General features: G+C 40.0%; 3 protein-coding genes across 7 annotated transcripts in view; all 3 read right to left on the bottom strand.

Annotated features, from left to right (window-relative positions):
• LOC143887403 (AP2-like ethylene-responsive transcription factor At1g16060) overlaps positions 1-1,059 on the bottom strand; it is a 3,147-nt gene extending 2,088 nt beyond the window's left edge. The window contains exons 1-5 of one of the 2 annotated variants that reach the window (XM_077391492.1): positions 813-1,059; positions 640-722; positions 530-538; positions 328-416; positions 98-222 (exon numbers count right to left, since the gene is read on the bottom strand). In XM_077391492.1, the coding sequence (XP_077247607.1) occupies positions 98-222; positions 328-416; positions 530-538; positions 640-722; positions 813-982 (476 nt within the window). In that variant the 5' untranslated portion in view covers positions 983-1,059. The remainder of the gene's footprint in view (positions 1-97; positions 223-327; positions 417-529; positions 539-639; positions 723-812) is intronic. The other variant, XM_077391493.1, reaches the window with a different exon arrangement.
• Positions 1,060-13,004: 11,945 nt separating this feature from the next.
• On the bottom strand, positions 13,005-35,489 carry LOC143888352 (uncharacterized). The gene is made up of 8 exons (XM_077392743.1): positions 34,698-35,489; positions 34,135-34,317; positions 33,940-34,038; positions 33,678-33,773; positions 15,222-15,353; positions 14,972-15,109; positions 14,303-14,536; positions 13,005-13,567 (listed from the first exon to the last, which is right to left on the bottom strand). Exons 1-8 carry the CDS (start codon positions 35,193-35,195, stop codon positions 13,175-13,177), a joined length of 1,773 nt encoding a protein of 590 aa, XP_077248858.1. The 5' UTR covers positions 35,196-35,489; the 3' UTR covers positions 13,005-13,174.
• A 3,865-nt stretch (positions 35,490-39,354) lies between these two features.
• On the bottom strand, positions 39,355-60,502 carry LOC143888353 (uncharacterized). 4 transcript variants are annotated; one of them, XM_077392746.1, is made up of 6 exons: positions 60,348-60,481; positions 58,966-59,049; positions 49,713-50,423; positions 42,553-42,606; positions 41,334-41,515; positions 39,355-40,115 (listed from the first exon to the last, which is right to left on the bottom strand). In XM_077392746.1, coding segments are annotated over exons 2-6 (1,524 nt in total). In that variant the 5' UTR covers positions 58,968-59,049; positions 60,348-60,481; the 3' UTR covers positions 39,355-39,540. The 4 variants fall into 4 exon arrangements, with proteins under 4 accessions (XP_077248861.1, XP_077248860.1, XP_077248859.1 ...); XM_077392745.1 differs by lacking the exon at positions 58,966-59,049 and adding an exon at positions 58,864-58,904 and having other exon boundaries at positions 60,348-60,466; XM_077392744.1 differs by lacking the exon at positions 58,966-59,049 and having other exon boundaries at positions 60,348-60,502.
• Positions 60,503-72,089: the final 11,587 nt, after the last annotated feature.

The raw sequence follows: 72,089 nt of genomic DNA, 5'->3' as shown, positions 1-72,089 counted from the left end.
AAGAAAGGGGAGGATGAAAATGCCGACATGTGCATTAAGAGACCAAGAAAAGGAGGGTGGAAATATCATTCCTCCATTGAAAGATATATTTGTTTACCTAGCCACCCCTCTGTATTTTGAAACTCCTCTAGAAAACCCACTACTCCTTCTCCTAAGAGAAGCCAAGTACTCTTCTCTAGACACATTTTGCATTTCCTCAAACTCCTTTGCATATGTATTCAGCTGCATCAATCAAAAAATTTAAAAAAATCAAAAATAAAAAATAAAAAAAAATCTAAAAAGATCAATCCATGAGATTTTTTTTTTCTGTTTGGGGGAAAAACTTACTGGAAAATTCAAGATAGTGTCAGATCCCCAGTACTTGAGAGCAGCTAAATCATACGTATGAGCAGCAGCCTCTTCCTCATCATATGCTCCTACATTTTCATCATCATGCAAAGAAAAACAATCAAACAATTAAGAAGATTATCATATTAGAAAAAGCCAAAAAGGCATATTTTCTGAAACAAAAAGGACCCATGGAACTTACCCAAATAGACTAACCAGCAAAGGGGTGTTACATAAGCAGATCACCAAGAAAAAGAAGATCATCAGCCAAAGAAAATAAAAAAAAAACACACATTCAAAAAATAAAAATACCTTGTCTGCCTTTTTTGTTCTGACCAGGATGAAAATGGTTCTTATCCCAGAGATGAGCTTCATACCTCCCAGTCCATCTATGCCTGGAACATAACATGCAACTCAAATGAACAAAAACCCAAAAGAACCCATATGGGAAAACCCAATAAAAACCACCTCTAAAACATATTTACCTTGTAACTCCTCTATACACAGAGCTTCTCCTTCCTGGGCTGTTTTGGCGATTCATCTCAGGGTTGAGGATTCTTTTAGTACGTTTCATCGTAGGTTTGGATGCTTGAGAAACAGATGAAGATGCAGAAGAACATGTAGAAGTACAAGAAGCTGAAGGTCTCTTCGTCATTTGGGGAAGAAGAAATGGTGAATCTTTCTCTAGAAATATCTGTATTATATCATGGAAAAGAGGGTACTCTTTTTTGTTTTTTGGGTTACCCTAGTTGTTTACCAAAGTTGGAGTTTTATATATGGATTTTTCACATGAGAGGTAGGTTGGGCTAATCAAACTAGGGTTAGGGTTTAGACCCATGTATTTAACCTTAGGTACATTTAGGACCCAACATTTGGCTAAAAGAGAAGCCATGCAACCAATGGGATTCAAGCTAGCCAGCAATAGCATGCAGTGCTGCTGCTATTCAGCAATGGGCATGAGAAGAAACACGTTTCTTTACTGAGAATGATTTTTTATTTTTATTTTTTTTTGGCTTAATCTTTGAAAATGAATATGATGCGACTTTGATCTTAATGTACACACGCATGCATCATAAGATGATGCGACTTTGATCTTATTGTACACATGTGGATGGTCCAAAGACCAATCTAGACCATCCTCCTTATGACTTATGAAACATACCTTTTTTTTTTACAAAAATTATTATCCTAGTGTTATATGAGGGAAAAAAAAATTTAATGCTAAATTAAAACCTATATTAGAATAAATTTTAGCATTTTCTTTTTCTTTTTCTTACCTCATTTGTTCCTTCTAGTGTTTTGGAAAAGCTGGTTAGAGGCTCTTCAGACACTGAGATGCCCCTAAGATTGTCCATGACAGTTAAATTTCACAAAAGAATCCCTTTTTCTTTAAAAATACTATTTTAATATTTCTAATATTAAAATAGAAAAAAAGAAACATTTTAATATTTCTAATATTAAAAATCCCTTTTTCTTTAAAAAGAAAAAAAATACTATTTTAATATTTCTTACATGGATTCCAACCACAATTTTTCAAAAAAAAATGAGAACAGCTGAAACTATAGGTGGGAACCAACATTTTAATTTCTTTAAAAAAATAGTTGATTACATGAATAGTTTGGATCACCAAACTGCTTGACCCAATTACTAACTTTGGGAGCAACATTTTAATTTCTTTGAAAAAATATGCACTGGCACCGTAAAAAAATTTATTTTAAAAAAAAAATTTTGAGGTAAAATTACAAAAATAAATAAAGAGAGGTGGGGGTGTTTTAGTCTTTTTTAAGAGAAATAGTTACCAAATTTGCCAAAAAATCCTAATTTATCCACAAATTTTGATAAGAAGTTAATTCCCACGATAGGTACACGAATAATTGAAAATTGTGCGTGTATTTCAAAATATCGCAAATAGTCCCTATTAATCACAAATTATAAAAGGAAATCTCATTGGATTCGACTATATCTCGATGATTTCAAAAACGCTTAAAAAGGAAAATGGGAGTTAAATTGGTGACCTATCAGCGATAAATAAATCATGTAAATATCATATTGAGTTGTCGCCACTCATATCTAGATGTTCGCCACGAGGATAGAAATCCTTAGAGAAGATTTTTTTTTTTTTTGGTGTAAAATCTGCAGTTTGGCGGACCCCTGCAGCTTATGGGGCCAGTCCTCCTGTATGGGGCTAGCTTATGGGGGCCAAAACCTCCCGCAGGCTCAAGGGGCTTGACAGCCAAACGTCGGGCGCACCGATGAGGTGTGCAGTACCTTATGCCCATCCCTCACTTAGAGAGGGCTCTGCACTGCCGTTGATAGCAGTACGGGGTGATGTGATGTGGTCAACCTAGACTTTAAGAGAATTAGTTGTGCATCTTTTATTACCAATTGGTTTTGGGAAAGTTGGTTACACTAATAATCCTACAAGTGGTATCAGAGCGAGGTCCCATGTTCGAGGCTCCTCGGGGTGGTTTTTGCTGGGGGGGATTGTTGGCTTATGGGGGCCGTCTGTCCTCCTTGGGCAAGGGGGAGGGGGTGGGCAGGCTTATGAGGGCCTGAACCTCTAGCGGACTCAAGGGGCTTGACAACCCAACCTGGGGCATACTCATGAGGTGTGCATCATCTTATGCTCATCCCTCGCCCAGTAGGGGGCTCTACACTTTCATTGATAACATTACATGGTGATGTGTTGTGGTCAACCTAGACTTTAAGAGAATTAGTTACGCCTCTCACATCACCAATTGGTTCTGGGAAAGTTGCTTGCGCTAACGATCCTCAGCCTAAACTTTCAGAGAATTAGTTGTGCCTCTCCCATCACCAATTGGTTTTGGGAAAGTTGGTTGCGCCAACGATCCTACAATAGACATTGTTTAAGAAGAGTAGGAGGTAAGAGAAAGACAGGGATATTTAATCCATTACATGGGCAGCCCGATTTTGAAAGGAAGTCTGCTACTACATTAGCTTCCCTCCTCATGTGAGATAATTCCCAGCTTTGGAAGTATAGCAAAGAATCTTCAATGTATGCAAATGTTTCCTTCTTGCGCATTGAGTGTCCTTTAGGATCATTACAACCACTTCTTAATCAGATTTTATTCATATGTTCTCGAACTGCATATTTACGTTGCAAGAAGGATGCCTTGATAAATTTCATTAAGTTCCAATGCATAGATGTCTTCTTTCCCAATGTTGATAGAGAAAAGAGCTATAATAATCCTCAATAAGTTGTGAATGATGTTAGGATAATCTATAACATGGATGTGCCATGCAAGATTAATGGCCCAAATGACATGGTGGAGAGATAAGATAGTTGACAGTTGGCATAATGAGGAATTTACTACCAGCAGTGTTTTTGGGAATAGGTTGGGCTACGGATAGGTGTGATGAGGAGCCTCATCCTCACACCCATTCCCTTTATAAATAGAGCCCATTCGTCTCTTACTCATGCACACTCCTTGAGTTAAGTTTTGGTTTGGTTGTGCAATCCACGGCGAAATACCGGCGAAACTCTATGATCCCCATCACTGGTGAGTGTTAAGTGAGGAGAGAAGGCCGAAGGGCAGTCCCCTAACTCATGTCCCCGTGACACATACTCGCTGCAAGCCCTAGTCTTTCCGTAATGGCCTCCAGTATGTGTTTTAACTCGTTATGTTTCAAAGTCAATGAAACTAAGGAATTCATTCGATTTTCTTCGAGTCTGAACCCCAAAGGTCTTATGGAGATGTCCATAAGGATCATGGACATCTCACATGTGGTATCATAACCAAGTTGCTACCATTCGAGGATAACCGTGCTATTGATTGAACACCGGTAATCCAAGAAGCAACATTAACGATGATATCAATTGATCCTCTTGAGGACATTGGTACATCCGATAGCATGCTGGAAAGTCCACCCCACATTCCTGATGCTCCGGTCGTAATTACCACAAAGCAGCCAGTGCATAGATCACAGAGAGTGGGGAGGTCAGCTATTTCTAATGACTACTTGGTCTACCTGAACGAGTATGACTACGATGGTGAAATGGATGATGATCCGGTTTCATTTAGTCATGCTATGGATAGTAATCGATCAACCCAATGGCTTGAAGCTATGAAAGATGAGTTAATTTCAATGGAAGAAAGCCATGTTTGGGAATTTTGTGAGTTACCAAAGGAAGTCAAGCCCGTAGGCTGTAAGTGGGTCTTCAAGACCAAACGAGACTCTAAAGGCAATATATATATAACGCCAGACTAGTCGCTAAGGAATTCACTCAGAAGAGATAGACTACAAAGAGACTTTCACTCCTGTTTCAAAGAAAGACTCTCTAAGAATAGTTATGGCTCTAGTGGCTCATTATGATTTGGAGCTACACCAGATGGATGTGAAGACTTCCTTTCTGAACAGTGACTTGCATGAGGCTGTCTATATGACACAGGCTGATGGTTTTGAGGTTGAAGGCAAGGAACACCTAGTTTGTGGACTTGAGAAATCCATCTACGGACTAAAGCAGGCTTCTAGACATTGGTATCTCAAATTTCATCAGGTAGTATCAAGTTTTAGGTTCAAGGAGAACATTGTAGACTAGTGCATATACCTTAAGGTCTGTGGTAGCAGGTTCATCATCCATTGTGTTGTATGTTGATGATATACTACTTGACAGTAGTAATCTGGGCGTGCTGAACGAAACCAAACAATTCCTCTCAAGGAATTTTGACATTAAAGACCTTGGTGAAGCATCCTATGTGATAGGAATTGAGATTCACCGTGATAGGACTCAAGGATTACTAGGTTTATCTCAGAAGGCCTATATAGAGAAAGTCATTAAGAGGTTATGCATGGATAGATGCCCCCTAGTCCTGCCCCTTTGAATAAGTTGTTGTGTCTGAAGAACACACTACAACAGGATGAGAAGAAAAGAATTCCATATGCCTCGGCAGTTGGAAGTCTTATTTATGCTTTAGTTTGTACCTGTTCAGATATTGAATTTGTAGTCGGCATGCTTGGGAGATACCAAAGTGATCCTGGCCCGGATTATGGGAAAACAAGCAAGAAGGTTATATGTCACCTGTATGGGACTTCAGATTTGGTGCTCACTTCTAGGAGATCGGATAGCCTTGAGGTGATCTGCTACTATGACTCTAATTTTGCCGGCTGCGGGACACCAATAGGTCTGCTTCTGGGTACATTTTCATGCTTGCAGGAGAGCCAATCTCGTGGAGAATTATCAAGCAGCAAATGACAGCTTCATCCACTATGGAGGCGGAGTTTATTTCCTGTTATTAGGGTTCGGCTCATGCCTTATTGCTACATAATTTTATTTCGGGGCTTCATGTGATTGATTCCATTTGGAAGCCATTGAGACTCTTTTGTGACAATTCCGCTACGGTATTCTTTTCCAAGAACAAATATTCTGAAGACGGGCCGAAGCATATAGATCTGAAGTATCTTGTTCTGAGGGAAAGGGTTCAGAATCAGTGTGTGTCTATAGAATACATAAGCACCGCACTTATGCTGGCAAGATCCCTTGACTAAAGACTTGTCACTAAAGCCCTTCAGAGAGCATGTAACGCGCATGGGGTTGGTTGACAGTTTTAATAGACTGCGATAGTGGGAGTCTGTATGATGTATTCTGATACACTTATGTGATCACACATGGGTTTTCTATTTCTAATGATATTTTTCTGCCTCTCCAATTGTTTTGTGCACATTATATGGATTATAATAAGAGGTAGAATGTCTAATTGACTGTTATGGACCATGTTTGCATTTGTATTCATGTTGGTAAGAATTACTAATGATATAACCATGAGGTAGGTTATTGGGCAGAGTTTGTGACCCAATGGTTAAATGATTTGGTATTTGTAATTATGATTTGGTATTTGTAATTTTTACGGAACGGAATATTGTGATTTATGCCTAACCACCTAAGGTAGTGATCCTTATGATTGACACAAAGATTCTTGCCGTCCAAGTGGGAGAATGTTAGGATAATCCCTAACTATGGATGTGGCCATGCATGCAAGATCAATGGGTCAGATCACATGGTGGAGAGCTAAGGTGGCTGGCAGTTGGCATAGTAAGGCATTTACTACCAACAGTGTTTTTGGGAATGGGTTGGGCAGTGGATAGGTGCGATGAGGAGCCTCATCCTCACCTCCATTCTCTCTATAAATAGAGCCCATTGGCCCCTGGCTCATGAACACTCCTTGAGTTAAGTTTTGGTTCGGTTGTGCAATCCACGGCGAAATACTGGCAAAACTCTCAGACCCCCCCATCACCGGTGAGTGTGAAATGAGAAGAGAAGGCCGAAGGGCAGTCCTCTAGCCCGTGTCCCCCGGAATACATACTCAGCTCATTGCAAGCCCAAGTCTTTCCGCAATGGCGTCCGATATGTGTTTTAACCTGTTATGTTTAAAAGTCAAAGAAACTAAGGAATTCATTCGATTTTCTCCGAGTTTGATATCCAAAGATCTAATGGAGATGTCCCTAAGGGTCATGAACATTTCACAAATGATACCTGCTATGGCTACAGTATTATTTGTCAAGGATGCGACCGTGTTTAGCGTATAGATCCCATGCTTTGTTTACATCCTTAGAGAAGTTGTTCCTGCCTTCCTGGGATTGTATATCCTGGTTGGATAAGTTTGCCTTGAATTTATCTTCTTTGGTGTGTTCACTAATTTGTTCTACTAATATATTTTCCAAGAACCGAATTCAAGAATAGAAGACAACAAGTGTATCAAAGGGTGAGGTTTCCTATCCCCGTGGTGAGCAACCCTATTATAAACTTGACTTTTGTTATGGGAAGTGATATTTCCAAGTTTTTTCCCGACATTTCCGAACCAACTTGTCTAGTTTTCCCTAAAAAAATAATTGCAGAAAAGACAAACAAAAGTGGTGCAAAAACCAGCCATTTTTGGGAAAAAAAGAAAAAGATGGGAAAATGTTGGAAAATAGGGGTGGAAGTATCATTTACCTAACTAGAACATACATGTTTTAATTTGAGAAACACATGAATATTTCTGAATATTTTTCACATCTTTTCCCGAATTTTCCAAAATTTGCTTCACTGAATTATTATTGAATCCGAACTAGGTAATTATGACCCCAATTCCACTGACTTTTTCCGTTGTGCAATGCTGTGTTATAAACCTCCATGCACAAGTTAGACTATATATGTTTATTGAAAGGACGGAAGAGAGATGGTTGTTAGTCTCTTCCTATCTAACCATATGTTTATACTCTTTTTTTCTAGTAACATGAGTTAGGTTGCCAAATTAGAAAAGTGGTTTAGGTTCTCAAAATTCAAATTTGATGGTTTCTTGCAAGCTATTCATGGGAATGGTTACACCTTTGTCAACATTCTTGACTCTTGCCCCACATTTGTCAACATTCTTGACTCCTGTCCTGTGATTGGGCCCACTCCACATGTCATCAAAGAGGAAATCTTGGGTCCCACCTTTGACTGATCTGAACTGTTCATCTGATAGGCATCGCTTTCAATGTCCTATGGGATAGGAATAAGAGGAATGATGCAATCTTAACATCCAATAATGTTTATTTTTAGCTGTTGAATGTTAACTGCTGGCTATGTATAGTTTTTAACCATCCTCCAAATAGAAAAAATACATATTATTTTATGCTACAATCGTATGACATGGCGTATCAAATATAGGGCTCCCATCAACCAGAGATGGGCCCCACTGCATCATATTGGGCCTCGGCCTACTGAATCATCCCTCGTCATTAATATGATCTGTGGGGTCCATTATGGAGATGTCACAGCTCATATATCAAACACATCAAATTATCCTAAACCATGTAATTGACAGACTCAATTATGGATCGATGATCAAGTTTTTACAGATCATTTGTATCTAGGCCGATATTTCAAAAGATCCCAAAATTCACACCTGGCTATTCTAACTACCAGGAATGGTTAGGTCCCGTCGGATCCAAAAATATCTATTGATTTAGATCTGGATCAAAGATTTCAAATGATCATATCTGATGAGCATGGATCGATAGTGTATTAGTGGGGTCTCAGAATATCATTAGATCCAATCATGATGAATGATCGTGCGTTTAATCCAATCACTACAAGAAAAATTACTTTCACCGACGGTCGTTACCGTCAGTGTATATACCAAAAAATGTCGGTGTATGATACACCGACGGTTTCATGGACTGTTGGCAATTCAACTGTGAGAGTTGGAAAAAATTGCAGAGATGAGAAATCACCCCAAACCTCCAAAAATTGCAGAGATGAGGAAGAAAATGGAGATTCCAGGGCTCGTTTCTGTTTTTAGGGAAGCAAAAAACAAAGTTTTAGGGGTATAAACTAAGCAAAACACAAATTTATATGGAAGAAATAGAGCTTTTAGGGCTTGTTTCTGTTTTTAGGGCACGAACTCTCTATGTCTTTTTCTACGCGAGGGTAGTTCGTCGACTATAACAAGTGAACTCCGCGCGAGAGTATAGTTGCTCGACTGTCGGTGCATATAGGCTTGTAGTGACGTTTTAAAAAAACACCGGAACAAGAACGTCGTTAATAGTTCTTTTTCTTGTAGTGAATCATGATCCAAACCATTTATTTTTAGGCCTTCGTTAAGAGTTGTTATATGCATGGATCATATGTTGAGATCATAAGCATGGATCATATAACAACCCTTAAAATTGATGGTTAGTAAATAAAAACACAACATTATTGTTTCATAGGAGTGATAACTGAAAGGGCGCTCCTGCAAAAACTCAGCAGCAAAGGCGCCCCATTATGTTGAGAAAATCTTCCAGTCAAATCCGATTCAATCGTGCACTAATAAACAGTAAAGAAGAAAATAAAAGCAGGACATAAGATGAACATCAAGATTTGCCAAGATTTACGCGGTTCGGCCAAGATGCCTACATCAACGAGCGGGAACACAATCTTCCACTACAAGAAAAAACAATATACAAAGATTACAATGGATTAAACAAAACACCCACAAACCCAAAACCCTTTCCCTACCCTCTCAACCAAGACTGTAGACAAGAGTGTAACCCAAGAGAAACCCTGATGAACCTGAGAAAAACCTTATCTCTCCTTCCCTCTTTCACCTCCCATGTCCTTCTCTTGCCGCCAAACAACACTTGTTTGTGTAATAGAGATTTTATATCTTTAGGTTTTCCCAAAGCCTAAGCACACCAACTTCTAATTTTAGTTTCCCACCATAACAAAACTATGTGGGAAACAAGGAAACTTCACCTTGAATTGTTACCTAGTCTCCTGAAGATTTTCCATTGATGTCGCCACCGGTCGTTGTCGCTGCAAACCACCGTTGGCCTTCCGAAGGACCATCAAATCACCCTAGTTCTGACTCCCCTTGACTCGATCAGCACGGCCAATGCACATGTGCAGATGCCAACCCATTGACTCACATAGTCAACCCTGGAGAAGGATCTTGATCTGCAACCTAGAAACTTGTCTCTACACCAACTGCAAAAGAGACCCTATGTGTGCACGCGCTACCACTCTGTTTCCAACTAGCCTTTGAGATCTTAGGAACACTAGTCATCGTGTCCTCGACCAGACAATATAATTCGTCACATATCTCTCCTTTCATTAGAAGTTCAAAACCATATAATCACGTGTGATTTTTATGGCCCCACCTACAGCTGAATACCTGCAACCCCTGGAGTCCAACCAACCAAGCGACACTAGATTCTTCCGTATCTTTGGGAGATACACCACACCACCCAAAGTACGAACCACTCCATAGGGCATCTTGATTTTCTTCGTCCCAATTCCCTAATGTTACAAGAAGACCCATCACAAAAGGACACTATACCTGCCCTTATCTCCTAGAACATGTCAAAATACTCTCCTAGAGCATACATAAACAGAGCATCCTGAACCTAGAATCCACTCATCATGAGAAGTGTAATTGCCTATGAAGACTGAGAAAGTCTCCAACCGTCTCGCTCTGCTCATCCGTTTCCACCACCACTGTATTTGTAGCACCATTGTGCGACGTGTCAGCTTACTTCGGACAGTCCCATTTGAAGTGACCATATTCCTTGCAACGGTAACATTGCATGCCCTGCTGACCTTGGATCTTGATCTGTCTTTTCCTGATCCCCTGTCAGAAGACCTTCATCTTTGATTCCCACCATGAACAACCAGCCCGGGCTCTTGACTCCTATCAAGAATATGTTTCTTTCCTATCTCATTTGATAAGAGCAACGCCTTGACTTCCTCGAGCTCTGTATCCTTGTCATGCAATAAAGCCATTACTAAGTTGTCATATGAATCCAGAAGCGAAGTAAGAACCAAAAGAGCTTTGTCTTCTTCCTTCAACTTTTCATCAACCTTGTGGAGCTAATCCATAAGCCTGTTGAACACAGTAATGTGTCACAGAAGATTCCCGCCTTACTGAATCTTCAGCCCGTACAACTATCGCTTCATATACAATCGATTGGCTAAGATTTTTGACATGTAAAGCTTTTCTAACTTATCGCATAATTTAGACGCTTCTTCTATAACGTTAAACATAACATAATTTGCCAGACATAGTCAAATTGTGCTAACCGACTTCGACTCAATTTCTCACTCGACGTCTTCATCTACTCTAGTTTCCCATCCTTTCCTTTCAACACCTTAGCCAGCCCTTATTAAACAAGGATGTCCTTCACCCTCATCTGCCATAGGGTGAAACAGTCTTTTCCGTCAAACTTGTCGATGTTGAATTGGGTAGGACTATATTTTGCCGTCATTTCATACCTTCCGCACTTCTCGTTGTAGGGCTCTACCTCAAACAAGAATCTCTTGGACAATCTTTCTCCCTTCGACGGTCATTGTAATTGTGACCTACTCACGACACCCACTATCACTCCACCAGGCCTCAACAATCGCACCAACTTGAGCTCTGATGCCACTTGTTGAGAAAATTTGCCGAGCAAATCCGATTCGCCTACGCACAAATAGATGAAAAGGAAGAAAATAAAAGCAAGCTGCAAGATGAACAGCACGTGGTTCGGCCAAGATGCCTACGTCACTGGCGAGAACACAATCTTCCACTGTGAGAAAAAACAATATACAAGGATTACAATGGAATAAACACAAAACCCATAAACCCTCAACTCTTTCCTTGCCAACCAAGACCGTACACAAGAGAGTAACTCGAGACAAATACAAGAGAAAACCCAAGAAACCTGAGAGAAACCATTTCTCCTTATCCCTCCTCTTTCCTTCTCTCTTTCTCTCTTTAACCTCCCACGCCCTTCTCTTGCCGCCACAGAACACTTGGTTGTGCAAAAGAGAGTTCTTTTTTCTTTTTTTTGAAAAGTGGCAGAATATATTAAATAAGGTAACCAACCAAGATGGTCAAGTACAAGGACAGCCAAAAGGCTAGATACACCGGTAAAAAGAGAGAAAGGAAAGAAATATTCAAATCAAGGGGAAGGTCATCGAAAAGGGCAAGAGCATCCTTAGAGACCCCCACCCGTGCTAGCCTATCCACGATATCATTCGCCGATCTCTAGACATGCCTAAAGACAAGTAAAGAAGATCCAATGTGGTCTGATATCTCATCAAAGAATCTATCAAATCTCCAAGGATGTGATAATGTTCCCTTCAACCAACGGATGACGTTAAGGGAATCCCCCTCGATCACTAAGTTCTCAAACATCTCCTGCGTTAAAAACATTATGCCTTGATGAATAGTTCGAACTTCCACCTTTGAAGCATCCGCAACTCCAATTGGCCCAACAAAGTCCCAAACAATTGCACCCATCTCATCATGCAGCACACCCGCAATCCCGGATGGACCGGGGTTTCCAAGACTAGAACCCCAAAGTTTAACTTGAGGAAACCCGCAGGTGGGGGATTTCCATCTCGGCAAAGCTTTATGTTTCCTCTCTTCGCCATTACAAATCTCCTCCCATCCATATCAAAATTTGATTGATCCAATTGCAGACAATTTTTGTCAACCGTTAAATTGATAGAACATAGTTTTTTTTATATCTATATATATATAGGCACATGTCTGAAACAAATAATATAACAATTCTTTCTCATTCAAATTATGAATCGTAATACCGCAATAGCAATTGACTGATATACATAGAATATCGATTGGAGAGGTATGACGTAAATGGACCAAACGGGAATCTTAGGGAAAAAAATCTTTTCGATCTCTTTCCTTCTTCTTTTTTTACAATTCCTTAATATCGTACATCTTTATTGCCTCTACTCTAAATCGTTTCTACCATATTTGTAGATATCCATCATATTCCCCAAGTATATTATCTTGAGCCAACCATGAGTTGGGATAGTCTCTTTTTTTTTTTTCTTTTTTTGAAAAAAAAAAAAAACAAGACTATTTTGGAAGCTAATCAATGATGACCCTCCATGGATTCACCTATATAAGCCGCGGCTAAAGTCACAAAAATAAGAGCTTGAATCCCAAAACCTAAAGATGCCAATTCCTAATTTTAGTTTCCAACCGCAACAAAACCGTGTGGGAGACTAAGGCAACTTTCCCGAACACATTAGACCCATGCCGCCAGCTTTCTCGGATTTGGCATCACCTATTTTCCAGGCCACTGATAAAAAATAGAGCTGAAAAATGAGGGATATCATGGCATCCACTATTTCAACACTGTCAATAACAAGATTTAGAACAGGAGGGAGAAACAAAGGCCACAAGTTCAATTATATACTATGAGACCCAAAAGAAAATAATTACTAGAATTTATACTTTGTGAAATATCTGACAAATTCAATCACCTCACAAACTTTCATTTTAAATGGAACCGATTACAGTTGCATATCATATAACAACACAGTATTTCCAGCAACAATCATGTCATTTACATAAAAAACGTGGGAGTGTCAAGAAATTCTAACACTACAGAGAAGTAGACCCCCATACTCTATTCGGTTCCTGAGGATTACCTTCTCAGATAGCAAGCTATCAGCAGACAAACTCAAATCATAGTCATCCGCATTGTAACTTGATCTTACTTTCCAGCTTTCCACGCCGCCTTTTCGAAGTTCTTTTTTGAAATTATTTATGTAATTTCTTATGTTATGAATCCCATCCATTTCTGCTAATTCGAGTGCAAATGAGAATGGGACATTCCCATTCTGTCCTGCACTGGGACTTGCTAGATTAACTTGATTATCATTTGCTTGCATCTGGTCGGTGTCCTTGCTGGTGCTGTCGCTGGCTGTGAAATCTGAAAACTCATAGCTAAGGGAGCTTTGAGCTTGATTATGTGATTCCTGCAAGCACAACAATTGATTGAGCGGTAATCGAAATCTTCAATAAAAAATTCCTTGTTTTAAACTTGTCCAGAATGGATCAGAAGTGAAAGAAAATACTGCCAAGAAACCAGATAAAACAAGACCCTTTAAATACTAACAAATATCCAAAGAGTTATCATTCAGTTCTAAGTTCTGGTCCTATGTTTAACTCGAATGCTTAAGAGACTAAACATGTGGCAGGATAGACTCATGGCAGGTCCACAAGACCGCTCTGAGAAACCATATCGAGCGGTCATCAAACTAAATTACATCATTGCGCATGAGAGAATAACAGATCAATGATGGTTTGGTGGTAAGGATAAAAACACAAAAATGGTACTAGAATGCCAAATAACTAAGCAAAGACTAACTGGGTTTCTAGTGTTAATAACTCTACAGTTTCTAGTTTTTTCCATTTTACTCATTAAATTGTACATACAGAGAATTCACGGGACTGAATGATATTTCAGAGAGTGGGAGGATATAGCTTCCATAAGTAATTTTTTTTTTTGGACTTCTATCTTTTCCTGTAAATCTTTTACCATCCTATGATAGCCAGCATAAGGTACAGTTTCAAATTTCAAAATGAATTCTATAAGATAGAGCATGAAACTTCAGAGTATGACAATCACCTTAAAGAACATAGCTCAGCTATCTCAGATTGGTTTCAGAATTCGTGAAAAAAAAAAAAACCATTTTATGCAAGAAATAGACCTTGTTATGAATTAGATGGCCATCAGAGGAATAGGCAGTTGAGGCACTTGAACCTCCACTTGGGTAAAACCTACTGCCACCAACTGGAGGGGCAGCAGCACCTGAGCTGAGTGGTGGATCCTCTGGTGATGAGAAATCAGAGCTATCGAAAGTTGATATAGAAACACATTCATCAAAATAATTCATAGCTTCCTCTGTCAAACGCTTGGACATCTTCCGCCGTTCTATGCTAGTCTGCCATCATAGTTCCAACCCAAGAGTTATTTCAAATCAAAGAAAAATATTTAACATCAACCTATGTCACAAATATCACTCTCAGGAATTTCTCGAAAAGGAAAAATCTCGGGATATATTATTTTATTTTTTTTATTTGGTTTATATCTGTAAAAATGATAAAAATAAAATTATTGAAAATTTTATAAAATATAAAATTTAAGAAAAAATATTAAATAAAAATATCAGGATAACATCATGATATTATCGCGATATTTTATGATAAAAATGAAAATATCGCTAGATTTTTAAAATCTCGGGATTATTTCGGGAATTTTTCGTTTTATCCAAATGTTGTGATAAAAAACGCGATATTTTGAAAATATCGGAGATATTTGTGATATAGACATCAACCTCCCTACGCAAGGGAAGTCGAGCGGAGCCTATCTGGCTTACCTTTCTCCTTGGACGAGATTTCTGTGTTTCAGAGGTCATTGGATCCGGAAGTATCTCCTTCACAATTCTACTGAGTTCTTGCCCGCGCTGCTCTTCAACAGCTAAGTCTGCCCGGAGTTTCCTAGCACGCTCCTGGGACTGCAAGTTGAATACCCAAAAAGTTCCAATTCATTACAATCCTTTAAAAGAAGAATATAACAAAATGAAAATAGTTACATAGAAGCAAATAACAAACCAGCAAATAACAAACCTGCTCGAGCTTTGTGGCATATTCTCTTCTAATATCAGAAACTAACTCGATAGCATCTGGGTTTACTAACTCAGGAGGGATATCTGCAACACTAGGCGTTGTAATGATACTGGCATTCTTTCTTCGGATGACCTGATTTCAAGTAAATGATGAAAAGGACAATTAAAAACACAGGAGAAATAGAGCAAACTTGTAATCAGATGAATATATGGAAGGCTTATGATTAACCGTGATCTGAAGGGCAGTGGAGAGACAAACTTGTAATCATATGAATAAACCATATGTTTGTATTGATTAATTGAAAAGCCCTTGTAGCATCTCTTATTCTGGGATCTGCCCATATGAACCTGCATACTTAGTAACCACATTCTATTGCAACAGATGGAAAAATAACCAGAAAATCAGACAAAAAAACAAAGAATTACAGAAACTTGGAGCTTCAATGAGAACTAGTTTTTGCTGTCCGTAGCTAAGGACAAATCATATCCCCCTACATTTGGGGGAACACCGGCACCAACATGGTGCATAGATAACATTTATCCAACGATTTCCCCAGCTTATTTTACCTTTTTTTTTCTTGTAAAAGAGTTGGAAACACCCCATCCCACTTAGTGGTAGGGAGCCTGCTCTTCTATATACCTGAACCTGATCTTGTGGGTTACACAAATCAAAATTGGAAAGATGCAGGTCCTCATCGACTCCTTGGGCTCTAGATCATGGAGCACCCCAGGCTGTGTACGTACTCCTGATTGTTCTATTAAGATTCTCATTTTCTTAGGACTTGTGCCTGATGCTTTCACACAGACGTCTAATCACCTCGCCAAATTCTACCATATGCAATGTTAAGGCCTACACAAACTACCTAGAGTTTAGCTATATCAGATTTATAATATTGAATTTCTCTATTATTAGTGTACTTGATAATGCTTTATCGATGACCATTCAAAAAAAAAAGATAATGCTTCATTGATACCAATTATATATGTCAAAAGCTGGCAGACTGAACAATGTAATATGTCAGAGAAATTGCTATGTTCCAAGAGTATTTTGATTGTTTTGTTTTTGGCAAGTTGCAAATCCAAGTTTTCATGAAGTTTTTCACATGCAATCAACAATTCTTCATTAGAAAATTCATGAGAAATATCATCAAGATCATTTACCTCGGAAATGGAGATGTCATTTGTCACCTCGGCAAGTCCCATGAAGCAAAGGTCATCTTCATCTTTTCCATTTAATTCATTTCCGGATAAAGCACTCCCTTCATCCCAAGCCGCCACACACAAAGCCTTCTTGCCATTTCTTCTATTCTTCTTGTTTTTGTCATTGTTGTTGTTGAGTGGGCAATTTGGCCTTATGTGACCAACCTTCTTGCAATTGTAGCATCTCATCTCCTCTTTGCTTGAAGGTTTATTTCTTCCTTGGTTAAAGTTGCCTCATTTCTTGTTCTTGAAAAATTTCTTGAATCTCTTAGTGAAGAGAGCAAGATCATCATCTTGTATGTCTTCTTCATTCTCAACTCTTGCTTTGAAAGCTATCCCTTTCTTTTTTGTATCTTCTTTTTGTTTGTTAAAGTCTCTCTTCATTTTAAAACCATTTCAAAAGTTATCAAAGAACCTATTAAGTCCTCTAAGCCCATTTTTTATACATCTTTTGCCTCTTCAATGGTGGTAACCTTAGGATCCCAATCTTTAGGTAGTGACCTAAGTATTTTAGTAACTAGTTCCTTGTTGGACATTTGTTTACCTAAAGATTTCAAACCATAGGATCATCCTAACCCAATCAAAGGTGGAGGGGAAAATGGGCAGACACTGTGCGTCCATGTTTCTGCCAATTTTTCCCCTCCACAAATGGCAGGGTTAGGATGATCCTATAGGGCTAATTTTTGGTACACACCCCATCCATGGAAGGGCCTTCCAAATGAATGCTTTGGATCCCTCCAAAAATGTGGCCCCCCCATGGTTTGTGAGCTCTGCTCAGATAAGCTTATCTGAGCACCTGCTCACAGACCATTTCCTCATATATATATATAGAAAACGGTTCCTACACATATGTGTAGATAACTTATCTACACACTAGCTTAAAATACAGTGGGGGCCACATTATTTGGGTGATCCAAACCATTCATTTTTAAGGCCCTCACATAGATAGGGTGTCCACAAAAAATCAGATCCATAGGATCATCCTAAGCATTCGAACTGTGGAGGCAAAAAATGGACTAATTTGTGAAGGTTTAAAGACATCCATTTTACCTCCACAAATCGTAGGGTTGGGATGATCTTATGGATCTGATTTTTTGTAGACACCCTATCTATGTGAGGGCCTTTAAAATGGATGGCTTGGATCACCCAAACAATGTGGGCCCCCACTGTATTTTAAGCTAGTGTGTAGAGAACTCTCTACACATATGTGTAGGAACCGTTTTCTCATATATATATATATATATATATATATAGAGAGAGAGAGAGAGAGAGAGAGAGAAAAGGGTTTCTGAGGTGGCGCTAGCGCTACCTTATATGAGGTGGCGCTCACAAAACATAGGGGGGTCACTTTGTTTGGATGATCCAAAGCATTCATTTGATAGGCCCTCACACAGATAGGGTGCCCACAAAAAATCAACTTCATAGGATCATCCTAACCCTTCAATTTATGGAGGTTAAAATGGATGGGTATAAACCTCCATAAATCTAAACCTCCACAAATGGAAGGGTTCGGATGATCCTATGGACCTGATTTTTTGTGGGCACCCTATCTATGTGAGGGCCTATCAAATGAATGCTTTGCATCATCCAAACAAAGTGGGCCCCCTATGTTTTGTGAGCGCCACCTCATATAAGGTAGCGCTAGCGCCACCTCAGAAACTATTTACTCATATATATATGTGTGTGTGTGTGTGAGGAAAGTGTCTCTAGTCGGCTGACTAGAGATCATTCTCTAGTCCGCCGACCAAAAACACATGGGTCCTACCTTATTTCGGTGACGCAAAGCATTCATTTGATGGGCCATGACATAGAGAGGGTGTCAACAAAAAATTAGCTCCATAGGATCATCCCAACCCTACGATTTGTGGAGCTTAAAATGGACAGCTATAAACCGCCACAAATCTGTCCATTTTTTAGCTCCACAAATTGACGGGTTAAGATGATCCTATGGAGCTGATTTTTTGTGGACACCCTATCTATGATGGGGCCCATCAAATGAATGCTTTAGATCACCACAAAAAAATGTGGGACCCATGCTTTTTTGGTCGGCGGACTAGAGACACTTTCCTCATATATATATATATATATATAGGAAGACATGTTCATAGGGTAATTATGGTCATTGTCTGTCTTCTCTTATTATATAATACTTAAGTGAGGGGGAGTCGTGCCATAACTTACTTTTCTCCGCTTCATCTTCTCTACAACATGGTATCAGAGCCCTAGGGTTTTGATCACCTAGAGACCACCATCGTCACCCCCTCACCAACCTCCATCCCTCGTCTCCATCTCTCAAATCCCTCTCCCAGCCCCCACGCCTCTCCTTCTCTCTTTCCCGTACGTAATCAACCCCTCCGGTACGTACTCACCCCAGTACGTAAACCCTCCCCCCTTCTCACCCCTTGTAAACCCTCCCCGTACGTAATCACCCCCTCCGGTACGTACTCACCCCCGTACATAAACCCTCCCCCCTTCTCACCCCTCGTAAACCCTCCCCGTACGTAACTCCCCCTTCTCACCCCCCGTAAACCCTCCCCAACCCGTACGTGGCCCCACCCTCCCGTAAACCCTCCCCAATCCCCGTACTTGGCCCCACCCTCTCGTAAACACTTCTCCCTCCCCCGTAACCCCGTACGATATCCCCCTCCTATACTCTGAATCCCCCACCCTCCTCCTATAAATCCCTTCCCACCCCCCGTACGTCAGCCCTCCCTCCCGTAAACCCTTCCCCACCCCCATAAGCATCGTAAATCCCTTCTCCCTATCACCGTCAGCCATCCCCCTCCTCCTTCTCTACCACCGTTCCCCCCCCCCCCCCTCGCCCTCTTCTGTTCCAAAAATCTTTTATTTTCTGCAACCTTAACCTATTGTCCACACATCGCTTTCACAGCCATCATGTGCTATTTTTCGAATTTATTGATTTCTTCTTCGCAGCTTTGCCTTGCTCTCTTGATGGCCACATCTTTCTGCTCGTCCCTGGCTCGCGGAGCCGCGTTATGAGCCACTCTTTTGCCTAGTTGGTCTCTCCCTATCTCTTTCTTGTTTCTTCCCTTTAGTGTGGTCGATTGTTGTGGGGGTTTCTCTCTCTTAGTCGTTTGTTGTCACTATAGAGCCACTTGTCATTGTGGATCCCTCCCTGGGCATGACCACCGAGGTTCGTGCCCAACCCCCACCCTCGATTACCTCATCCTCTACTACCTTAGCACCTATGGAGGGATCTTACCCACAACTGACTACTACCAAGCATGATGGGACCAACTATTTATCATGAAAAGTTACCGTTGAGTAGGGGTGGCCAACCGGTTCGGTTCTCGGTTCTCGGTTCATTTTTTTTCGGTTCTCGGTTCTCGGTTCCATGAACCGTAAGAACCGAACCGAACCGTACTACACAGTAGGACCGAACGGAACCGGACCGAACATAATCGGTTCGGTCCGGTTCGGTTCTTCGGTTCTAATGGGTAATTATTAATTATTAATTATAATTTATAAAAACTTTTAATTAAAGTTATAATATAAGTTACTTTCTTATTATAAGAATAGTATTAACTATTACTTATTAATATTATAAGTAATTTATATTATTAAGTATATGTATAATAGAAATATAAAAATATTATATATATATATATATATATATTCAAAGTTCGGTTCTTCGGTTCCGGAACCGAACCGAGAACATTAGACCCGGAACCGAACCGAAATTTTTCGGTTCTTCATCAGTGGAACCGAACCGGACCAAAATTATTTTTTTACAGTTCGGTTCCGGTTCGGTTCTTCGGTTCCGGTTCGGTTCTTCGGTTCTGGTTCGGTTCTGGACACCCCTACCGTTGAGACATATCTTCTTGGGAAAGGCAAGGTCAGTTTCCTTCGTCAGGAGCCTCCCTCACCTAAAGACCGCTCGTTGGGAATGGGAGGACGCCCTGATTCGCACTCTCCTCTAGCAAAGCATGACACCATCTATCTCATCTACCATGATTCTCCTACCGACCGCGAAGGAGATATGGGATCACACTGCCTTGACGTTTTCTGGGGTTGAGAACCTCACCCGTATTTGTAACACGTACTCTGAGTGGATCGACTGCGTCGTGATGATATGTCATTTGAGGCTCACTATGGCTAGTTTGTCTCTTTGTGTCAGCAGCTTGACATTTTCTTGCCCCTTACCTCTGATGTTAACGTTCTTCGCCGACAGCTGGAACAGATTCATGTGGTCCTCTATCTTGAGAGTCTGGACCCTGAGTTCACTCATCTGTGCCATCAGATCCTTGGTTCAGGCAACATTTTGTCACTAACAGAGGCCTATTCACGTGCTTAGCAGTGTCTTGGCGAGTCTCCATCGCGGCTCCCTGCTGATAGCTCTGCCCTCGCAACGTATGATAGTGGTAGTCGGTCTATTCGGGGCGGTGGTTCCTTCCATGAGGCCGTGGCCATGGCAAGGTTTTAAATCTCGGTTTCGGTTTCGGTACGAAATTTCGGACGAAATTTTATAAAAATTTCACCGAAATTTCCGAAATTTGGGGTGAAATTTTGTACTTCACCGAAACGTTTCACTGAAATTTCCAAAACGTTTCACCAAAATTTCCGAAACGTTTCGGCGAAGTTTGGTACTTTTCCGACTCACTGTGAATTTCGTTTCGTTTTCCCCCGAAACCGAAATATTTCGGCCAAAACGAAACGTTTCGGCCGAAATTTAAAACCATGGGCCATGGTCGTCCTTACTGTACCCAATGTCAACATGATGGCCACCAGATTGAGACTTGCTACATTCTTCACCCTAAGCTTCGTCTATCTCGCTCGACTCATCTCTCAATAGCCAGTTCCTCTGAGGCGCCTCTCCCACCCTCTACTGTCGTGCCTGCCCCTGTTGATGATTCATTTACCTTCACTAGGGCGGATTATGAGGAGTTACAATGCCTTCGTTTGAGTACTCGCGCTCCCACTGGAGGCTTTGCTTAGCCAAGTAGCTCACCCACAACCTTACTCTCTAGCTCCGGGTCCTGGATTATTGACTCAGGAGGGTCCAATAACATGACTGGTAACTCATCTCAGCTCTCATCTTTTCGCTTTTTTTCATTTGACCATTACTCTAGCTGATGGGTCCACTACTCCCATCACTGGTATTGGTACCGTGTGTTCATCTCCTAATATTTCATTGTCTTCTTTACTATGTGTTCCTAAATCTCCTTTCAGTTTACTTTCTATTAGTCACCTAACGAAAAATCTTCAGTGCTCCATCTCATTTTATCCTTCTTATTATTTGTTTCAAAATCTTTCGACTGGGAAGATGATTTGATCGACCCGTGAGGTGGATCTCTTTTATCGCCTTGATTGCATACCTTCTACTACTATGTTGCATAGCTCTGTGGACGCCTTTCAGTGGCACTGTCGCCTTGGTCACTATCACCCATCACTTCAGCGGCTCCATCAGACGATCTTAGTTCCTTCTTCTGTTTCATCATTCCAGTGCGAGTCTTGTGAACTCGGGAAGCACCACCGGGTGTCCTTTCCTTCTCAAGTCATTAGTCGAGTTGATAGTCATTTTCATTTAGTTCATTCAGATGTATGGGGACCTTATAGGGTCACGTCAAATAATGGATTTAAGTATTTCATAGTATTTATCAATGATTATTCTCAAATGACATGGGTGTATTTGCTAAAGGACCGTTCTCAGGTCTTTTCTGCTTTTCAATCTTTTCATGCTGAAATAAAGAATCATTTTAATTACAGTATTAAATATCATCGTACTGATAATGCTCGGGATTTTTTCTTAGGTACTCATGGCTTTCAGGAGTACCTCTCCTCTCATGGGATCCTTCACCAATCCTCTTGTGCCTACACTTCCCAGCATAATGGTGTGGCAGAGAGGAAATTGCGATATTTACTCGAGGTGACCTGCACCATAATGTTTCAAATGTGCGTCCCTAAGTCCTTTTGGGGTGAGGCAATTTTGACTTCATGCTTCCTTGTGAATCGCCTTGCATCGTCTGTTCTACGTGGTGCTTCTCCATTTCAGGTCTTATATCCTCAGCAGGACCATTTTCCCGTAACACCTCGTATCTTTGGGTGTGTATGCTTCGTTCATCATTTAGGTCCTGGTACGGACAAACTCGATCCTAGGTTGAAACGGTGTGTCTTTCTAGGCTACTCTCGAACTCAGAAAGGCTATCGTTGTTATAGTCCCCGTCTTCATCTGTAGTTTGTGTCGGTCGATGTTACATTTTTCGAGTCTGAGCCCTTCTTTATTCCTCCATCTGCGCCTAATTCCACTCTTCTATAACCCAAGGTTTCAGTCTCTCTTCTTGTGCTTCCTGAGTCGGTTCGGGTACCAGTTCCTCCAACATCAAAACCACCGTCTCAGTCTCTTGCTGTTCAAGGTAACTCTTCTGTCGCACCATCGGCTCCGCCACCTACTACAAACCACTATTAGAGGCGTCAGCAAAAAGATGAGCCTCCACCGACTCAACTCGAGCCATCGTCTTCGCAGACCGAGATCCCATTACCTTCTACCCAAGTATCTTCTCTACCATCATCCATAGTTGCTTCTGACTCACCTATTGCGTCTCGTACTCATTCCCACTCTACTGCACATCCTATTTCTAACTTTTTCTCCTATGATCATCTGACTCCTACTTTCAAAAGTTTTGTTTCCTCCTTGTCTTTTGTTGTGTTACCACGGTATTTACAGGAGGCTCTCGCTCATCCAGGCTGTCGTGCTGCCATGGATCTTGAAATGGGTGCACTACATTCGAACTAGACTTGGGATCTGGTTCCTCTTCCATCCGGTGCTTGACCGGTTGGTTGTCAGTGGGTATTCTCTATCAAGTATTTACTGTTGAAAGATTGAAAGCACGACTAGTTGCTAAATGATATACTCAGACTTTTGGGGTCGATTACAATGAAACCTTCTCTCCGGTTGCCAAAATCCCATCAGTGCGTGTTCTCCTCTCCCTTGAAGTTAATAAAAGTTGAGATCTTCACCAGTTAGATGTCAAGTGCTTTTTTACATGGCGACCTCTATGAGGAAGTTTATATGGAACAACCTCCAAGGTATGCTGCTTAGGCTGCTTAGGGGGAATTGTCCTCCTCTGTCTGTCTCCTGAGAAAATCTCTATATGGCTTGAAACAATCTCCACGAGCATGGTTTGAGAGATTCAGTGAAGCCATTATGCGTTTTGGCCTAAGACAGTGTGCGGTAGATCACTCGGTATTTAGTCATCAGTCCTCAGCTGCATTCTATTGATTGTGTATGTTGACGACATCATCATTACAGGTAGTAATTCAGAGGGAATACTCAATACAGTAGCTGAAGACCTTCTTACAAAAAGAGTATGCTACGACGGACTTGGGACGCCTCAGATATTTTCTTGGGATAGAGGTGGCATATTCCTCTCGTGGCTTGTCTCTATCACGGAGGATGTATGTTTTGGACTTGTTAGAAGAGACAGAGAATAATGGAGTAAAACCTATATTTGTGCCTATGGATCCCAATGTAAAACTAGTCGCAAAAGAAGGGGGTCTGTTGGAAGACCCTGGCAGGTATAAAAGACTGGTTGGTAAGCTCATATACCTTACAGTCACTCGCCCTGATATATCTTATGTTGTAGTGGTAGTCAGCCAGTACAGGAGCTCCCCACGTACCTCACACTGGAGCGCAGTGGTCCAGATCCTTCAATACCTGAAGCATGCACCTGGAAAGGGCCTATTATTCAAGAGACATGATCATATGCGTATTGAGGGGTTCTCTGATGCTAATTGGGCTGGGTCTCCTGCAGGCAGGAGATTAACTACCGGGTATTGTACCTTTGTAGGTGCTAACATGGTATCATGGAAAAGCAAAAAGCAGGATGTCATTGCAAAGTCAAGTGCCGAGGCAGAATACAGAGCAATGGTACACACAAGTACAGAGATTATTGCCTTTACAGTTGTATTGTGACAACAGAGTTGCCATCTACATTGCAACAAATCCAGTCTTCCATGACCGCACTAAGCACATTGAAGTCAATTGTTACTTCATTCATCAGAGGATTCAGAAGGGAGAGATATGTATTGTATTCACTCGTTCTGCAGATCAATTAGCTGATATGTTCACAAAGTCATCAAGTAAAGCAAAGTTGAGCGATATCTGTAACAAGCTAGGAATGTATAATTTATACATTCCAGCTTGAGGGGGAGTGGTAGAATAAGACTTGTTCATAGGGTCATTATCGTCATTGTATGTCTTCTCTTATTATATAAATACTTTAGTGAGGGGGAGTCATGCCCTAACTCACTTTTCTCCACTTCATCTTCTCTGCAACAATATATATATATATATATATATAATATATGAGGAAACTGTTGGTGCGCTTAAGCTCACCAACCTTATGGTGCGCTTAAGCGCCCAATCACATGGGTCCCACATTTTCTGTGGTGATCCAAACCATTCATTTGCAAGGTCCTTACATAGATGGGGAGTGTACCAAAAATCAGCTCCATAGAATCATCCTAACCCATCCATTTTTGGAGAATCATCCTAACCCATCCACAAATCTGCCCAGTTTTGTCCTCCACAAATGGAGGGGTTAGGAAGATCCTATGGAGCTGATTTTTGGTACACCCCCTATCTATGATAGGACCTTGCAAATGAATGGTTTGGATCACCACAGAAAATGTGGGACCAATGTGATTGGGCGCTTAAGCGCGCCATAAGGTTGGTGAGCTTAAGCGCACCAACATTTTCCTCTATATATATATATATATATATATATATATATATATATATATATATATATTGAAAAGCATATGTGTGTGTGTGTGTCAAAACTCTATGTTTCCTAGAAATATTCCTCTCGGGGTCATGTAAATATTGATGGACCTGAATCACAACATACGTGATATGTCCGGTAAATGCGAGGTACTGAAGATCTATCTCTACACCTAGGGAGTACCGTAGCTCGAGTAGATCCTTCATATTAAAGCTTGAATTCAAGCTCTTTCCATAAAAGGATCCAGACTGTTGATTTTTTTAGAAAGAGGGAGATGCTCATTATCGATCACTGCGCGCTATGCTTAGGGGCGGAGGAAAATGTGGATCATCTATTTATGCATTGCAAACTAGCTTAGGAGGTGTGGAGCAGATTATTGAGTAGATTTGGTATTGCTTGGGTGTTCCCTGATGTTAAAGTATAAAAGATTAAATACTGCCCTTCTCCAACAGCTTAAGCTTTTGGAGAAGTCGGTAAGTTTCTAACATGCAATCAGAGCCAAAGGTCTCGAGTTCAAACCTCCCGGATAGCAAAAATCCACATGCGATGGTCGGCCCAAAGTGGGACCACATGTGCCACGTGTTTGTCAAGTGGGCCACACGTGCGGGCGAGTGTTAAAGTATAAAAGATAAATAACGCCTTTCTCCAACAGCTTAAGCTTTTGGAGAAGTTGGTAAGTTAACACCTGCTAAGCTCCTTGATCACCTCCTGGGTTGGCAAACTGTTCCTTAGAAGAAAAAAGGAAAAATCTTGTCAAGCGTATCCTTCTCAGCAATCATTTGGGTGCTTTGGAAGGAAAGAAATGCCGGTCTTCAATGGTGTCTCAAAAAGTTCTGCCTTCCTCTTCGTCAAAGTGATTGCACTGACTATTTCATGGGTAAAGTCTCTCCTGCATTTCAAATTTGTCTCTGCATTCGAATTATGGAATGGTTGGAGAGAAGTGTGCTTCAGTGTGGAGCCTAGGCGAATAGTTGTGAAAGAATGGGAGCCCCTTGCGCCTGGATTCTTGAAGCTTAACTTTGATTGATCAAGCTTAGGGAACCTTGGCCTGGCAAGTGTCGGAAGTGTCTTGCATGATGAGCGAGGGGTGAGATTATTTGGGCTTTTGCGGGTCCCATTGGGGTGGCTGATGCTAGTGAGGTAGAGGTGCGAGCAATTCACCAAGGTTTAAAGTTGTTAGACAGAGAGCATCTGGATAAGGTGGTGGTAGAAAGGGATTCCCTTAACGTAATCTGATGGCTCAATGGTTCGCAAAAACATCCATGGAGATTTGGCCGTCTTTTTGAAGAAATGCCAGATTGGGTGGGATCCGCTTCTGATGTTTTACAGAATATCCGCCAATCTGTAAATGGGGTGGCCAATAGCCTTGCCAGGGAAGGGATCACTAAGCAAAATTTGGCATTGTTTGATACCCTTCCACCTTGATTAATTTTTTGTTTCGATTTGTCTTGTCTAGCTTTTTCCGTTGCTTTTATCGCTCATGTGTATCGACCATCTAGGTCCCCTTTTTTGTTGCAATAAAATTACCTACCATTCAAAAAAAATCACCAAGTTAAAAAAGTAAAACAAATGGCAAGATCAACAACTTTAAAAATATATGAAACCTTATTATTCCAGAGAACCTTATTATTCCAGAGATGCACAACAGTGTATGTTACTAGGTGTTTGATCTTGTTAAACTATTATAGTCAGTTGTCTTGCTTATGTGATGATTTCTAAATGTGTATTTGTCCTTATTCTAGCATTTCTTGAAGTTTATCTTAAGTTTCCATCGTTTCCATAGTCTTCCATAAAGTTTCATGATTTAAAGGATCTCTGTGGACTTCCATAGAATTCACAAAGTACTTCCACTTCTGGGGACCGAAGTCCATACCGAAACCGACATTTGAAACCTTGTCATCTCATTAGAGGATCTTGGAATATAATCCAGCTTGAGTTTGCGAATTGTGCACAAGTTGAGGACCTCTAATATGAAGGGTGCCAGCCTCCATGGGCCTGTCGACCGTCTTTGGGGCTTTGGGCTCATGAGATTGCATTTTTGGAATATTCTTCGATGATAAGGTTTCCAGATAGTGTCTCGTTAGAAATTCAAAGCCCAAATAAAAGTCATGGGCAACATAGCATGTGTTGCATAACTGATAAATTGTGTGGCGAATTGATATGCTGGAACATATTTCAGCATGAATACCTTGTTATAACCTGCGAGGTTTCAAAGAACGCATGTGTACAGTTGCAATGTGAGCCCTCGTTAGATTGTGTTAACTTACCAACTTCTCCAAAAGCTTAAGCTGTTGGAGAAATGTGTTGTTTATCTTTTATAATTTAACACTCCCCCGCACGTGTGGCCCACTTGGCAAACACGTGGCACATGTGGTCCCACTTTGGGCCGACCATTCCATGTGGATTTTGCTATCCGGGAGGTTTGAACTCGAGACTTTTGGCTCTGATACCATGTTAACTTACCAACTCCTCCAAAAGCTTAAGCTGTTGGAGAAAGGCAGTATTTATCTTTTATACTTTAACACTCCCCCGCACGTGTGGCCCACTTGGCAAACACGTGGCACATGTGGTCCCACTTTGGGCCGACCATTGCATGTGGATTTTTGCTATCCATGAGGTTTGAACTCGAGACCTTTGCTCTCCAACAGCTTAAGCTCTTGGAGAAAGGCGTTATTTATCTTTTATACTTTTAACACTCCCCCGCACGTGTGGCCCACTTGGCAAACACGTGGCACATGTGGTCCCACTTTGGCCCGACCATCGCATGTGGATTTTTGCTATCCGGGAGGTTTGAACTCGAGACCTTTGGCTCTGGTACCATGCTAACTTACCAACTTCTCCAAAAGCTTAACCTGTTGGAGAAAGGCAGTATTTATCTGGTATACTTTAACAGATTGTAACAAGTTCACACAGTATTTGGAAGTTGACACATGACCTCAAGTATACAACTACAGTCGATACAAGATTCTACTAGGATCTGAGATTTAAGTTTTTTCAATTAAATGAAGATAAAATTAAGGTGTGCGCATGGTTTTAAATTTAGGCCAAAATATTTCGATTTTGGATACTACCGAAACGAAATCCACTTGGATTCAGAAAAATACCAGATTTCACTCAAAATTTTGGGATTTCGTTAATGATTCTGTCAAAAAATGCGAAACATGCAACTTTTCATATTGAATTTGTCAAAAATCTTGACAAAAATCAACTCCACTCACAGAAAAGAGAAGAACAACGAGATTCCTTTAAAATAAAAAAATATACAAAAAACTAAAAGAAAAACCAGTGGTGAAGAATCATACCAAGATTTCGGCCGTGATTTCATACCAAAATGTTTTTGTGATTTTACAAGATTTTGGCCAAATTTCGTGCCGAAACCGAAATGTTTTCGTTTCGTTGATGACCAAAATCAAAACCAAAACCAAAACCAAAATTTAAAACCTTGGGTAGGGGCAGCATTAAGTCTTAAATGCCATATCTGCACATTGAAGATGATATGGTTGGATAAATTTTTTGCATTGCCAAGGTTGGTTTGAATCCACAAAGAAATTGGGCAACTTGACACTTTCTGTTAGACAAACTCTCTGACCAAGTATTAACTTCCCTGTAAGTCTCAATCTGAACCTTCGCCGAGCTCACAAACAAATCCTTGATCTCCACAAAATTCTCCAAGGGAAATCAAATGCCTCCAGTCAAATCCTTGGTCTTATATCTTAACTTTTCTCATCATTACTTAGAATCTCATTAGCATGTGCCAACCAATACCACCCATGAGAAGGTTCATCAAAGTCACCAAGAGTCTAACAGGAACTTGAACCCAATGAAATCAAATTCTCCTCCTCTCCTCAAAATAATCATAGAAGTTTGACGCGTCAGTGACATTGACCTCTTCCAAACCTCCTCCCATTCCCATATTTCCAACACATCACCTTTCTAATGGTAGCAACAAAGGTTTGCAACTATGAGTTAGTTCCATCCCATTTTCCTTTACAAACTTTCTCGTGCATGGTTGGTGTTGACCCATCACTCCTTGTCGATAGATTTCCACACCATAATGGCACAATTTTCACCACCACCGTCCAAGTTATTAGTAGAATTGAACATTCTTGGAGAGATTCGAGGATCCTCTCACTAAGATTCCCATTGTTTTTTTTAATGGCACAGAAATTTATTAAAAATGGGGAAACGCCCCACGACCAAGATGGTCAAATACAAGAAAACAAAGGCGAAGCGCCAAAAAAAAAAAAAAAGAAATTAAGGACAACGATGGATCAGGGAGGGACAATGTCGAATAACTCCAAATGAGCCCTCTCAACTCCTGCTCGAGTTAACTATTGGCATCACAATTGTCGATCTCCTAACATGCCGATAAGTGATCTCATGCCCGATTAACCCATTCTGAATTTCTTCAATAGTATTAGCAAACCTCCATGGATGCAAATTCCTATGATCTAGCCATCTAATCACGTTCCTGAAGTCTCTTTCCACGATCAAACAATCAACATCTCCTCCTTTGTGAGCCCGATACCCTAAAAAATAGCCATCACCTCGGCCTTACTGGAGTCCTTGAAGCTGATTGGGCCTAAAAAAATCCCACTTAGTGTTATCATGTTCATCTCTAAGAATCGCTCCAATGCTTGTTGGGCCCTTGCCTAGGCTCGATCTGTCAAAGTTGACTTTCAGTTTCCTGGGGTCAGGCGGAGACCACGTAAGAGGAGGTCCAATCCTTTCTGAGCTCATGCACATTTCCCTCCAGAAATGTCTCAAACCACCTAAAGCATGGGGTTGCTTGCGCCAATCAGCATGTCAAATACATCACCTCCGTGTATATAGATTGAAGCGTTACAGATGAAGATCATGACTATTTCTCTATTTTCAAATGGCCCAATCTGTTTCCAAGAGAACCAATCTGTAAAAATCCTTCCTTTTTTAGGCCAATAATGGACATCTAACTCACTAGAAGATCACTAGACAGAGTAGGAAAGACCCAAGCCATACCGAACCTATGAAGAATGTGATGCCATACCGGCCCAGTAGTTATACAATGGATGAAGATGTTGTCAATTGTTTCTCCCGCCTCTAAACAAAAGGCGCAATGGTCCACAATCAACGCCTTTCTATGCTAGAGTGGTCGATAGTCATGATCTAATCCAGCAAAGTTGTCCAACCAAAGGCACACACTCTAGGCAGTGCAGGAATACTCCAAATTCTACTTATCGTCAGAGACGAAGCATCTGGAAGGAGATGGTGGTAAAAAAATTTCACTATAAAAATCCGAACTGAGTTATAAATCCAGATCTATTTGTCACTGTCATTCCTTATAATGTATATGTCCTTCGACCACTCTAGCATCATAGCCACCCTTTCTATCTCCCTGTCAAATAAATTCCGCCTGAACTGTGCCTTCCATGTCACCCCTTCCATGGATCGCTCGAAGGAACCTTTCACTAAAGATTCCTTATCCGTTGCCACAACAAAGAGATCGGGAATAGCTCCATCAAAGGTTTCTCCTTGCACCAACTATCTTTCCAAAATTTGACTATATCTCCCTTTTATACACAGAATTTGATTGAAATTAGGTGATTGCTTCATGATATCTCTCCACTCTCCACACTGTTATCGCACTCTTCTTGAAAGTGTCCTTGGAACTCCATTCCCCTGGACGATTCCCATACTTGTGCTTGATTACCTTCATCCATAGGCTTTATGATATTGTTCCACGTTGTTACCCCACTCTTCTTGTACTTGTTAAAGTATAAAAGATAAATAACGCCTTTCTCCAACAGCTTAAGCTTTTGGAGAAGTTGGTAAGTTAACATGGTATCAAAGTGGGACCACATGTGCCACGTGTTTGCCAAGTGGGCCACACTGAAACAAAATTCCTTCCACCCTTCCCATAGATCATATGCCGAAACAAAACAGAAAAGGGGAAGGGTTTTTGCCCAAGATATCGTCAAGGCTATGACTTTGATGAAAAGATATTAAGAGGATTTGCGTACACCTTCAAAAACCCTAGCATTCCTTTCTTTCCAAATAACCCATAAAGAAGCTAGGAAACACAAGGACCAAAGCACTTTGCCCTTTTTCTTCCACCCTTCCCATAGATCATATAGGGCCTGTTTGATTTTAGGTTGGGTTTTCTCCGGGATAAGCAATTGTCCTGAACTGTTAGTGTTATGAATAGATTATCCTGGGTTGGGTTTATCCTTTATTTGTTCACATTGTTTTCTAACATGGAATTATTTTTGTTCCCTGTTTGTTCAACATTGCATTACCCAACAGCACTATCACAGGCGGTCCCCTGGATGGGAAGATAGGGCTTGCTTTTCATTCTGATTAGCATTTGCTTCCTGCAATTTCTTCGTATTTACACCCATTTCTTTATGCCCTCTGCCATGGGAACCCTTTTACTGAATCAGAAAGGGTCGTCCGTACCCTCAACATTTATGGAACCGAAGATCAGGAACAAGTTGAACACACACAAAAAATGATCTATATGAATGCTCTAGGGAGACGACCATAAAAAGGGATCTCCATCTCGAGCGAATTCTGCAAGTGCAGAGAGAGAGAGATGAAACGTATGATCTCTCACAGCCCTTCTTTCCACGACATCACTTGGGGACCGAGGGTTCTACGGCAGATCTCACCCTCGACATCTCCAACAAGATGCAAAACATGGGATTTTCTTTTATAACTCCATGATTCCTTTCTCTAGATCTGACACTAATCTCTTTCGCTCGACATTTCGAGCCACTCATTTCTCAATTTGGAGACAACGATAAATAGAGATCTCCATCTCTGGAGAACTTTGCAAGTGCAGAGAGAGACCTGGCCGAACTCTGCTAATAAGATGAGAAGAGTCCTTTTTTGCTAGGGTTGTCCCCGACCCTTTTGAACGGGATAGAGTGGAGAAGAGAGAAAGCTTCTTCACAGTTTTCGCTCATAACCAGTAAAGAGGATAGAGATATCGGGATGTTTTGGGGATATATCTTGGGGATAGGATAGTTATCCCAAATATGCACAACCCAGCGTAACTGAAATTCCACCTTCAGCGTGGAATTTCAGTTGCCCTGATTTTTTGGGATAAATCATATTATTAGGATTGAAATACTCTGGGACAAGTGTCCACCAAATAGTGATTAACTGTTTATCTAGGGTTTAGTTTTATCCAGGACATATAAACCTCAAATCAAACAGGCCCATAGCGAAACAAAACAGGAAAGGGGAAGGCTTTTCGCCCAAGCTATTGTCATCCCCCTTCATCCTTATCTCTCCCTTTCATCTCTGAGACCTTTTGATTTCACCCCCAATCCCCCCCCACCTCCCCCACACCACCACTCACCATGCCCACTCCACGCTCCATACTAAGATATGCTTCTTATCAACAGCCCTATCATCTCTGCTCTAAAGCCCTCTAGGCGCACGCACACGCACACACACACACACACCACCACCACTCCTAACTTAGAAACAACCCCCCACCCCCACCCCCACACACACGCGCGCTAATAACAGATTCGTGCATAGCAAAGTTTGTTCCTAAGAACATGTCTTCTTCTATCCATAGCAAACTATCTAATGGAATGTATCATTATTCCAGCAAAATCACGATATCTCATAAAGTTGCAGCCATCTTGTTGCTGCAAAGCAATGTTTAAAAGTTAGTAGTCAGACCAGAACTTGCCCAAGGTGAAACTGAGTTGACTCGAGCAACTTTACGATTGATGAGATTAGTTTTTTAATTGAATCGGACAAGTTGGGGAGTTTTTGATTGATTCAAAAAGGACAAAACCAAGTCAGTTGACTCAATCAGTTTTTGAATGCTGCTGCAAAGAAGCTGATGGATATTGGCAACAGAATGAGACAATCTTTGCAAAGAAAAAGACCAAGGGCTTCAGGAAAAACATTATTCCACTGACTCATCCCCTTGGAAATGAAGACAAAGAAGCCTCATCACGCACTTAGCTACCCCAATCCTCTCAGCACTATCCAAGTTCTTCAAATCCACTACTAGAAGATTACAAAGCCCACTTTAAAGAGAGTAACAAATTCAGTCTCAAGCCAATCTATCATGATAACAAGGCATCTTGATCCAAGCTCCTACCCTCTCTTTTGGGCTCTCCATCACTTGAAATTCTCCTGTGTGCATTACTTTACAATGCAGGCCCTCTAGATTTGGCATAAAGTTCCTTTTCTGTGTGCTTCTTTCAAATTTAAATGAAGTTATTTTTAGTTCGTGAAGAAAAATCTCAGCTTTGCTTGGACAGTTACATTCTCTTGAATCTTAGTTTATCTTTCAAAAATTTTTAGTGGTATTATCTTTGCAACTTTAACGATAAAATTCTACTGTTGGGCATTGGCACTCAACTCTCCATAGGCATCTCAACAACTCAAGAAAAAAAATGACTACAAGTGAACAAAAAACCATATATCTAAGGAAGTAAGTCAAAACTAAAATCCATAAACTGAACGACGGATAGTCCATGTGCCTTCCAAGCCCAAAACAAACTTACATTTTCCAGGTCATTTTGGATCTCCGAAACAGCACGCCGTACTTCCGATCGAACGGTTTCATATATTCCACCACTACCAGCATCATCATCGAAAGACTGAGAAGATGAAAACAAATAAAGGAATGGTATCAGGATATCTGATCCATGTGATATAATCCATGATCAGAAATATAAAGATTTTCAAACATAGGTTTCGAATTCAAATAATTCAACCATGCCCATGAATTCAAAGTTGAAACCAAAAGATTGATAGGATGGGCACCTTCTTCTGCTCGGAAACTGCTTTTATAGTTTTCTCTTCTGATTCTGAATAAGAACTGGTAGAAATCCCATCTTCCCAGCTTGAAGCTTGCATACATGACTAAAAGAAACCAAATAAATAAATATCACCAAGGCCACGCAGGTTCTCTTAATTACGATTCACAATAAATTGTTCATGAATCCAACTCGAACTTACAGAAGCATCCGAAGGCTCTGAAATTGGATGCCGACTAGACCATGTTTGCAAACTCCTAGTTTGCCCGGATAACGCAGAAGCATTTGTTGTTAAATTAGCTTTCTTTTGCCCATTAGTACTAAAAGTCCCTCCATTTTTACTGCTCAAACTCGAAGCCAAACGGGATTTATGTTCAATTTCACTCTATATAAACAACAACAAAAAAAAAAGAAATGAATGAATGAATGATCAGAAAATCAAAATCATTCAATTTCACTCTATAGAAACAACAAATAAAAGAAATGAATCAATGATCAGAAAACCAAAATCATTCAATTTCAAACAACAAATAAAAGAAACGAATCAATGATCAGAAAACCAAAATCAGTCGATTTCATACTATTTCGATTTCACACTATAGAAACAACAAATAAAAGAAATCAATCAATGATCAGAAAACCAAAATCATTCAATTTCACTCTATAGAAACAACAAATAAAAGAAATGAATCAATGATCATCAGAAAACCAAAATCAAATTAACAAACAGATAAAAATTTCAAATGCATTATAAATCATTAAAACCTCAGAATTTCCATAGCGATCTCTCGACAAAGATCGATTGCGTCTTCCAGTATCTACCCTCGATAAACTTCGACCCGATTCTTTTCGAGGACCCGAAAATTGGGTCCGAGAATCGACGTTTCTCGAAACAGACCGCCCTTTTCTGCTATCCGAAACGCCACCAGCCATTGATTCTGTGACCAATTCGCCGAATTTGGAAGAGGATTCAACAAAATTGGGGATTCTTATAGCGTTTTCAGATTGGTGTTCATCTGGGGGAGATGATGTAGTGCTACAGAATAAGGGATTATCCCTTTTATTCAAAAAATCTACTGTATTTGATGATGAAGATGAAAATATTTCTGAACTTCTAGATAAAGCGCTTACGCTTCGTGACCTTTGACGGGGCAATTTTTTCCCCAAATCCTCCTTACTGTTTTCTTTTGTAGAGGGATTGTTAGTTGGAGAAGAACCCAAATTCCCTCTTCTAGATGTTGATTTGAAGGCCGAAACAGCCATTATTTGACCTAATCAAGGAAGAAAAACAAAACCCAGAAGTTCTAATTGTTAGAGGTTCAAACTAAAGTCATGAAGAAATCAGGGGAAGATGAAAAGACCAAGAATGGAGAAGAGAAAACTCTAAAAGAAATTTCTTAGAAACCAAGAAAATATTGAATTTTTAAGCAGAAACCCATGGACCCTTTTTCACTAAAGTCAATGAGGAAATAATAAGTTGGTGGATTAAAGGAAAAAGAGAGTCCCCTAAATATGGAATTTCCAAATTGGAATAAGGACATGTTAGAACAGAGACAGGTGAGTTTTGCGTGAGTACAAATGTACAATGCCAAATGGAAATCTATTTTTTGGCAATATATAGAAACCGGGGAACGAAAAGGGGTGCCCTATCAAAAGAACCGGGGCGAAATATTAGCGTCTCAAGGTAATAATTGCCTAATTGGAAAGGAGAATGGTCTTCCTTAACAAATAATTAACGTCACATTTGTTCAAGAAGCCAAAAGGACAAGTAAGAGGGCCTTATTCGTGGGAGCTAAGTCTGGCTTGCGGCAAAATACCAAAATGCCCCTACATCTGTAGTAAATTTTCTAACTATAACTACGGAATTGCCCTCTCATTGTATTCAAAGTAGTAAGTTTTGGAGTTTAGGATTTGAAGAATAGCACAAGTGGACATGTGTATGAAATCAAGACCATTATAAGATATCATCAGGTGGGCCTTAGTGGTTTTTGGATTTTGAAATTTGATCTTGAGTCTAAAACTAGAGACTGATTTCAGTTTTGGAATTTTTTTCTTTTGTGGAATTTTTTTATTCCATGTTTTGATAGGGTGAGGCCGATTTGGGGCCACCATTTTACCCCTCATGTTTTTATATGGGAAGCTCCATCGTTTCATACCATCTCCACCCAAACCCACCATTTTGATGATGTGGGTCCCACCATTTTACACCATTTTTTTATGGGGTGAGGTCTGTCACACCCAGACCGAGTTTCCGATCTAGGCACATAACAACGTCACGTATTCATCAAACCACGAATATGTAAGGCATTTTCACTTGGAACCGTGCAATAAACAGAGCCACTAAAGCAAAACTAATTTTTTAATTCATCATCAGAGTTATCAATGTGGAAACTAAAACTTGTCCAATGGACTACATCAATAGGTGATACTGCGGCTTGATCCGTGACCATTACTTCGACGGCCTAGAAACAGTCTCATACACTAGTAATCATGCAAAACACTTTATCTCAATAGACATTAACCATTGCATCTTCACTTGAACAACACCATGTCCTGATGCAAGAACTACAACTATCAAGTCAGGACTGGCACATATGTGCGTACGGTAGATCCGAACCAAGAGCCAATACCATACCATGACTATCAAGTCTAACCGGCACACCCGTGCACATGGTAGATCCTAACCAGGACTCGATACCATGCTATGACTATTGACCCTCATGTAAACCAACACAGTCAATAACAATCATAAACATGCATAACTTTGCATAAGAAATCATATTCAATATAATGAATAATTGTGGTAGAACAAGTCTACTCACCTATGGTATTTGTCTGAATCATCTCCCACGAAGTAACTCCTTCGATCACTGTGTAGTATCCCCTACAGTCCATATTAACCCTTAATCAATGCTTTGGGTTGATAACTAAGTCTCCCGAGGCAGATCTTTGCCCTCCAAAATTATTGGAAAACCTCCAAATTCAATTCATAATTTTCAGGTCATTGGCAGTCGACTGGCCCTTGACTACTGTTTCAAACAAAAAAACAGTATTGGCGCTCCAGTCGACTGGCCCGACCAGTCGATTGCCCCTCAACTATTGTTTCTCGGCCAAAACACAGTTTTGGCGCACAAGTCGACTGCCCTCTCGAAAACTAGTTTTTCGATCAAAACTCGAAAGAATACCAATCCTTTCCGAGTTTCTACCTGAAATCTCATCTTTCTTCTTCGTTCAAACATACTAAACATCTTAATAACTTGATTAATAATCTCCCCCACTTGATTAGGACATCTAACGCGAAAGATCGCGAAGATCTTCGGAGAAAAACCAATTTCCTCAACCATAATCAATGATTCTTCAATCGAAGAATACAAGGATTAATTTAATCACCACGATTACACTATTATCTTTTTTTCTTAAGAGATTTGAATCTCTTTAGGGAGAAGATAAATCATAATTATAACTAGATACCTCTTGGAAGACGAATTTCCCAAACTTTTCTTCGTTATCTTCTCCCAAAAGCTCCACAAGTTTCTCTTAGGGTTTAAAGTTCCAAAATCTATAGCCTAAGTGTGATTTTATAGACTCTTGCCTTTAAGAGTCGTTACTTAGTAAGGCTTTTGGAAACCCTAACTCACTCAAATTGGGAAACTAACTATTTCTCTTTTAATTTACTAATTAAATAAAATTAATATTTTGTACTTTTGGGACAAAAATACCCTCTCCCTCCAACGTTTCCACGTTTGGGTCGGGTTTGGGGTATTTCAAGGTCTACCATTTTACTTCATGTTTTGCCAGGGTGGAACCTACTATCTCCACCCAAACCCATGCATTAGAGTTGGTCCCACTATTTTACACCTCATGTTTTGATGGGGTAAGTCCCACCATTTACACCTACTATTTTGACGTGGTAGGACCCACTATTTTATACCCACACATAGCATGGGCCAAGAATATTGGTTACTCATAAATCTTTATAACTTGTGGGAGCTTCAAAATTAATTTCGAAGTCATGGTAGTGGGGATTGAACCGTCATCTCATATCTTTAATTGCAATTTATTAAGAAAAATAAGTACATTGTATTAAGAATATATATGCTTTAAATTGGGAAACACATGCAGTTTTCTTAATATTCTTCGGACATCTTCATAAATATTTTCCAAAAGCATTCTCCTCACTAAATTACTCGCAAATATAATTTTCGTACTTATGATGCATCAAAACATGAAAATCATAGAGGATAATTGAGTAAACTTTCTGCGGGTATGAAGAAGTGATATCTTCACCCTTCTTTCCTTACCTGAGACAGTGGAATCAATAAGAGAAGCAAAAGCTAGCATGCTCTCAATGACATTGGGTGAAGGGATCCTTCTGTTCAATTCTTAATCGAGTGATCTCAAATTTGCGTAGTAGCAGAAAGATTAGCTAATCACGAATGGTGGGATATAATAAGTACATGGATGCCCGGAAATCACTATGTTTTGTTTTGAATTGGATCTTGCCTTGAATCATTTCTATAGTAACAATGATAAAATTCATACATAAAATATTAAAATTATCTATAATTAAAGAACCAAAAATCTAGACCAGGGCTAAACTCAACAGTCCTGAGTAAAGACTACAAATTCCCACATTAGTTTCTATATCTCCCATCTCAAAAGCACCGGGAAAAAAAAAATCAAAAGCATTAACAAAATTCCATGAAAAATTAGGTCATAAAGACTAAACACTCCGGAAACACCTCCCGGTCTGCAAAAAATCTTCAACTAATGACAGAAATCCTCCACATACACATACATCAAGAAAAGAACTGAAAAACATCAACACAAAATTACTTAAGAATTCAAGAAAAATTTCAAAAAAATCTTTCAAAAATATTTTGGGGCCGTTTGGATACGCGGATTTTAGAATCTCTGTCTTTAGTTTGAAAACAGTCTAAAAGATGGTTCATGATCAAGCTGCTGCATGCTGTCTCGACATTGTTTCTTCGATTTTAAGTAAGAAATCCAGGTTTTAAAAATCTCTCTCACATCCTAAGATTTCTAAAATCAGGAAACATGAGAAGATCTACTGCTCTCTTGACGTCAGGAAGAAGGGCAAGAAATCAGAAAACGACGGCTGGTCTCTTTCTTCTCTTTGAAGAAATCAAGGATTCTAAAATCCGCGTATCCAATCGGCCCCTTAAGAATTCAAGAAAGCGGCGAATCTAGAGACATTTCAGCTAACCAACATCACCAAAACTATCAGAAATTCACTGGTTCATCCACTATTACCCTGAATTTCTGCACTAACCTCCAACCTCCATTAAAGCTCAGCTATTCCCACACAAAACATTACTTGCAGGCAGGAAAATAGCTGCCTGAATCAAAATCTTCCCATTCCTAAATCACTGACTCATGAACCAAAGAATCAACAACAAAATTGAAAAAAACTGATTCATTTGAGCCCACCACACCCAATGATGTGGATACAATATCATATGATAAATTTCTTTTCCCAAAATATTTCATACATTACACGATCACGCTTACAAAAAATTCACCCCACACACTGTCGAAACCCCATATTGCTGCTGACAAGGGGAAACAGATAAACTAACCTCGTACCTTACAGATCATAAGTAGAGTTCTTGCCTTGATGATCTTCTATCTTGATATGGGGCTGAATATATGTGGAACTACTATACAACTGTTTGGACGGCCTCCTGATTTTGATTTTCTGCTTCTTTACCGATGTATCAAGAGGAGGGAAAACTGGTGCCTCATGGCATGGATCCGGTGGCCTTGACCTACCCATCTGAAGCTCTGGGCACTCGGGACGCCTGATTTTGATTTTCTGCTTCTTTGCCGATGGGGCTAGAGGAGGAAAATCCGGTGCCTCGTAGTATGGATCCGCTGATCTGCCCAACTGCAGCTCTGGGCACTCGGGAAGCCTGATTTTGATTTTCTGCTTCTTTGCAGGTGGAGCAAGAGGAGGGAAATCCGGTTCCTCGTAGTTTGGATCCGGTGACCCTGATCTGCCCAACTGCAGCTCTGGGCACTGGGGACGCCTTATTTTGATTTTCTGCTTCTTTGCTGGTGGAGCAAGAGGGAAAACCGGTGCCTCGTAGTATGGATCCGGTAACCTCGATCTGCCCATATGTAGCTCTGGGCACTCAGGACCGGCCCATGATAATGGATTCACTACAGTGAAAATGTTACTTTTAGTTTTTTTGTAACAGCATTACCCTCAATAAAAATAAATCAGTAAGGCAATGTCTGGGAGCCAGGAAATTGTTTTTCACGACATTAGTGTCAAGTGGTGAGCATGGTTTTCATTTTCGGTTTTGGTCTCAATTTCGGCCGAAATCCGGTAATAGAAAGAAGTTATTATATCCGAAATTTCTAGATAATACTATATTTTCTTTTAAAAAAAAATCAATTTCCCGAAATTTAGACCAAATTTTCTGGTAAGTGATATTTACGCCCCTTTTCATCACCAGGGACACCCAGCGTCAGTGTATCAATGGCAAAAAGGGGGCTCATGTACTTTATGTCAGAAAAATTCAGAGGCTTTGATTGCACAGTACACTGGCAAATGGGTGTCCCTGGTGATAAAAGGGGCGTAAATATCATTTCCCAATTTTTTGGTAAACTCGAAATTTCGGTTCCAGTTTCAACCAAAATACAAAATTTCGAATTTCTCCAAAATTTAAAACTACGGTGGTGAGAGAGGGATAGCGCGGGTGGGAGGAGAGAGATTTGAGAGGGCACGACTGAGATGTGGCTAAAAACAGGAAAAAGTTGATCCTATTTTCAGCCACTTCTCACCCTCATCTCAGTTGTGCCCACTCCAATCTCTGTCCTTCTCGCACTCACCCTACCCCTCTCTCACCACTTGGAGAATCTTATTTGTCATGAAAAAAAAATCCTCCCTGCCAGACATGGCCTAAGTAACATTTAGGGGCCATTTGGATACGCGGATTTTAGAAACCAGGTTTTAGTTTGAAAATAGTGAAAAGAGGGTTATTGATCAAGCTCCTAACAGCGTTTCTTGGATTTTAAGTAAGAAAACCTGGTTTTAGAAATCTCTCCCTCATCCTGAGATTTCTAAAACCTGGAAACATGGGGAGAGATTTCTAAAACCTGGAAACATTTGGATCTGCTACTCTCTTGCTAACAGAAAGAAAGGCGAGAAACCAGAAAACGAAAGCTGGTCCGCTTCTTCTCTCATCTCTCATCTACAATTTTGAAGAAATCCAGGATTCTATAATCCGTGTATCCAAACAGCCTATTAGGAACTGTAGCGATCCACGGAATCTCGAAGAGTCCATGGAAAGCTCACCAACTCTGACAAAATTTTTACGAACAAGGCTTATAAAAAACACCAACGTTTTTTCTTTTGTCTTCTTGTTTACGTACCTTCAGGAGGTTCAATAGAAAGAGGTGTCGGCATTCCAAGACTACTGCCATCATACTGCTGTGTCACTCGTGTAGAGGGGCGCTTTCTCACGTAATTTTCTTGCAGCGGTTTAGGGATTTGAAATGAAAATTGAGACATACTCACCCCTGCCCTGATGAAGTCCGGATTTTCAAACAAGTACCTGCATATTATAGAGAAAATGTTAGGCAGATATTTTGGAAGTCAGTCCAACCATGCAAACAATTAGATCAATCTTGGGCCCCATCTGAATAAAACAATGAAAGGCATCTTGATCAAGGGGTTATTCATCATCCAATCTTGTGGGATTCACACTAGTGGCAGCCCACCATATCAACAGATCCAATTACAACTTAATCACAAATATTTGCCTCAAGAATTTCTCATGAAGTGTATATCTTAGGAGATTCTAATTTTTATTTTATTTTTGTTACTTTCGGGTTTATATCAGGAACAAAACTAGAAAAATAGAATATTTAAAAATTAAATGAAAAGGTATAATTTACGAAAAAAAAAAAATATATCACAAAAAATAGTGATATTATAAGATTATTTTGCCCATAAATGACGGGAAATGATATCAGCACAACCATGTTTTAATAACTGCACTAACTCACCTTGTCTTTTTATTATTTAAAGGGATGTCAAAGATTCTTACGGTTCCCAAAACGCTCTCACAAGAAAGAAAAGACAAACTGAGTTTATGCAATTATTAAATCATGGTAGTTCTAATATCAGTAGCCTAAATGATATAAATGAAAATAACGCAATATTTTAAAATTTTCAGGATTATTTCGGGATTTTGTGAATTTATCACATTGTCGCGATAAAATCGCGATATTTTGAAAAAGTAGGAGATAATTGTGAATTTGTGACTGTCACATAGATGTGGCATGTGTTAGCCCAGGGGTTGATTCCTAGGAAGATAGTAATAATGGTCCATTAGGATATCTCTTCTCTTTACACTTTTAAGGGGGGAAATTGGCATGACACCATATTTCAATGACGACATGAACCAAACCACTTCATAAATTACTACGCAATGGTTTTGCTGATCTTCTGAAACCAAAGCTGGTTTCCAGTCACGTTTTTCAGATGTCCATATGCACCAGGAAGAATGAATAAAAAGAAAAGAAAAAGGATTCCATTCAGAGAAAAAACAAAAGAAAAAGGATTTTCAACAAGGGGCTTCATACATACTTCTGAACCTCAACCATGGAACGCAATCTCTTGCCAGACGGTGCAGCATAATACCTGAAAATATCAAAAAGCAAATTAGAGAAGACAAGAGAACCTGAATTGAAACAAGAATATACCACAATGAACAGATGTTGCTTCAGAGTAAATATAATGGATCGATTCCAAGCATGTTAAATTTCTGACCAGGCTATGAGTGAAGTTTTTGTGACATTAACTCAAGCAATGGAGAAGGCCAGCTCAAGTGGTTGACATGACCATAAACAATTTACATAAAGATTGCAAGGAATCAAATAGGTTTGAAGCAAAAACAGCTTAGAGTGAGAAGCGACAGCTCTCAGCAGAAAAGATGCAAAAAGATCTTATCATGGAAAATTGAGCAAGGATGTATGCCAGTATGTTCCTTCATATGTAACTTTGAGTTACAACAAATCTACTTCAAAAAAAGAAGCTGAGTAATAGCAAGTTAAAAGCACTGGATCTTCATACGAATTTTCAGGAAAAAAAAATCATAACTTCATATGAATAAAAAGATATAATTATAAGCAACAGTGCACAAATCATGAGACAAATGATCCCCAATTTCATTGAAAAATCACAAGTTCATCAATATTCATTTGTAAGGCATCTATTTGGATTATAAGGTGAAATGATAAGAACATCTGAAACCTAGCATGCCATAAAATTTAGAAGAATTGACTCCTCACATTAAAACCTTATTTACATAAGGTGTTACATATGGACAAAACAAGTGTCCAGAGGCAACTCAGGTTAAAGGTAGCAGTTGCCAGAAGCAAAGCCACAAGGCCTACCGATTCATTCACCGAGTAGTATCAGGATCTCAGGAAAAGGGAGATGATGATATTCACCCCTTTTCATTCCGCGGATACCTGCCCGCTTGCACCGGCTAAAATAGGTAAGCAGTCTCATCTAGGAATATTTTACGAGATAACGAAAAATATCCATGTGCTCCTATCCTCCTTCCTCTCCCTCAAGTCTTTATCCAGTTGAACAGTTCAAAAGCTCTCTCTCTCTCTCTCTCTCTCTCTCTCTCTCTCTCTCTCTCTCTCTCTCTCTCTCTCTCTCTCTCTCTCCAATATTCACAGATTTCACGCAAGACAAAATATGTGAAAAATAATTGAGGGGAGTTGAATTTTTTAGAGAAATAGATGAAATGCAATGAAAAACTGAAAAGATTTTTCTCTGAATAAGAAAAACAACAATAAAAGATGAGGGATTCAGATGAGATGTGGATGTAGGATTGGGAAAGAAATTTAGAAAAAGAAGGAAGAATTAGAAGAGAAGAAGAATTAGAACTAGAAGAGAGAGAATTTAGGGAGAAGAACTCAGGTGAAGAAATTTCAATTAATTAATCTCAATAATCATCAAAAGGTAACCAAAGAGCTGTAGCTTGGCCTATAAATAGGCTTTTAACAATCCCTTTTGGTCCGTTTGGTTGCCAGAATTTTTTTGGTTCTTGGGATTTCTGTGGAACAAAAAACTCCCTGGGAGATTGGTGGAAAAAAAAACTCCCTGGAAGTATCCCGGTAAATAAAATAAAATTCCCATGTTTGGTTGACCGGACTATGGTGGGAAAAAAATGCTTTGTTTGGTTGCTTGAACTGTTGGGAAGGAAAAAAATTCTTCTGCAAGCTTATTTTTGGTTCCTGGGATTATTTTGGTTCCTGGGAGTTTTTTTTTTCCAGGGTAGGGTTTCGTGCGGGGTTATTTTGGTTCCTGGGATTATTTTGGGCCCAGCAACCAAACGTGGGTTTCCTGCGGAAATTCCAAAAAAGTCCCAAGAACCAAAAAAATTCCGGCAACCAAACGGACCATAAAAGACTAAAATTTGCTAATTTAAGAATCCCTAAAAGACTATACTAACTTAAAAGAAATAAAGATTAAAATAACCCTAATAATATCAAATAAGCCCCAAAATAACCCTAAGAATAATAAAGCAACCCTAAAACTAATAAAAATATCTCTTTGTGGGCCCATGAGTGCGGCCTTGTTTAGAGTAAACACGCAAGGGATGTCTACGATCCCTATCAACTACTCCTGCTGAAAAGAACTCTCCTCCGGAGAGTGAAGAGTGTGGTACTGCTCCAAGATATCGGAGTCCAACCGACGAAGCTCCTCCTCTGTAAGCCAAGTAGCCTCAACTCTTTTGACATTTTTAGAGCATCATAAACATTAAGTAAAGTGGGAACCTTTTTGAGGTGTGCTACCACATCGTACTTAATTGGTTCCTTTGTTGAGCGTAAAACCTTCGGGACTAGGTTTGAAGAACCTACATTTTCCTTGGTTTTCTCTTTCTCTGAAGGAATTGTTGATTGCTTTGGCCGTCGCCTATATTGCAAAGTGATTGTATTTGCTTCGACTGGTTCTTCAGATGGAAAGCATAGATCATCATCATCTTCAAATATTGGTGCCATCAAAGCAATCTTCTGATAGCTGGTTCTCAAAGATAGGGGGAACTGACACTCAACTCAACTCAACTCAACTCAACTCAACAAAGCCTTTGTCCAAAACTTGTTGGGGTCGGCTAAATGAATCCTTTAGAAAAATTTCATGAAGAAGGTGATAGGAATCTACCAGGCTCTAATCATGGCTCTAGTTGGGTTCTTCTACGTGGATCATTTTCTTCCATTCTATCCTATCCAAGGTCATGTTCTCTGTTATGTTCCTAGCTATAAAGTCTTACCCCACTGTTTCTACCCAAGTTGTTTTCGGTCTACCCCTACCTCTTTTTACCCCATCAATTTGGCATGAGTCGCCTCTTCTCACCACAGCATCCAAAGGCCTACGTTGGATATGTCCAAACCATCTTAAGCAGTGCTCTCTCATCTTCCCCTCAATTGGTGCCACCCCCACCTTTTTACAAATGTCTTCTTTTTAATTCTATCTAAATAGAGGGAACTTACACCATTTTTTTTTTAGAATTAGTCATGTAGACCAAGCGACTTAAAATATTTGTGCCATCAAGCTATCTTCTGATAGCTGGTTCTCGGAGATAGGGGGAACTGACACCATATTCAGAACGAAAAGATGTGGAGATTCCAAATGCGCATACGGCGGAGGCATCTCGCATCCTTCATCCTCGTTCCAGAGTGTGTCTTCAAATTTTGGTGGGAGTCTTAACGAGCAATGGCCATCGCAACCCTTTCCTTTGCTATTCTTCTTGAGTTAATGGCAATCCTGATCTTTCCAGCGCTTCGATCATTAATCTCTCTGAAAGTTGTTTCTCTTTGCGACTGATAAACCATTGAAACCCACCTTCATCACATCAATCTTGAATATATGAAGAATCTTTGTCACTATTACCACTTAAAAAGACTTCATGGTCACGGGGCTCCAAGCGTTTGGTTTGAACTCATCTCTGGGAAATGACATATTCGGGGGTCGATTTATTCTTTTTGGAGGATGCCCTCTCTTTTTATTGGCAAGAGATGAAGCTTCTTTACAGGTGACAACATTGGTAGCTGCTGCACTAGTAGTATTTTCCTTGTGATCTCTTTTCAGACGTCTAGTCCCTTCATCAATCAACTTCTGGATTTTGTCTTTAAGAACAAAGCACTCATGCAGATTGTGGCTGACCAACCGGTCGTATTTGCAATACCTCAAACGATCGATCTTTTTCACATCTTCTAGACGTTTTGGCGGAGGCAGTTCTCTCAATTCTTCCTCCAATAGTTGCTCGAAATAATCTTTGACCTCGTCGTTTGGGAAAGAATAGACTTTCTCTTACCTTTCCTTCATGGATTTTGATCTTGGCTGACTTCTATCCTTTTCGTTTGCTATTTCATTCTTTTCCTTCCATTTTTCAATATTTGCCGACTTCTATAAAGGCCACTTCGTTAACTTCAGGAACTGAAGTTTCATTCTTTTTCTTCTTGGGTTTGTTCTGCCTGCTTTCACTTGAGGGAAGCTTCTAGATTATGAGCTCTGGTGCTCAATTCTTCGAAGCTTCTGATTTCAGTGGTGAACAGCGGGTGCGAAATAGCAAAATGCATCCCTTTCCGGCACAAATGAATGAGTTCCGACTCTTTCAAATTAGCGGTACACCTAAGGCTCAAGTTTCTCCAACACGCTATATAATCGTCGGTAGGACTCACTTGGCCTTTGCATGGTTTCAGTGAGTTAACTAACACTTACATCTCGTCGAGTGCTGTAAAAGTGCCTTACAAATTATACTGTATTTGCTCCCAACTAGCGATTAAATTTGGCTCTAGCTTGGTATACCATGTGAAAGCTACGTCTTTTAAGGTTTGTACAAACTGCCTCACCAAAAGAGGGCCACTTTTAGCCGAATCCCCAGCCGCAGAATGAAATGGGCGATATGTTCATTTGGGCATCCAGTTCCATCGAACTTGTCAAATTTCAGATGTTGGTATCCTGGAGGAAATGAGATATCGTCCATGTATCTAGGATATGGTTTTTGATAGTTGATTGGGGTCCTAAATGCTGCAGAAGTAACTTCTTGGACCATTTGTATCACCATATCCTTTAATGCCCCCATATCATGATATCAACACTGGTACTAGTTGTTGCAGTTGAGAGTGTTGTGACTGAGGGTTGTCTTGCTTTCAAAGCTGTATTTTCTGCCTCCTTTTCTTCCGATCTCTTTCTTTATTCCGCAATTTCTACAGCCAGTGCAGATTGTTCCGTAGTGCTGGTAGTCATTACAACAACTACGTGTTCATTACCAAATCCTGGCAGGGTCTGAGGCGTTGATGACCTTGGCGATGGTAACCTCAACGGAGAATGGATAGGAGTTGGGATTCGAGGAGTTTATAACTCCAGCTATTCCGAAAAATCGCTTTCAGCGAAGATTGCTCCCATGTCTCCGTACAGTGGATTTTCCCTCATTACCGATGGTGTAGATGGTGTATTTTGTGACTCGGGAGATTCCACCACCACTACTAAATTATCTTTCGATGAAGTCCTTAAAATAATCTTTTTAGCCATATTGCCGGTAACCAGACCCACATATTGGCCGAAGTTAGGAACTTCCATCACAACCTCTTTCTTGGCTTTATTCCTTCTGGCCCTTTGCTTCCTAGACATCTTAGGTGTTTTGGTTGAGGTTGCTGGTGAAATCAAATCTGCCTCTAATGTGGTAGTGGAAGTAGTAGCATTTGAGATAGAAGATTCTGTGCCAACCGTTGTAGATGCTCTTCCTTTAAGAAGTCCACAAGCGGAGAGTTCCGTCCAAGGGAGGTGAAGTTTCCACATGAACTGGAAGTGTTATTTTGGGCGCCGACTTTGGTACGGCACAAGTTGATTCTGGTGTTGCAAAAGGTGTACGTGTAGGGGCCATTGCTTTCCTTTCTCTCTGCACACCAAAAAAAGAAAATCATAAACAAAGGGATCATTTTTTATTTATTATGAGATGAGAGAAGTGTCCCACCGGGCGTGCCAAAAATTTGGTCGCAACAAATTTCACATGCATCAAAAAGAGAATCACGTACATAAAATGCATTGAGATCAAATTTCCCTCTTGCGAGAAGAGGTTTTATTAATTTTGGTAGGGATCGTACACTTCCGGCTCTATCGGCCGTTAATTACATTTATTGAAGAAAGAAAACACTTCTGATTATCCGTCAAGAGGTTCCCTATCTAAATATTACTCTTGATTATTAATGCTCCAGAAGGAGGGTCTTCATCAAGTATCTAATTTTTGTAATCAGATATTCTCAGATGCAGCATTTCCTTTAATCATGGAGAAATGGTAATTCTGTTTTCTGAGTCATATCTGATGACTTATTTTTGACTTTTTTGTAAAGGGTCTTCTTGAGAGAGAGACACCTTTGAGTCATCTCGTATGATTTTATTTTGACTCTTTTGTAAGAGAGGAAGAAGAACTCCCCCTTGAGCCATTTCATCTTTCTCTCTGATCCCAGAAGAGAAGGGTCTTCTGTCATCTCTCTCCCGGATCCCGAAAGAGAAAGGTCTTCTGTCATCTTTCTCCCGGAACCCGGAAGCGAAAGGTCTTACTCTTTTTAGTCTCCTGGAAGGGACTCAAAAGAGGTCTTTATCATCTTCCTCACGGATCCCGGTAGAGAAAGGTCTTCTTCTTTTTTAGTCTCCTAAAAGATACTCAAAAGAGGTCTTTATCATCTTTCTCCCGGATCCCGGAAGAAAAAGGTCTTCTTCCTTTTGAGTCTCCCTGAAAGAGACTCAAAAGAGGTATTTATCATCTTTCTCCCGGATCCCGATAGAGAAAGGTCTTCCTCTTTTTGAGTCTTCCCTGAAAGAGACTCAAAAGAGGTCATTCTCATCTTTCTCTTGGATCCCGATAAAGGAAGGTCTTCTTTTTTAGTCTCCCGGAAGAGACTCAAAAGTACTTCCTTCCTTTTTTAGATGAAGTCCGTAGAAATGAAAAGATAACTATTAGTTCTGGAAATATTTACTTTTTCTTTCTTTCTTTCTTGTTTCTTTTGCTCTCCTCTTCCTTTACGTAAGCCTTTTTTCCTAAAGGATCGGATCTCTTTTCTAAAGGATCTTCCTTCCATTTATAGAATTCTCTTGAAGTGGTTGGCAACTGCCACCTCACCCCTTATTTCTCCACTTCACGATCTCCACTTCCCCTTTTGTGAGGAGTTACGTAACTTTCTCTTTTCGAAAAGTGGATGACTCACTTCTTCTTGCGAGAGTTATTTTGTTCCCTAAAATTTAGGGATCTTTTTCCCCTTAGTCGTGGGCTCCTTTATTTTGTTTTCTTTTTTATTAAAGTACTTTAACTTCATGTTTATTTTTTTTACTTTAGGGAATAACGTGATGCATAACCACCCCTTTTCTCTCTCTTCTAATTTTACTAAGAAATTTTACTATTATCCCCTTTTTATAAAATTTCGAGTCCAACACATGAATACTTTGTAAAGGAGAAGCCAACAAATTTCAAGCTACAGAAAATAACTAGAAATGAAAACTGATATGGAAACTCCAAAAAGCAGCCAAGCCACACCACCATACACCTAAACTATGTCCACCTAAGGTTTTGAGTAGTGTTGAGATTCCAAAATGCAATGAACGAACAGAGGCATGATGAAAGCCACTGTACAATGGAGAAATGAAAAAAGGAAATTACAGGAAGACTAACAAAGATCATTCATATGATAAACAATATAATCCTGAAAAGAAAATAGAACAAGTATACATACACATCGGCAAACTTGGTGCTTCCTTCACCTCTGATCCTCAGCAATCTTTGCCATCCAGGAGGAGGCTGAGAGATATTAGGTTTATCAATTGCCCAAAGCCTGCTACCATCTTGAGATATGTCAGGGGCATCATCACAAGATATATCAGGCCTCCATTCCCGAGCTGTTGCACATAGAAAAGGTTCCTGCAAGATATTTTCACGTATTTCCTCGTACTTCTCTTGTGTTGGAATGAGCCTCCATTTAAAGCATGTAGCACACTGAACAGTGAATGCCCCTACAGAGGGCAAAACTCTAGTACCAGGATTTGGTGCTGAGAAACTTGAAAATGAAGGAATTTGGTACTCAGTCGGGTCAGGGACTGACATTACTTGACCAGCATCACTCGTCCCAGGCTTATAAAGAACTAATTGATTCGAAGGATTTTCAATAGATTGAGCATCTTGATCATTATCCTCTAATGAAGGAATGCCCACTGGTTCCCGAGGGCTTCTATCAAAGTACGGTGGGGATCCAGAATCAGATCCAGTATCACTGGAGCTGTCCTGTCCGTTCTTCATCTTAAGGGGTCCAGAATTGTTCAAGCCATCTGGCCCCTTGTTTGCCTCAGGGAATCCAGACCTGTTGAAGCTATATTGTTCCTTCTTCACCTTAGGGAGTGCATATCCAGGTTGCGACTGCATCTGAGATTCTAATTTAGTCACTAGCAACCTGCAAATAAAGAGCAAATAAATCACGCAGCAAAAGCATTAATAGTCAAAGAAACTCCCCAGGGCTAGTAGCAAAGCATGTTATTATGTATATTAACATAGTACAAAGCTTTTCTCCTTTCCCTATTAACATAGTACAAAGCTTTTCTCCTTTCCCACATATTACAGCCAATGTTAACCAATCGTATAAATAGAAAAATAAGGAAGAAGAGAAAGGAGAAAAGGCGTGGGGGAGATGAGTGATGTATTTTCATTGATTGTTATACGTGAAATACAATTATTTAGGGGCAATGATAAATTCGCACCCCCTGGAGTACGCATACACCCCTTATAATGTGATTTGATGTCAAAAAGTGTTAAAGTTGAGCACTGTTCACGTCAAATCATGGTATAAGGGGTGTGTTTGCGTACAGCAGGGGGTGCGAATTTATCATTGCCCTTATTTAGATGTAGCATATATTATGAAGGATTCAATCATCTAGTCACTCAAACCTAAAAAATGCACGGCCATGGAATTCTAAAGGAAATTCTTTCTATATAATTAACCAAGAAAATAACAAAATTAATAAAGGTCAGTGAGGGAATTTTCCTGGATGCCCTTGTTGCTTAAACAGCGAATGAAATTGTCAATATCGATGGTGTGGTGCTTAACAAAGTTGAACAGGACCTTCACTAACCCCAAGGGTACGTCTATTATGTTCACTAGCCACCAATGCTCAGGATATTAGACTCCTAGCATGAGCATACCTCCCAAATCCCTATTTGACAAGGGTCCCTCTTTATGACACCTTCTGGTTGGAGTGCCAAATGACTACTATATCTTCTAGTAACCACTTACAAAATCCTCTCATAATGGCCAAAAAACCATTGAACTCTTAGGACTTGCTTGGTTGCACAGAAAAGTGAGGATGGAAAGAAAATTCCAACTTCCACTTCTATTTTCTGGCTAAAAAGGTGGAATTTCTTTGTATCTCTCATATTCACATCCTTAAGGTTACTCCTGCAGCGAGCATTTCTAGAATTTAAAATCACGAGTCTGAAGAAGGTGTATTGAAAATAACAGAATTCAAGAGGAAAAATGCAATCACAAAGATTGTCAAAATGGACTTTGAAAGCTCTAATTCCAATCTTTTCAGGATTTCTACTGCATGAATCTGTGCTAATTTTATTTTTATTTTTATTTTTGAAAGGATGCATCTTTATTAAATTTGTCTCTATGAAATAAAATAACATAATAAATAAATAAAGGATAAATGTTTATAGAAACCACTACTAAAGAATAACACAAGGAGAGTTGCACAAGCAATGCAGAATTTTCATCAATGGTTGGAAATGTCCACAAAGGTGTAGTTTGTTTCAGAAAAAATGCAATATTACTAATATCACATCCAGAAGCATCAAGTATTACCATAATCATAGTTTTGACAGCTTGGAGGTATAGAAATCTTAGTGCCAGCAATACACAGAAAGGTATGCATAAGGCATGGTGACATACTATGGAGTATGCCCGCCACATGGAGCTTGGTTGCACGAAGCAGGAGCATGTCGAAATAGGAGCAGATTCAAGTGCAACCACAAGAAAGCGAAAATTTTTGAATTCAAGAGGTGAGGTGATGCAGATAATAGTCCAAATAAGAGGCATATTTGCCCATTAGGATTTATTTCCATGTTATTTAGTTTCTAGGATTTATATTTCCATATTTTAGTTTAGGATTTTATTTTCCATGGAATTTTATTTCAATTGCCTATAAATAGGCCTCATGTATTAGGAATTTTAACTTTTGATGAATAAATATTGATTGGCTTCTCCCCTCTACAGGTTTCTTCTCCTTCCTCTATTCCTCTTCTCTTCGTCCCCTAATTTCTTCTTCTTCTCCCTCTATTCTTCAACTTCCTTTCTCCTATTCTTCCCTCTCTTCTCCTATTCTTCTTCTGCTTCTCCCTCAATTCTTCTCTTCTACTTCTAATTTGCTCTACTTCTTCTCTTTCTCCTCTTTCTTCTGTTTCCCTTCCCAGTCCTACACCAAATTTGGTATCAGAGCAAAAGATCCGAGCATCACTGCGAAGTTCAAGAGTCTTGCAAGTCCCAGAAACACCAACGCCCATACTTGCACAGGTTTGTAAGCCCCTTTCCCCAAGGACCTACTGCAAATGCAACTCAGGTTTCTGGGTTGCTGCTGCCCTAAATCAGCCCGAAGATATTTTTCTTTGGCTTCAATTTCAACCACTTCTTGATTCCATTAAACTCAGTCCCATCTTCTCTACAAACCAGCCCACCATCACAGCAGTCCAATACATCAATAAACCGTAGCCCTAACAGTCCAATACACAATTCCAAGCCATTTTTACCCGATTTTACCTTTCCTTCACCACGCATCTGCTTCCTTGAAACTCAGCCGCAAAAACAATTAAAAGTCAGCCACCTCCCCTCTGATATCACATGCATATAGTCCCTACAAATCAGCCCATTATCACCTTCCTTGTAAGCAATTACCACGCTAAACCCTCTCCAAATCAGTGTTGTACGCAGCCCAGAACTGCCGCACATACATTCTCGCCACTTTCGTTTCTCAGAGAGAAGATTTGCTGCGAGATCGTTGTTTTAGGTTGGCTCTATCGAACCCACTTTTGGCTTCTTTAAGGGTCTGCTCAGTTGCGCGGTAAGAAAGTATTGGAATGTGCATTCAGTTGCCAAGAAAAGGAAAAGGCAATGCACAGATTAAGGTTTTTAGCACATTTAAAGTAACAATTAAGCCCTAATAGGCCCTACTTACCACTCCACTAACACATAGACAAACTTATGAAGCAAATTTTAAAAATAGTAAATGGAATCAGCAACAACCAACGAGACTCATGGGAGCACTGATGCCGCCGCCAGTGGGACTTCCTTGGCACCTCCTCAACTCTTTCGCTTCGAACAGGAGCAACAGTCTTCTTATATTTGTATCTCTCCAAATATGCGTCAAGCTCTAATCGAGCATCCGCCAAAGTCGGATACGAACGCAAGGCTGCTCTACTAAATTCGTTAACCTGCTCATGGCACTCTGGTCAAGTATAGTAGATCCCTTGTCTTCTACAATTGAAGACAACATAATATTTTTGTTTTCCCATACTCACCTGACAAAATAATTATTATCACATCTAAATAAAATAAGATAAAAAAGATGTCACATTAAACATAAACTAAAGCTACCATCCAATAAGATAAACAAAAATAAGAATGGTTAGAAAGATGTCATATGAGAAGTTTACTACCATCAATAATTATCTACCACCACCCAACCACAACTATCGTTACATATAAATCCATAAACTAAAGCCACCATAAGAAGGTAGCCACCATAACTAAATCCATAACTAAGATAAGTATCATTACATACCACCAAAAGTTACCATAACTAAAGCTACCATAACTAGGAAAAGTATCATTACATACCACCAAAAGTTTTTAAGACCATGTCAAAATATATAATAAAGTTCAGTACAATTAAAAGATAAAATAAAATTTGAGTGGAACCATAACCCCCATCCCCATATATTCTTTCTTCTCTCCATAGCCTCATGCATCCATCCACCGCCTTATGAAACGAGTCATCTTCCTACGAATGTACGACCTCATATCGTCATCCTCGTACATGATGAAAAGATGAGCTTCATACGGATTTTTTGTGAGATACTGTGTGGTCATCGGCAAGATCTCCTAGGAAAAACATCCAACCCCAGAAGGAGTACGTTGCTATCTTTCCAGGCAGTTTGCTTCTTCAGCGTGAGTTGCATTATTATGATTCTACATGGGCGATTCCCTCTCGTCCCACTGGTATTTAAGGCTACTCTCACGGTTATCATGTGCAGTAGACATCCCGAGTGCTTCTAACGAATTGCGACTCATGCTGCTTGAGTGGGTCGTTTAAATATTTGATCCAGGCGGACTAGAACTCAGGGTCGAGTTCTTTTCGAGCGAGGGAGAATGCTGCAAATAATAGTCCAAATAAGAGGCATATTTGCCCATTAGGATTTATTTCCATGTTATTTAGTTTCTAGGATTTATATTTCTATGTTTTAGTTTTAGGATTTTATTTTCCATGGAATTTTATTTCAATTGCCTATAAATAGGCCTCATGTATTAGGAATTTTAACTTTTGATGAATAAAGATTGATTGACTTCTCCCCTCTACAGGCTTCTTCTCCTTCCTCTATTCCTCTTCTCTCCGTCCCCTAATTTCTTCTTCTTCTCCCTCAATTCTTCTACTTCTCTTCTTCTATTCTTCTCTCTCTTCTCCTCTTCTCCTATTTTTTCTTTTGAAAGATTTCTCCTCTTCTCCTATTCTTCTTCTACTTCTCCCTAAATGCTTCTCTTCTACTTCTAATTTTCCCTACAGAAATTCTCCTCTTTCTTCAATTTCCCTTCCCAATCCTACACCATGAGGTGTCTATGAAGCCTTTGTTTAAAATGGATTTGCGCAACCAGGGGAAAGCCAAGGTTTTCGAATTCAAGAGGTTAGGTGTCAACAGCATTTGTTTAAAATGGATTTGAAAAAATTCAAAATATGGATACATATACTTGACAAAATACAGAAATGCCAGCTATAGAGTCAACTTATTTAATGATTGTATGTACAGAAACTTAAATTAACCAGATTCACAAATGACAAAAACTACATGCAAGTACAAACTGTTGAGTCAAGGTGGCGAGTACGGAACCATTGGTAGCAGTGATGGGTTATAGAAGCAAGAGCAAGAATAAAACCTTGGGTGGTCTTACTACTGGGTCTGTACTCTCAGAATTTAGTGTCCACTTAAAAGGAAAAAAAATGGGATTTTTAGGCATCAAGAGGTCAAATAGACCCTTTTTTGGACAAGACATGGTTGTGTACTTGGAGACCTGAACCAAAATTGTGGTGTGTAAATAAGGTTTTGCACATAGAATATGCATATGGTGGGACCTTTAATTACAATCTAGTATGTATTTGGGAGAGGCTTCTCCCTTCGTAGGTCAAGATTTACTTGCTAATGAGTTATATAACCCTCAAGTTCAAAATTTTATCATAGGCGAATGCATTATAAAACCCTCGAGTCAAGAATTGTTGGCACCACTTTCAAACACCCAACTTGTAAGGAGAAAAAAATACTCTCTAACTGCAAGTACATGCCAAAATCAAGAATCTATTGAAAAGCCAATTCAAGTTGAGGGCTTCACAGTCATTAGCCAACTAGGCTAAACCGCCTATACTGATTTAGTTATTTGAAAGTAGCACTCGGGCAGTCAGGACTCCGTTACAAATGCAAAAGGTAGGAATATGTTCACCCAATTTGGTCAAATCAGATTCTAAATTGCAAGTATATCATGGGCTATGATATATAAAGAAATTCAAATTCAAAAAAAAAGTATTTGCAACCTGCTAGTAGCTACAAAATAAACCAAAATCAACTCCGAGAATAAGCTTAACAACATAAAAAAGGAAAGCATGACAAGCTTGGCAGCCTCATAAGCAATATTTACAACCAGTTAACTGTATACACTATAAAATTATGCACAATCATGATTTGTGAAGTATAGATCAAGTTAAACGCAATCCGTGATAAGAAAGTTGAAATACAAATTACAATAACTGTGTTGTTTTCAGAACAGCTAACAAAAACAAAAGAAAGAAGATCACCAAACAAAATTGCAAGGCAATGATTTCAACAAAGTTTGCCATAAAAATGATCTCAACAAAGTTTTTTTTTTTTCATTTAAAAAACAAAGTTTTTTTTTCTTGGATGACATCTGGGATCTCAATGAAGCTTTCAGTCAGCTATTTAGCAAATACAGGTTCAAGGGTAACATTAGCAACATTGCAGAAGAAATCGACAATGAAGACAGAACTTTTACTCCTATAGAAACTACAAAAGTTGTTGTATGCACATCACATTGTGCCCTACCCATACCCTATGAATTATGGTGCAACAATTACTCTAAGCAAGAACCAAGCTTGCTTTCTCGGCTTCAATTTACAACATTTGGCTTGGAAGGAATACTTGGTTTTTTCGAAGGGAAAAAGGCATAAGGAGGTCCTAAAAGAAACTCTAGCAAGCATGAAAACCAGGCTAGTACATATTTTGAACAGGTGTCTGATTCTGACAGTTTGTAGATTTGGGTGTGACATGTTTAGATTCATTTTTTTTTTCAATTTTCCCTGCACTGTAACAACATGGATTGCATTTACCATAGGTTTTGAGTTCTGCCCATCCTAATATTAAGCATTTTATAAGAAAATAAAATGTTAGATTTACCATATTAAAGTCTCCATTATATAAAGTTTAAACCATTATAGTCAAATTATAACATAAGTCTTAAACTTCCAAAATTAACTACACTGTACTGCCTAAATCAAAAGTTCTATATTTTCGAGAATTGTCAAGTTTGACACTCTGAACCATAGAAGCACGAAGCGGGTACGAGGGTGGGAGCGGGGGGGTCTAGAAGAGTCTATGTTGGGAGCGCCGTGGAAGCGTTAATATAATATTTTCATCATATGCCTTTCAAAATTCAAGTATTTAAAAAATAGTAATTTTTATCTTCATATATATATATATATATATATATATATATATATATATATATATATATATATATATATATAAGTGAGCGTACTCAGTTGAGTAGATAAGCTTATCTACTCGGTTAGCTAAAAACAGTGGGGGGGGGGCACATTTTTTGGGTGATCCAAACCATTCATTTGAAAGGCCCTTTCCTAGATAGGGAGTCCACAAAAAATCAGCCCCATAGGATCATCCTAACCCATCCAACAGTCGAGGGGAAAATGGGCAGATTTGTGGACAAACTGTGTCTGTCCATTTTTCCCCATTTTTCCCTCCACATTTGGATGGGTTAGGATGATCCTATGGATCTGATTTTTTGTGGATACCCTAGATAAGGGCCTTTCAAATGAATGGTTTGGATCACCCAAAAAATATGGGCCCCCAGTGTTTTTAGCTCGACCGAGTAGATAAGCTTATCTACTCGACCGAGTACGGTCACTTTTCCACACACACACACACACACACACACACACACACACACACACACATATATATATATATATATATATATCATTAAAAAAAGATAAGCGCTGCAGCGCAGGGAGCTCAACTGCGCTTTAGTGGTTTATAAAGCCTCCCATTGGTTCCTTTCTTGTGGACCCGCTATACGTTTCAAAGGGGGACCCCCGCTATACGTTTCAAATGGGAGGCTTTATAAACCACTAAAGCGCAGTTAAGCTCCCTGCGCTGCAACGCTTGAACGCTTTTCTCTAAAAAAAAAAGTATCTTCATATAAATCTTTCAAAATTTACATCAAAAGTAGTAATTTCTAACCACCTTCATTTTCATGCCCTCTTTCTCATGCCTTTTGAACATTTGCCTCCGCGCTTGCTCCTAGGAAGTACTTTGAACTGTTCGAGGACTATGACGCAAGTAAGTTGGTGAGGGGGTTACTAATGGAGTAATAGGAGCGGGTTGGGAGCTCCATGGGACTGATTTCCATTTCTCGGGATCGCGCTCCCTGGAAGCTCCTTCCTAAGGAGCGCTGAATCGAGGTTCCGAGTAGGGAGCGAACCCCAAGGGAAGATTCTTGCTTCTAAGCTCTAAACCCCTATCAGATTCCAAAATGTGTAAATGTAGCTATCCAACACGGCTTATGGCAATCCACAAAAAGTATCAATCATAGATTCCTTTTTTAAAATCATATTTACAGGATCACTTTTTATAGGTCGAATCAATAAGTGTAAGGTACTAGTGAATAGAGATTGCCTAATACATAATTCCGTCTCACTAAACCTCTGGCTAGACCATCTGCTGCCTCATTCATTTCGAACAGCATATGACTGAAAGACACATCAATACCAGCTAATAAATCCCTATTCTCGTTGGTGATAGAGCTAGCCTCGAAGAACCCACACTTTTCTTCAAAGCCCAATTAATAACATTTGAAGAATTCTTTTTTATCAGCAAGTACATATTCTTATGCATTGTCATGATCTTACAGTGCAAGAGCTATACATTTCCACAAACATAAAGCTTTTTTCTAGAGTTGTATCTATAAGCTCTTTGATAAACATAGAAAATCCAAGCAGCAACTCAACAACGTACAAGATTCACACAAGAATGTTAAAGTATAAAAGATTAAATAACGCCATCTCCAACAGCTTAAGCTTTTGGGGTAATTGGTTGTTTCACATGGTAGCAGAGCCAAAGGTCTTGTGCTCAAACCTCCTTGATAGCAAAAATCCACATGCAATGGCCAAACCCAAAAGAGGGGTCACATGTGTGCCACATGTAGGCCAACCTCTAAAAAGAGGGGCCAACGTGAAGGGGAATGTTAAAGTATAAAAGATTAAATAACGCCATCTCCAACAGCTTAAGCTTTTGGGGTCACTGGTTGTTTCGCAAAGAATTCCTACCATTCTTGGCCTACAGCAGCATAAAAGGTATAACCCATTTCCTGCAATCATTGACAAGCGAATTTGGTAAAAAATCGAATTCCAGTCATGTCTGAAACGTACATATGAGTCCTGTTATTCTTGTCCTATGGCAATTAATAAATTCTGTTGCTATCCAAATCCAATATGCCTTTCCTGCAGTGATGTCTGCAGCAACAATTACATATAAATGTATGTTGGTAACCCCAAAAAATCCAATCTATGCCTACATGGCAAGCAAGCAGCATTTTCAACAAATTTTACATATAAATGTATGTCAAACAAAAAGCAGCAACAATTTACCCTTCACTAATACCAACATTACTGCGAATTCGACTAAAAAAATCACATTCCAGTCATGTCTGCTGTATCTTCAGCAGTAAGAATTTGACTAAAAATCCTCCAAAAAATGTGAAAGAAAGAAAAAAAATCATAAATAATAGAAAAGAAAAGAAAATATATACGATATGAATTTGTAGCCAGATTCCTAACTCGCATCTAATTGACTTAACAAAAGATCAGGAAGAAAATTAAGACGAAAGAGAAAAATCTCCAATGAAATGAAACTTTCTACAGACGAAAAGGATCGGGTTCAATGAGAATATTCCAACAAGATCTTTAACGAGGAAAACAAAACTGTATAATCGGAAAAGGCTAAGCAAAGGACAAAATCAAAACAATCAAAATACAAAACACAAACAAATCAATCATCCAACAGTACATATCAATCCACAAACCGAAAAACCTAATACGAACAAAATCTCATGGAAATCTCAAATGTATAAACCCCAATCATAGCCAAAATGAAGCTAAATCCACGGCGGAAAGCAAATCCGGCAAATTTCCACATCTATGCAAAGAAACACCACGCAAACCCTAAAAATCGAAAGGATCGGACAAACTCAAGCAAAAGAATCAGACTCTCGACCGCAAAATCCGATTTCATCCATGGATTTTGAATAAAAAATTCCACATTTATGCCGAGAAACACCACCCAAACGCTAAAAATCGCAAGATCAGACAAACTCGAGCAAAAAATCAGAACCTCGACCGCAAAAACCTATTTCATCGATGGATTTCGAATCGAAAATTCCACATTTTTGCCGAGAAACTCCACGCAAACCCTAAAACCTGAAGGATCGGCCAAACTCAAGCAGAGAAACTCAAGCAAGAAATCAGATTCTCGTCTGCCAAAACCGATTTCATCAACAAGGATCAGACAAACTCAGGCAAAAAAAAAAATCAGATTCTCGACGCAAAAACGGATTTGATCGATAGATTTCTAACCAAAAATTCTACATTTATGCAGAGAAACTCCACGCAAACCCTAAAATCTGCAACGATCGGACAAACTCAAGCAAAAAATCAGATTTTCCACCACAAAAACCGATTTTATCGATGGATTTCGTATCAGAAACCATCGCTGAGGAAATCAAAAAAATCGAGAGATCGGTGAATAAACTTGCCTTCTCAAAGATCGGATGAGGAGAACACGAGGTTCATTGAGTAGAAGAAGGGGAAAAATCCCTACGAAGATCCGTACAGGTGTCGTTTGGTATTTATGTAATCTCTCTTCGTTTTCTTCACAGGAGGCGAAAAACCGATGATAAAGTTCCATATTTATGGCATCAGGCTTTTATTTTGTGTTCTTTCATAGGTTTGGAGATTTAAATGACGTAATTGCCTCTATTGTTTTAACAGAATAACTGTTATGCCATAACGGGATACGCGCGTGTAAAGAAGGCGAGTTAGATTGTGAGGCGTAATGGGCCGAGTTTAATGATAGATTCTAGGGGTGGCCAGAACCGAACCAGAACCGAAGTACCGAACCGGAACCGAAGAACCGAACCGGAACCGAACTGTAAAAAATATTTTTTGGTCCGGTTCGGTTCCACTGATGAAGAACCGAAAAATTTCGGTTCGGTTCCGGGTCTAATGTTTTTGGTTCGGTTCCGGAACCGAACTTTGAATATATATATATATATAATATTTTTATATTCTATTATATATATACTTAATAATATAAATTACTTATGATATTAATAAGTAATAGTTAATACTATTCTTATAATAAGAAAGTAACTTATATTATAACTTTAATTAAAAGTTTTTATAAATTATAATTAATAATTAATAATTAGCCATTAGAACCGAAGAACCGAACCGGACCGAACCGATTATTTTCGGTCCGGTTCGGTTCGGTCCTACTGTGTACTACGGTTCGGTTCGGTTCTTACGGTTCATGGAACCGAGAACCGAACCGGTTGGCCACCCCTAATAGATTCGCACCACTGTAGGATATGGCAGACTTTCATCTTTTTTACATGTACATGGGGAGGGAATCATCCGATGGGGGTGCGGATTTTATCGTCGTCCCTTTTTGGGAGATGATATAATTATTACATTCGGCCAAATATCACGATTGGTGTCGGGAAATCAGATGAAATTGCTTTTTTAGATGCAGTATTTTTCTAGCCGTTTGGAATTATTTTTCAATTTTAATAGAAAGAAAGCTGCGATCAAATCGGGAATCGAGATATCTCGAATGGCAGAAATTATATGGTGGACGGCCGGGCGTGCGCGTGCAGCCCAAAAATACAATGGCCACCCCCACATTTTTCTAGAGTGCCCCAAAAATCTTCTCTGTAGGATGATCCTGACCGTTTAAGATTGGTGGCACTAGGAAAAGATTTTCGGGACACACCCTATCTATATCGGAGCCTAACAAAAGAACGGTTTGGATCATCCAAACAATGTGGAGCCCACTGTATCTTTGGGCAGTGCATGCACGGCCGTCCACCGTATAAAATCTCCTCGAGGGGAGATTCGAATATATGCTAAAATTTAGCTCTACTGAAACGACTAAAATAACCGTATGCTTGGCCAGTATGCTAGCATAGAAAAGTCCGGAGAATTTATCGAAAATCTAATGTAGATGTTAAGTCTATTTTTGGCAAATTACCCCTTGCCGGCCGGACTTTCTTCTGATGCCGCATTTTATAGGGGGAAAGGCCGAGTTTGGGTTTGTTGTGTGAGGGTAAGCGACTGGTCGGGTAGATATGACATTTATTTGAAAATCTAACTCTTAAAATAAGGGTGTTTTAGTCATTAGACATGGAAGGTTTTAATCCCGAAGAAGCTGTTTGGTTTGCCGGAAAGGGGTGGAAAGAGATGAAAAGGAAAGGGTTTTCCACGTTTTTACCCATTTCTGTGTTTGGTAGTGTAAGGAAAGCAAATCTTGGATGGATAGGTCTTTCCATCTAAGCGATGAAGGCCTCAACAATCTACAAAAAACTTTCCCTCGTGAGAGGTGGCATGCACCTTTGCTTTCCATGTGAAAACAAATATCGGGCCTCTTTATTGGAGTGGGACCAATAGACATCGGAAGCTACTTTGATGGATCAGGAGAAATTCTTCATTTTGGACCAAATGAATGGCTTATGCCTGTGATATTGAGATGGTCCTTCCATGGTAAGGCTAAGTAGATGTATAGTTTTCAATCATCTGACTATTGGCCCACTCCACTTGTATTCACCCCTTTTTTCCTTGGGACATCCCCCTCTAATCTGAAAGATAAGTCACAGATGCACTAAAGGGGTCTGTCCCAAGTAGACCTGGCAAACGGGCGGGCCGGGCCGGTTTTGACCCAGCCCGTACGGGTCCGGGCCAAACGGGCTGGGTCAAAATGATCTGGAAAATTTTACGGGTCACACTATGCTTGGACCGGACCCAGCCGTACAGGCAAGGCCGACCCGCGGGTTGCCCGGATTTCTGCCATATTATTTTTAAGATTTCTTTTTTTAATAGGGATTCGCTAGCCACTTTCCCCGAGTCTACTTTGGTGCAAAGATCCGACAGAAGTACGAGTTGCCCAAAGTTTATAATAATCATACGGTTACTAAGTTTTAAATGAAAAATTACTGAAAAAGGGAAGCAAAGTAGAAAAATTACCAAAAAAAATACCAAAAGAATATATTAAAATATGACAATTACCAAAAAAACTACAAAGAAAATTTAAAAAATATGACAATTACAGGAAAAAAAGGCCAAAATAATTCTCTACGGGCCCGGCCCAGTTTTGATGGGCCGGGTGGACCCGCGGGTCAATTTAAACGGGTCACAGATTGGTGACCCGGACCTGGAATTTACGAACGGGTCAGGGTCACTTTTTGCCGGGTCTAGTCCCAAGTACAAAAAGGGCCGACTATATCACTTCCCTGAATCAACATTGTAGACGTGGCCCCAATTTCTAGCTTTTTTTTCTTTCCCAAACTACATGTATCCAAACGGGGAAACGTCATTCTAGAAAAAACCTTTCCTTTTCATGTTTGTTGTGCCAAACAACGTAGAGAATTACTCTGAAAAGGAAAGGAAAAGAAAAAGTTTCCTTTCTAGGCTGGAAACACCTTTTCCACGAGCCAAATGGGAAGTGTTTTCATTTGGAGAGCTGCTACAGTGACTGGTTGCCTAACCGATAGTGATATTCGATCCCAACTTGGAGAAATTATATGGTGCCTGAGTGGACGTGCTCGTGTAAGAGACTCTGCTGTTGATATTTTATCCAACAGCAACACAGTTTTTAAGTGCTGCTGTTGGATCAAATATCAAGGGTTGTACTTCTGTCGTACCACTTACACAAGTATGCCCATGCACCATATAATTTCTTCCTAGTGTAAGAGGCACAGGCACTGCTGTTGTATTCGATCCACCAGCAACACAGTTTCTGAGGTGCTGCTGTTGGATCAAATATCAAGGGTTGTACTTCAGTCGTACCAACACAAGTATGCCCATGCACCATATAATTTCTCTCCAACTCTTGCCTTATCACATTATTCATGCATTTGTTTTTTCACGGATAAACACTCTACAATAGTTATTGTGCTTAACAACTATGGTCAGACTACCAAAGTTGGCAAGCTTTTAAACCTACGCAGTCACCAATTTCTATAAAATGACCAACATATCCTCTACTGCAAAACATACCTAAATCCCCTTTATTTTTCTGCAATTCATTCTTCACCCACGTGCTATTCATCCTACTCAATAGCCAACATCCTTGTCCTGAATGAACCGGCAATAGTTGTGGAATTATTATTTTTCCCCCAAGTAACGAAAGGTATGCTCTTTTACCAAATTATTGTTTCGTTTAGACAACCAATATACTAAAGGAAGCATCAATAACCCTACAAAAACCAACTACCCAAGAAGCAAGCATAACCCTACCACCCACAACTCCAAAGCACCTATTGGCCTATAATGAAACATCCAATACCTTCAACGATTCATACACTCCTGAAATGATATACCCAATAATCTCTTAAGTGTGCCACATGATCTTAGTTCAAAATTTAAGAAAAAAAAATGTATATCATGATTAGAATATTCCATAACTATAAGCAGTTTAACTTATGTAATGTGTTGAGAAAATCTGCCGGGCAAATCAATCCGATCGTGCACAAATTAAACAAAAAAGTAAAATAAACCAAGTCAGACCACAAGATGAACACCAAGATTTTGCGTAGTTCAGCCAAGCCTATTCCACGGGCGAGAAACTGATGCAGGTGCATCTCGCACTATCACAAGATCAACGGTCAAGATCGTTGACTCCTTAATCGGATCGTCCAAGACCTTCAGATTAGATGATTTTGGATGGCGCCTAGATCAAAGGCTCACGTTGATTGCTACTATTCAAGACTTTTAGAGATAATACGATTCTTTTAATGTTTAATTTATTAATTTGTTTTAGATGAGCTGTTCAAGTAGGGAGAGATTTTAGGAAGATTTTAGAGATTTAATAGAATTTTAAAAGTGGTAGAATTTTAGGATTTAGATTGAGTTAGAGTTTTTAGGAGATTTACCTACTTTTTTTAGTAGAGATTAGTTTGCTTCAAAATTCATACGTTTTCCCTGTTGTAATACAAAGAGGAAACATCCTCTATAAATATTGATTATTAGGAATGGAAAAATCAGCTTTTTGTTGATTGAAACGTGTTGCCTTGTTGCCTTCCAAAGTTGTTGCTGTGAGAAATCTCACCCAAAGAGCCATCTGCTGCTCTCATTTATTCTTTATTTCAACTACTTTTCCATCTTAATACCATCCTACCTTCGTCCTATTATAAGCCCATTAACCTTAGGTGCCTAAGTCTATTCGCCCCCCCCCCCCCCCGCGCCCCCCCAAGAGAAAAGCCCTAGAAGAAACCCCAAGAGGAACCCAAGAACAACCCCAAAGAATCCTCTCTCCCTCTCTCTCTCTCTCTCTCTCTCTCCCTCCCTCCCTCTCTTATTTTGCTGCACACTCAAAAAGAATGCCGATTCTACTTTTAGCCTTTGGGTTTCCACAAACAAAACCCACTTTCCTTTATTGCCATATTGCCTTCCCACCCAACCAACACTCGTGGGTGGGAAATAAGGCAACTTTCCCAACAATCTCCACCGTGGCTTATTTCCCAGCCACCTGAAGATTTTCCGTTGATATCGCGCCACCGGTCCGCTATTACCGCAAACCACCATTGGCCTTTCGAACTAACAGCTACACATCCCTGGAATCATCCTTGGTTCTAAATCCTCCCGATTCAATCAACACGGCCAATGCACATGTGTAGCTGCTAACCCCTTTGACTCACCCAGTCAACCCTGGAAAGGGATCTCGATCAATCCTCCCCAACGCAGGTACTGCTATCCTCTCACCATCATCTGCAATCTAGAAACCCGTCTCTGCTCCAACTGCGAAAGAGACCCTACGCGTGTACGCGCTACTGCTCTGTTTCCAACTAGCCATTGAGATCTTAGGAACACTAGTCACCGTGTCCCCAACCAGACGATACAGTCCGCCATACTTCTCTCATTTCATCAGAATCATACAGCCGCATGTGATTTTCATGGATCCACTTGCAGCTGAAATCTTGCAACCCCTGGAGTCCAACCGGCTATGAGATACTAGATTCCTTCGCATCTTTGGGACATACGTCACACCACCGAAAGTACGAACCCCTCCATCGAACATCTTAATCTTCATCGTCCCAACTCCCGTGACGTCACAAATAGACCCATCACACAAGGACACTACACCCGCCCTTGTCTCCTGGAACGTATCAAAATATTCTCTCCTGAAGCAGACATGAACAGAGCACCCTGAATCTAAAATCCACTCATCATGAGGAGAAGTGTGATTACCTGTGGAGATTGTGAGAACGTCTCCAGACTCTTCGCTCCGTTTATCCGTTACCACCACCACAATATTCATATCACCATTGCTCGCCTGGTCAGCTCGCTTCGGACAATCCTGCTTGATGTGGCCATATTCCTTACAACGGTAACATTGCACGCCCTTTCCACCGACCATGGATCTTGACCTGCCTTTTCCAGATCTCCTGTTAGACGACCTTCATCTTTGATTTCCACCATGAGCAACCAACCCATGCTCTTCATTTCCACCAAGAACATGTTTCTTCCGCATCTCATTCGATAAGAGTGACACCGTGACTTCGGATACAATAAAGTTGTCACCAGGTTGTCATACAAATCAGGAAGCGAAGTAAGAAGCAAAAGGGCTTTTTCTTCTTCCTTCAACTTTTCATCAACCTTGTGGAGTTGATCCACAAGCCTGTTGAACACTGTAATGTGTTCCAGAAGATTCCCGCCTTCCTGCATCTTCAGCCCGTACAATAGCCGCTTCATATACAACCGGATGGCCAAGCCTTTTGACATATAAAGCTTTTCCAACTATTCGCATAATTTAGGCACATCTTCTTCTTCCATAACGTTAAACATAACACTATCTGCTACACATAGTCGAATTGTGCTGACCGCCTTCGACTCAATATCTTCCCACTCGGCATCCGTCATCTTCTCTGGCTTCACATCCTTTCCCTTCAACGCCTTAACCAAGCCTTGTTGAATTAGGATGTCCTTCACCCTCATCTGCCATATGGTGAAACTGTCATTTCCGTCGAATCTGTTGATGTTGAATTGAGTAGAACTTGATTTTACTGCCATATCAGATTACTTTGCACTTTACGATGTACCGCTCCACCTCTTACAAGAATCTTTTTTTGGACATTCTTTCTACTCCCAAAGATCCAACCACAACACCCACGATCACTCTACCCGGCCTCGACAATCGCTCCAACCATGGCTTTGATACCACTTGTTGGGAAAATCCGCCGGGCAAATCAATCTGATAGTGCACAAATTAAACGGAAAAGTAAAATAAACCAAGTCAAGCCACAAGATGAACACCAAGATTTTACGTGGTTCGGCCAAGCCTATTCCACAGGCGAGAAACACGATCTTCCACTACGAGAAAAACAATATACAAGGATTACAATGGATTTAACCCAAAACCCACAACCCGTAACCCTTTCCTTTCTTCTCAAACCCAAGACTGCACACAAGAGTAACCCGAGGGAAATCCACAAGAGAAAAGCCCTAGAAGAAACCCCAAGAGGAACCCAAGAACAACCCCAAAGAAGAATCCACTCTCTCTCTCTCTCTCTCTCTCTCTCTCTCTTTCTCTCTCTCTCTCTCTCTCTCCCTCCTCTCTCTTTTATCTTTCTCTCTCTCTCTCTCTCTCCCTCTCTTGTTTTGCCGCACACTCAAAGAGAATACCGATTCTACTTTTAGCCTTTGGGTTTCCACTAATAAAATCCACTTTCCTTTCTTGCCATATTGCCTTCCCACCCAAGCAACACTCGTGGGTGAGAAATAAGGCAACTTTCCCAACATAATGAATTGGATTAGACTAACCTAGCTCACTTAGTAGTGGGGGGTGCAACTCGGGTCGATTTTTTCAGAATTCCGGTTGAGGTTTAACCTTAAACTCAGGCGGGTTCGGGTTGATTCCAATCCATTTTTTATCGAAAGCTCAACCCAACCCGACCCAAGTTGCACCCCCACTTAGTGGGCTGAGTAGATATACGACTAACTTGGTCATTGGGATGCACATACAAGGATTTCAAGATACTTGAAAGTTATCATAGAGTATGGATTCCACTATTATATTTATTCTGTTGTATTAGAAGGATATAGCGATTGGGATTGAGTATCTAACTCAAGCCTCAAGGCTATGTTCTTCAACTGGGAAGCAGATCCACAACTGGATATATTTTTGCTTTGGATGTTCCTACTGTCTCTTGGAAGTTTATCAAGATGACACGTAGTGCATATTCAACCATGGAACCTAAATTTATTGTATTATATAAGCACATGAATAACCGGCATCACTTAGAAATCTATTAGCAATTATTACTATACGGTGTAAGTAAGTTCACGTTATATCAATTTATTGTCATAACCAAAATTGTTATAGAAAGGCCTAAAAGTAGAGCAAATAATGATAAATCTGGGCACAAAAGTCTGAAGCACAATAATATGAAGCAGTTGCTTTTAGATGGAGTAATTACAATATAATTTATAAGACAATGTAAATCCTTGCAAAGAAGAGAAGAAAGATGAAAATGATAGAGAATCAAGATCAAGAAAGGAGAAATATAGGGACATACGAAGACGGCTTATGAACCCAACCGTAAGGGGTGAGAGAGAGAGAGGGAGAGAGGGAGGGTCAAGTTACGAACCCAACTGTGGAGGTGAGAGACAGGAGGAAAAAGAATATTGAAAGGGATGTAAGAAGGTAGAAGAATAAAGAGGAGGGAAGGAAAGGGGGCGAAAAATGAGATTGATAAGATAAAAGAGAGATAGATATTAGGGATAGAAAATTGACCTCATATGAAGCATCACACTCGAGAAAAGGCATCACGCCCAATAAATATAAGAAACAATGAAAATCTATTCATACTCAACTATTTTTAGAGACAATAGGCCTTCCAATTATTTTTCAATTATTTTTAGGCTGTACATGTTATACGAAAATTGAAAAAAGAGAGACTTGTAATCCTTATTGCAAAACAACTCCTAGTCTAATTATAAATCATGTTGTGCTTTAACTACCAACACCTCATTGAAATGAAACTATTTCATGGGCTCTCCCTACTACAAGTAAACTAGGACTCTTGAAACACACTAGGACTCCCAACTCATCATGAAACCTAACACAGTTCAAGTTCCACAAATACAAGGACTCGCTCATGTTGCAATGTTGGCCCTTGTGGTCACTTAATAATTAGGCGATTAATTACAAAATGACTTAGATGTCCCTATTGTTGGAATGTATGCCCTAAAAGCTAGTCATTGTTGTATTGAATTCATTATAATTAATAAAGTATTTTGTTTGATGACATCTACAGGTCCTAAGGGGTGGGGGGATAATACATTCCGGATCTTTGCAGATCTAAAATGTTCTTGGCTGGAGTCGAGACTGGACATCTCTTCCTGGACATAACCAACATCATACTTGCCTCCATACACGCATTGGGGTGGCTTATCTTAGTCACTAGGGTAGTGGACTCTAAGTGCGATGAATGATTTACGCACTGAACGGGATCATTTCCAGAATAGCCTACGCACAAGGATTTGGATATGGCTATTTTTTCAGTCAGGACCCTTTATATGTCCTTTGACATGAGGAGTCATATTGGTCTATGGGCTCACCTTATGGCTTTGGTTTGTCTCATACTAGTCCCAGGTTTAGGTTCACTTAGGCGTAGTGATGGGTCACGGGGTAACCCATGGGATCAATAGGGATGCCCAACAAGGAATCCTCCACCTCTGTGAAAGAGGAAAGTCATTTACAATTTTGAACTCAGCTAAGCCCTGTAAAATATGATCGGTCAATTGATTTGTTAAAGTGTTTGTCAAAATGGCTTTAAGAAACTAATTATTCTTTTCAAAGGGATTTGTAAATGCATTTGCAAGCCCAAGCTGATAGATCGGAAGGTATACAACAGGATGGGCCTAGGGGGTAGTTAGTGTCCACCCCCCGTAGGGCCCCGCCTAATAAATGAGGATTGTAGGAAGGATGTAAACATTGGATGTGATTAGGGGTATTGGATGATCTAAAGATCATATTCAGAGTAATGTCCTAGCGGGGGCCACTTTCCCAATAAAATCAGATTCTCGACGCAAAAACGGATTTGATCGATAGATTTCTAACCAAAAATTCTACATTTATGCAGAGAAACTCCACGCAAACCCTAAAATCTGCAACGATCGGACAAACTCAAGCAAAAAATCAGATTTTCCACCACAAAAACCGATTTTATCGATGGATTTCGTATCAGAAACCATCGCTGAGGAAATCAAAAAAATCGATGCATAGAGATCGGTGAATAAACTTGCCTTCTCAAAGATCGGATGAGGAGAACACGAGGTTCATTGAGTAGAAGAAGGTGAAAACTCCCTAAAAAAAGAAGATCCGTACAGGTGTCGTTTGGTATTTATGTAATCTCTCTTCGTTTTCTTCACAGGAGGCGAAAAACCGATGATAAAGTTCCATATTTATGGCATCAGGCTTTTATTTTGTGTTCTTTCATAGGTCTGGAGATTTAAATGACGTAATTGCCTCTATTGTTTTAACAGAATAACTGTTATGCCATAACGGGATATGCGCGTGTAAAGAACGGCGAGTTAGAATGTGAGGCGTAATGGGCCGAGTTCGCAGTGAATATTATCTTGTGAAGCAGACTCCCAATTCGCAGTGAATATTATCTTGAAGCAAGAAAGCACTCCGTGGAACTGCTGGAACCTAGTTTCAGACATATTCACTACTTTGGAAGGCTTCGTATCCTGAAAAATCACTCACTCTTGGAGGGAGGGAAACAGTCCCGCTGATCTGCTATCGAAATCAAGCTACCCATTCAAGGGGCTAGACATACCGGTGGAGCACTCTACGGCCCAGCTCCTTCACCTCATTGAGGAAGACCGTAATTAAGTAAAATATGCCCGGGTTTATTCCGATGATTTGTATTCCTGTATTGTGACCAGTCTGTGCATTTTTCTTCAGATTTGGTGCTGGTGGTGTAAGTGGGAGCTTGTTCCCATACTGTTGGCCTTTGATCTCCCCTAAAATGTTGATCTCCATTTTATTTAAATGATATCTGGTGGGGTCCTGCCTAACCCTAGCTTACTTATCAAAAAAAAAAGTAATGGGCCGAGTTTAATGATAGATTCGCACCACTGTAGGATATGGCAGACTTTCATATTTTTTACATGTATATGGGGAGGGAATCATCCGATGGGGGTGCGGATTTTATCGTCGATCCTTTTTGGGAGATGATATAATTATTACATTCGGCCAAATATCACGATTGGTGTCGGGAAATCAGATGAAATTGCTGTTTTAGATGCAGTATTTTTCTAGCCGTTTGGAATTATTTTTCAATTTTAATAGAAAGAAAGCTGCGATCAAATCGGGAATCGAGATATCTCGAATGGCAGAAACTATATGGTGGACGGCCGTGCGTGCGCGTGCAGCCCAAAAATACAATGGCCGCCCCCACATTTTTCGAATGATTTAGAGTGCCCCAAATCTTCTCTATAGGATGATCCTCACCGTCCAATTTGTTGAGGTTTAAGCTTGGTGGCACTAGGAAAAGATTTTCGGGACACACCCTATCTATATCGGGGCCTAACGAAAGAACGGTTTGGATCATCCAAACAATGTGGAGCCCACTGTATCTTTGGGCAGTGCATGCACGGCCGTCCACCGTATAAAATCTCCTCGAGGGGAGATTCGAATATATGCTAAAATTTAGCTCTACTGAAACGACTAAAATAACCGTATGCTTGGCCAATATGCTAGCATAGAAAAGTCCGGAGAATTTATCGAAAGTCTAATGTAGATGTTAAGTCTATTTTTGGCAAATTACCCTTTGCCGGCCGGACTTTCTTCTGATGCAGCATTTTATATGGGGAAAGGCCGAGTTTGGGTTTGTTGTGTGAGGGTAAGCGACGGGTCGGGTAGATATGACATTTATTTGAAAAACTAACTCTTAAAATAAGGGTGTTTTAGTCATTAGACATGGAAGGTTTTAATCCCGAAGAAGCTGTTTGGTTTGCCGGAAAGGGGTGGAAAGAGATGAAAAGGAAAGGGTTTTCCACGTTTTTACCCATTTCTGTGTTCGGTAGTATAAGGAAAGCAAATCTTGGATGGATAGGTCTTTCCATCTAAGCGATGAAGGCCTCAACAATCTACAAAAAAATTTCCCTCGTGAGAGATCGCATGCACCTTTGCTTTCCATGTGAAAACAAATATCGGGCCTCTTTATTGAAGTGGGACCAATAGACATCGGAAGCTACTTTGATGGATCAGGAGA

This window comes from Tasmannia lanceolata, unplaced genomic scaffold, assembly GCF_043159265.1.
Source record: "Tasmannia lanceolata isolate RefF3 unplaced genomic scaffold, GAP_Taslan_0.1 ptg000012l, whole genome shotgun sequence".
Lineage (NCBI taxonomy): Eukaryota > Viridiplantae > Streptophyta > Magnoliopsida > Canellales > Winteraceae > Tasmannia > Tasmannia lanceolata.
The sequence above is the reverse complement of the archived record's forward strand: the minus strand, read 5'-3'. Positions and strand labels throughout refer to the sequence as shown.

Bases quoted from the DNA above. Each gene is read 5' to 3' on its own strand.
- LOC143888353 (XM_077392744.1), bottom strand. From the start codon at position 60,499: ATGGAACTTTATCATCGGTTTTTCGCCTCCTGTGAAGAAAACGAAGAG. The intron at 41,516-42,552 runs GTATGTATGAAG...TATAATATGCAG, and splicing joins TCCATGGTTGAGGTTCAGAA to GTACTTGTTTGAAAATCCGG. The intron at 40,116-41,333 runs GTACGTAAACAA...TTTTCACTGTAG, and splicing joins TTCTATTGAACCTCCTGAAG to TGAATCCATTATCATGGGCC.
- LOC143888352 (XM_077392743.1), bottom strand. From the start codon at position 35,195: ATGGCTGTTTCGGCCTTCAAATCAACATCTAGAAGAGGGAATTTGGGT. The intron at 34,318-34,697 runs GTTTTAATGATT...TTGTTTATATAG, and splicing joins ATCGCTATGGAAATTCTGAG to AGTGAAATTGAACATAAATC. The intron at 14,537-14,971 runs GTAAGCCAGATA...CTATGATGGCAG, and splicing joins AATCTCGTCCAAGGAGAAAG to ACTAGCATAGAACGGCGGAA.